The 72089-nt window shown below is 36.5% G+C and overlaps 1 protein-coding gene across 1 annotated transcript; it reads left to right on the plus strand.

Annotated features, from left to right (window-relative positions):
* The first annotated feature begins 26321 nt into the window (after positions 1 to 26321).
* CD163 (CD163 molecule) lies at positions 26322 to 49994 on the plus strand. Its single transcript, XM_016221748.2, has 17 exons — positions 26322 to 26432; positions 27589 to 27675; positions 28717 to 29040; positions 31670 to 31990; positions 36984 to 37304; positions 37793 to 38113; positions 39919 to 40233; positions 40330 to 40644; positions 41271 to 41363; positions 41445 to 41759; positions 42684 to 43004; positions 43725 to 44033; positions 44593 to 44625; positions 44833 to 44940; positions 46286 to 46396; positions 47308 to 47360; positions 49670 to 49994. Exons 1-16 carry the CDS (start codon positions 26387 to 26389, stop codon positions 47328 to 47330), a joined length of 3363 nt encoding a protein of 1120 aa, XP_016077234.2. The 5' UTR covers positions 26322 to 26386; the 3' UTR covers positions 47331 to 47360; positions 49670 to 49994.
* The last annotated feature ends 22095 nt before the right edge of the window (positions 49995 to 72089 follow it).

Here is a 72089-nt window from a genome sequence, read left to right on the forward strand (position 1 = left end):
TGGCTTTGACCCACCATCGCTGGCTCGAGCTATTGCTGTTCTCAGCCCAGCCACCAGTCCCAACTTGAGGCTTTGACCTGCCACACCTGGGCTAAGCTGTACCCTACCCTCTGAGTCCTGATACACGGCTTTAACTTTTAGCATGACTTGTACTTTTGTTGTTGTTGTTGAAAGCTTGACATGATGTATCAAGTTAAAAGAACTGAAGTAAATAGGCCTTTAGTGTGAAGTTTTATGTTTATCTGGCTAAGAATTAGACTGTGTTTGCTGTATGCTGTAGTGTGGTGTCAGAGGCTAAGGTTTCTCCTAGTGTCCTTATTATTGTCTCTCCTGTTCTCTTTAGGTTTTCTGAGGGACTCTCTAAATAGGGCCTGAGGCTTGTAGTTCTTTTAGCTTTAATCCCCAGTTATTACACAGGAGCCTTATTGATGTGGTGGTAACGTGTGGAGGGAGGGGAAGCATTCTATAGTCCTATAATTAGTATTTAGTCTTTTAGTGAACTTGAGTTGGTATTTCCTTCCCCCTACCCTCATCAAAGGCTAGAATTGGCTGGAGTTGGGTATTTCCCTTTCCCCAGGTCAGTTAGGCTATGGTAAAACTCCAGGAGGTTAGGTTCCTCCCTTGAAGAGCTGATCTTGTTAAGAAGAACAGAGAACTCTGTACATATTTCAAAATGGTTCCTTTTCCCCTCTCACAGCTAGATACATGAGAGGGTTTTTCTTTGAGTTTTAGAGTAAGAACCTGATAAGGTATCTTATGTTAAAACTCAAGAAAGCCTGGGGCTCCCCTAAGACTGATCCTCAGATTTTTTTAACTCTCCAGCTACTCTATACCAGGCTTTGAGCATTTCATCAATTACAGTTTAAAGTGTTTTTACCAATATAGGCTTCAGCTTCTGGCTTTTGATTCTGGACTCCTCCTGATAAGGTGTGATTCTCGGCTTCTGTCAGTCTCTCTAGTTTTGGGGGCAACAGTTAGCCCTGTGACTTCAGTTCTCTAATGACTTACAAAAAGTTTTTGGTTTTCAGCTATTTTCTTGTTGTGAGGATAAGGGTGATGTAATCTAAGCTTTTTATATATCAGACCAGAAACTGAAAGTCCTTTATACAATGTATTTTATTAAAAATAAATATTAGCCCCAGCCAGCATGGCTCAGTGGTTGAGCATCAACCTGTGATCCAGTTTGATTCCCAGTCAGGGCACATGCCCAGGTTGCAGGTTCCATCCCCAGTGGGGGGGGTGCAGGAGGCAGCCGATCAATGACTCTCTCATCATTGACGTTTTTATTTCTCTCTCTCTCTCTCCCTTCCTCTCTGAAATCAATAAAGACATATTTAAAAATAAATACTAAATTTCAACGTGCAGTTTACATGTTATAGAACATGAGAATTTCATAAATTCAGAATTACACCTCACCTGGTGGACATAGTTTTTTAATAACACATTAATTGTTTTGTGCGCATTCATTCTGACAAGAAATATTTGCTTGCCATCTACTATTACTAGATACACTGGCTACAATGATGAGGAAATGGAGCAATGTGGTCTTCATCCTCATGATACCCTACTGTCTCTTTCTTTTATAACAAGAACATTGATTTCAAACAAAATGGGAACTGCAGAAATGAACAAACCCAGAATTATTCAATGGCTCAATGATGTAAGGACACAAATTAATTTCTGCCATCTTCTTGACCTTGACTTCATGGTTACAATATGCCTACCACTTCTCCAAGCCTCATACCTTATCTTAAGAGAGTTCACCACCCCCAAAAAAGGGAATAGGGGAAATGGGGGAAGAGGAGCTAATCCCTTTAAATTAGCTCTTTTCTAGCCTTAGCTTGTTTTGCTTAATGATTAGTTTCAGCCTGCGGACTGAAGGGTTTCCAGTTCTATTGTGGCGAAAGGCAGGAGGCAACCAGTCAATGTATCCCTCTCACATCAGTTTTTCTCTCTCTTCCACTCTCTCTGGAAAGCAATGGAAAAAATATCCTTAGGTGAGGATTAATAAATAAAAATTAAAAATAATTATTTTCTTTCGCACAAACACAGAATCAATCAAGTGGTTTTAATTGCAATGAAGATCCAATTGAGGCTGAATATTCCATTTCAGCACAATTAATGTGTGTATATCCATTATAATTTTATGAAACCTATGCATCTCAACATCAGTATCAGGAAATTCTCCTCTTTTAAATGCAAAAAATATCTGATTAATATATTCAAATAAAAGTATATACAAAACCATATGCTAAGGATGATTGCATAAATAAGACAAACCTGATATTTAGTAGGGGATATAATGATAACTTATCTCAATGCATGAAGTTCCATGTGCAACCATTCATCCTGGGCTGTGGCAGGGGGAGGACAGAGTGAACTAGAGCTGTGTGAGAAAAATCCAGGGATGCTGGCCCTGGGAATAGAGTTCAGAGGACAGACATCTGGATTCCGATCTTGAGTCATTCCCCCATACTGCAGAGGACATGTTTCTCAGGCAGACCTTTACCATCCAGGCAGCTTTTGCCTGGGGCAGAGGCAATTGCCCCACCTGTTGGTAAACTGTGTGCCCCACCCTGTGGTGTTTACTCCTTGTTGTGTTCTATAGCCTGAGGCTCATGAAGAGACTAAGAATAACAATCACCCTGCAGGTAGAGGTATATCTCTGGGTGCTTTGAGTTTTTGCCTGATCTGCTTTTGAACCCACAGCTTGGAAAATCAGACCTTGGTGCTCATCTTGGTCTGTTCCAAATGCACCCAGCCCTAGCAGAAGGAGTCATGAGTTGTGGATTGCTGAAAGCTTAAATGAGGTACCTAAGGCCAGTCACAAACAGCATCTGACATTGACATTGGCCTGCACCTATATGATCAATCAATCTATGACAAAGGAGACAAGAATATGCAATGGGGTAGACAGTTTCATCAATAAATGATGTTTGGAAAACTGGACAGACACAAGCAAAAAATAATATTAGGCCACTTTCTTACACTATATAAAGAATAAAGTATGCCCTGGCTGGTGTGGTTCAGTTGGCTGAGCATTGTCTCATGCATCAGAGTCGTTGGTTTGATTCCCTGTCAGGGAACATGCCCAGGTTGTGGGCTTTATCTCCAGTTGAGGTGCATGCAGTAGACAACTAATTGATGTTTCTCTCTCCCTCTCTCCCTCTCCCTTCTTCTGTCTTTAAAATCAGGGGTCAATGGAGGGGGAAAGGGGGACATCTGTAAAACTTTCAACAATAAAGATAAATTTAAAAAAACATTAAAAGAAATAAAGTTAAAATGTATTAAATATTTAAATATAAAATCCAAAACCATAAACCTCCTAGAAGAAAACATAGGTAGTAGACTCTCTGACAGTGCTCTTAGTAATATTCTTTTGGATATGTTTCATTGAGGAGGAGAAACAAAAGGAAAAATAAATAAATGAAACACCATCAAATTAAAATGTTTTTGCACAGCAAAGGAAACCATCAAGAAAATGAAAAGACAACTTTCTGAACGGAGGAAGATATTCACCAATGATACATTTTATGAGGGGTTAATATCCAAAATATTTAAAGAACTCATAGCACTTAACACCAAAAAGACAAACAATACCATTAAAAAATGGGTAGAAGATCTGAGTAGACATTTCTCCAAAAAAGGACCAATAGACATAGAAAAAGATTGTCAATGCCACTCATTATCAGAGAAATGCACATTGAAACTGCACTGAGATATAACCTCATACCTGTTAGAAAGGCTATTGTAAAAAATTCAACAAACAACAAATGTTGGCAAGATGTGGAGAAAAGAGAATTTTCGTGCACCATTGGTGGGATTGCAAGTTGGTGCAGCCACTATGAAAAACAGTATGGTCCTCAAAAAATTAAAAGTAGAACTACCATATGACTGAGTAATCCCACTTCTGGGTATTTATTAAAATAAATTCAAAACACTAATTTGAAAAGATATATGCATTGCTATGTTCACTGCAACATTATTTACAATAGCCAATATATGGAAGCAACCTAGTGTCCATCAACAGATGCTTGGATAAAGAAGAGTGGTACATATATGCAATGCAATATTACCATAAAAAAAAGAATAATATTTTACATTTGTGACAGCATGGATATACCTAGAGGGTATTATGCTAAGTGAAATAAGTCAATTAAAGAAAGGCAAATACAGTACCAAATGATTTCACTTGTATGTAGAATCTAAAAAAAAAAAAATAAACGAACAAACAAAACAGAAACAAACTCATAGATAAACAGAGAACAAATTGATGGTTGCAAGATAGGAAGGGGCTAAGAAGGCTGGGTGAAAAAGGTGAAGGGAGTATGAAGTACAAATTGGCAGTTACAAAATAATCACTAGGGTATAAAGTACAGCACAGGGAATAGAGTCAATAATATTGTAATGATAATGTATGGTGTCAGGAGTACTAGATTTATTACAGGAATCACTTCATAATTATATAAATGTCTAGCCACTATGATGTACACATGAAACTAATATAATATTGAATGTCAACTGTAATTGAGAAAAAAGAATCTAGAAAAAATATTGAAAAGATCATGATGAGCATTGAAACCAATTAAACATGGGAATTACATCTAAATAATTGCTTTAACTAGGGTTATGTAACTATTTGAATGTAATAAATAATCCTTGAAAGAGAAATGGAAAACCTAAAGAAAAATAAGTGATTATAACAACAATAATAATAACAACATGATTTTAAAGTCTTTATTTTAGAAACTAAATATGCATCTAGGTGGTGAGAGAATAGAGAAAGCAAAATATTCAAATTTCTTACATTTTCAGAGTACATATTTTTCTATTATTTATGTTGCAAAAGTTAGTTTGAACCTTTCCCCCAGGGAATTAACAATATTCTTTTTTATAGTTTGATCATAAGTTCTTAAATCCAATGTGTGAAGTGGGAATAAACCAAAATTGGGGTGAGTATTAATGACATAAAACATTCGTATTCAGCTCAATCTCTCCCAGTTTACTCCATAGCAAATAACCAGAGCTACATTTTAATACTTGTCTAATCTGTCTCAGACAGTGTAGTAATCACTTTATAATCATTGCCTCATTTAACCTTAACAGAATTACTATAAGGTAGGAATAATATGGAGGAACACCAATATAGGACAAGGCCACCTATCATCTCTCTCATGGAGACAGGTATGGAATAGTCTAAGGCTAGATATATAGGAGGCAGGAAACAAGTTACCTTCACCATAAATCAAGTTTTTGTAAGCCTAGAAGAGTAAAGAAAGTGTTCAACACAATGTCTTCAGATCTTGGACTAGTCTGAAGGTATTACTCTATATCCCAACAACTGTTGCTGCCATTCCTTTCTATCCCCATGTCTGTGTAAGGACCAGTGACATTCAAGTCAGGTCAGCTAAATAGTATTCCACAACATAGTCTCAAGAACAAAAACTGACATGAAAAATTACTAGTCCTTTTGATATTATTGCAATTAACCTAGATATTAATAACAGGAAAGGAGCAAAGAGAAGGTCAAATATTATAGGCATGTCATTTGGGCAATTTCGGGAGGAACCTACAACTTTACACTCCCCAGGGTTCCAACAAAGGGAAGATAGATGCATGCCCAGTAAAACTGGGAGGACTAGTAAAGGTGCGTGCTATCAGTCACACCTGGGAACAGGTCATGGGCCAGAATAGTCATGGCCACTGCAAGGGCATGAAACTTGGGATATTTAATCCCTTAAACAAAGAAATTTGCTCTCTTGGTTTCTCTTGACATGATGTACTTGACTCCTGGCTTGAGGGCTCTCTCGCCCCTGTTCCCTGGCATTTGTCCAAATGGGCATTGGACAAACGAACACACAATGGAGTAATGAACTGTAACTAGCCTGATGCTGAACTGGACCCAGCTACTACATGGAATGCAAACTCTGGACACTGGTTTTGCTTTTACACTTCTTCTATGAGTGGAATGGGACTTTAGAAACCCAAGGATGTAATTCCACACAAATGAAAATCACTCATCCTACCGTGCGAGTCTCAGAAAATTCTTTTTCTTGATACGTCATAAGGACTCCACCCCCAGTACGCAGTGCGAAAAGGGATCCTCCAAGTCCCCCAATAACACTTTAACCCAAAGTAATCGCCTTTGGAATCTCAGGAGCCTTTCTGAGCACTTTACAACCTTCATCTTAATTGGTGTCATTCAGAGTCACATTTTTACTTCCTCATCCTATTTAGGGAGAGATCATAGCCCTTATATTTACTACATATTCTTCCAAATTTACTTCCTCTTCATGCTTACTTTCTCCTTCCCTTGCTATCCCTAGAGACAGTAGCCAAGGAAGGAGGACTGGGGAAGGAAGAAAAGTATGACAAGAGGTGAAAAATTCAACCACAAATTCTCCTAAATAATAAACTCAGCATTTCCTCTCATGCCTAGTTTTGCTGATTCTAAAGAAACATCAAGAGTGGTCCTGCTGACACACATTTTCTTCAGTCTCTCCTTGCTTTCCTCCCTGTTCTGCTTTCCCATATACTTGTTAATTAGCCACTTATGTTTTTTTATTTCTTAAATAATTTTGGGCATCACGTGTGAGTGTACATTTTCCAAAACATTATGTAACTAAAATATTCTACTGTCCTCACACATCACAGACAAGTGGATTGAGTAGAGTTATTGGGTTACAAACGTTTTCTTTCAACAGTGCATTACTATATATCTGTTGGCACCTGCTGCAGAAAATAAAACCTCAGCCACTGTTATTTCTTTCCTTTGGATTATAGATTATCTATTTTTTAAATTTATGGTTTTTTGCCCTGACTAGGTAGCTGAGTTGGTTGGAGAGTCATCCCCATATATCAAGGTTGCAGGTCCAATCTGTGTATATGCCACAAACAAGAAGCAACCAATGAATGCACACAAAAAAGTGAAACAACAAATTGATCTCTCTCTCTCTCTCAAAAATCAATAAACTTTTTAAAAAATTTTACTAAAATGTATGGTGTTTTCCCCTCAGAATTTTTCCCTTTGCACTTAACTTAGTTGTCAAACAATATGTATGAATCTCTTACCATTTCTTTCTAAAAATACTATGATCTGTTTTCATCTACATATTTAATTATCTTTCTCTATTTAGAAAACTTTTGTTATTCTAGTTACACATTTGACTATTTCTTTTATCCTATCTATTGTGATATATACTTAGAGAAGACCCCCAGTGTCTTAAATTGTATTCCTAATCCTCAATCCCTACCAATCATTCTTGTCCTCAGATTTAGCTTGCTCTAATAAATTTATTTTTTCTGTACTGTCAATTATCTTTCTTACTTTCTGCAATACAAAATTTAATCACACGATTACATTTTCACATTCTATAAGCCTTGCTAACTTCACCAAGCCCCCATTCCAACTCTTCTATTATAAGTTTATGTCATCTTTCTCTTTTCTCATGTTTGTTTGTTCATGTCTCATAAAGTCCACAACATCTGGAAATCTGCTGAGAATAAGAAAACATCTAAATTTTCTTTTGCTCCCTTCCCCTTCTCAGGAGTTGCTTTCCCTTCCAAAGCTCTAAAGTTTAAAACATTAAATGAAGATTTTCTGTGTCTTACCCAGTAATTCTTCACAAACATAATGCTGATTTTTCTTTATTCAGTACCTATATCCCACTCTGTTTACTTTCTAAAATCCACAGTTGGAGAAAAAGTTTGATGAACTCTGCTGCTGGTGCAATCCCAGTTCCCAGAGGATATTCCCTTTACTTTGACACAGCTCAATTTAAGTAGAATACCATCCTAAATATACTATCTGGTTTTTGACACATTCAACTTATGGGATACTTTAAAAATTACAACTCATTCCCATTATCCACAGGGTTGTGGCCACATCCCAATTCGTTTTTTATTTCTGATCAGTTGGTCTAAGCATTAAAGTCCTAAATATCACTTTTCATGATGGCAACTAACATAATTTCAGCTAATGTTCAGGTCTGGGCAGTGGATCTTAACAGACCTTCATATAAGTAATTTCCTTTAGCCAGTATGCACATTTCAAAAAATCCCCTCCCAGTTCCCAGTTTATTTTAGCAATGAGCCAGGATAAATAACACAAACATTAGAAGAGAAGGGAGAACCTGGTTGTCACCCTTACACAAATTAAGGTATTTGATCTTTGACATGTTGTTCAAAACTCTTACTTTATTCTAATGGACCCTTAACTTGTAGGAATGGAAGTGTGCTTAAAATCACTAGATAAATATGGGCAGTCTTAATAATATGAGACTAAGGATGTATTATGTTTATACATGTTTTTCTAGTTCTTTCCAGACACCATCAAGTAAGTCATTGTTTATTAAATGCAAAAATATAAAATATGGAGTAGCAACCATATTGCATTGAGTTTAGCTGAGTAAAAGATAAAGCAAATTGTGATTATAAACTGCTTTCTCACAAGATCTCTTAAAGGGAAAAAGCTGGAGCTGCAAGTCTATGCTGAAGAACATTGGGTAACTCAAGTATCAAATGCTGAGAATGCTAAGTACTAACATGAAACCTAAGCTTTAAGGGATAAAATCAGAGTCCAGATTTAGAGCAAAGAGTTTACCTTACAGGAGACGTGGAGAAAGAGGAAATGAAGATTGAGAACAAGAAGAAAGAAATGTGGCATTATCCGTAACATGTTTTCAGTAGTTGTTGTATACATAGAGTGCGGTTGTGTTTGATCAGCTTAAGAGCAAACGAAAGGCTGGGCAAATAATAATTTTCAGTGGGATGTATAGGGGAATTTATAACGTTACCAGGTATAGAAAAACAATTTGCACTCCATAAGGAAATTATCAAGGCCAGTTGCAAACCATAATGTTGTGATATTAGGTAACTTAGCCATAGTAATTGTTGGAGTAAAAGGGAAGATATCCATTCTCTGGCTTGTGGTAAAACAGCATGAAGACAATGTTTTGCTTCTGTCTCATAAATACCTGTTAGAAGGGGACCCCCAGTCTGAAGGCACTCATTGATTCAGAGAGATAATCAAGATAGTAAGTGAAGCATACGTAGATTATATGGAACAAATTACTGAAAAGGGTCCATGTCAAAGGTTGTCTGTCTCAAGGCATGAAGAAAGCAGAAGTCCAATTACTAGAATTGAGAAAAAGATCAGAGAATGATGGAATCAAAGTCAACTATTAGTCAATAAGCAGCTTGAAATGAACTATTCGTACACAACCATTATGTACCATATAATGCCAACATCCACACTTTATATGTTTGGTGCAAATGATGTTTGCAAATGTGTAGCTCAAATCTAAACTCAGTACACCAGAATATTAAGGGGAAATAATCTGAGAAAAGGGACAATATTAGTTAATGGAGGCCAAAAGCTTATAATAGTCAGAAGACATTGCACTCTGAGGTTTTGAAGAAAAAAAATATCAGAGATGAAAGTTGAACAACTTTCCAGAAAGGCTGAAAAATAATAATTGAAGAATTTGAAACCAAGAGAGTCTTGGCAGTCTATCACAAAGGATAATTAGGTCTCTGTGGCCATTCTCCATGAACTACAGCAGAAGACTAGACAATAAATGTGATCTCAGTCTAATTCACTACCATTATTTCCTTATATATCCCCTTTTAAATAAATTCTGACAAATGTTATATTCTGTTAGTAAAGATACATATTTCTTATTCACTTAACAGAATATATATTTCACTATAATCAAAACAAGTTTGTAAATGTTATTATTGTCTAGTGATAAGTTTCACAAAATAACAAAATCTCTATTCACATATCAATATTTTCCCTCTAACATAATCCAGGAAATATTTTTATTTTAGTCATTATTTTCTAGTTTTATTGAGATACAATTGACATACTTCACTATATAAATTTAAGATGTACAGAATGATTTGAATTACATATATTGTGCAATGATTAACACAATAAATTAAGTTAATATTCATCATCTCATATAGATATAATAAAAAGAAAAATAAAAAAAGAAAAATTTTTCCTTGTGATGAGAACTCTTAGGATTTACTATTTTAACAGAGTTTCTATATATCATACAGCATGTTGTACATTACATCTCTAGTGTCTGTGTGTCTTACAACTGGAAGTTTGTATTTTATGACTGCTTTCCTTCAGAAAATATTTCTAAATCTTGTCTTACTGTGTCTCAATTCATACAACATCAATCAAGAAATAAAAATTAAAAATACAGGGTATTCCAAAGCTAACATTACCCAATTGCTAATGGGTATAATTTCAAAGTTTGGGACCGATAATGATTTGTACCGTATCCAGATAATAATTATTATTATTGCAATAATAACAATTAACTTTCATCATTGTTAACTGTGTGTCAGATCAACTCCATTACATGTCTTTTGTTCACCCATTTGAAGGTTCCCAAACTATTCCCTTTAAAATGTAAAATATTTTTATATTTTTAATTTTTTTAACAATAGAAATTAAAATATCCTGCTACTTCATTTACTGATGTGAATAGTTTTTACTACTGTAACAAACCCCGGTGATTGGCTAACCAGTGGTTGTACTATTCTAAATTTTTTGCAGTTGATATTTCGTAAAATGTTAGAACCCAAAAGGACTTTATAAAAAATCTAGCTCAGTAGTTTTCAGACTTGAGTAGCTATATCTTGGGTGATATTTCCAAAGGTAATGCTTGCAAAGACCACTAAAAGGGAACCATTGTCCAGAACTTCAATTTCATATGTACTTTGCTAAAATTTCTCCCTTCCAAACTCCCCCATTACAATTGCCTTTGATCTATTTTACAAAAGAAAAGTATCTTTCTTTCTTCTTCCTTTTATTATAGCTCACTTCCCTGCAGAGCAGTAAACGTCAGTTTGACAAATCAACCTAAAATAAAATACTGGTACATGTTTAGAAAGAGAATTACTCTACGTATAGATGATCAATACATTTGAAAGTTAGAATGTTTCCAGTTCTTTGCTTTCAATAAAACTGAAGGAGTATTTGGAGATGCTATTAGCTGAGCCATCATTAATAATAATTATTGATGATAGTTCATTACATAATTTGGGGCACATACCTCAAAAAGAGTTCAACAAGTCAAATGGCATTGCTATAACAAAAGTTTCTCCATTCTTATTTTTATTATTTATTTGAACAAGATTTCTCAGTTTTTAGATCCATAAAAAAATTATGATGGAATTTGTGCTGAATCCTGTAAGTTATAGTAGTAAACAACATTAATTATGGCTATGTGATAAAATTTTTAAAGCATGATTTATTTTATTAAGAGATATTTTTCCAATAAAATTGTATTTTTTACTCTAATAATTAAACACCAACATTTTAATATAATTTTGTTGTTTTGGTTGTTTCTATACTAGTATAAATTTCAATCAGAAGTAACTCCACAAGACTTTTTTGTCATCTGGAATTAAAAATTAAAGTAAAATAAAATTTTAAGTGGAAGTTTGAAAAAGTTACAGCCTTTTCTTCTCCAGACTGGAATCAACTGTTTACCTAAGAAGCCTGGTTCTTTTTGTAGAGAACAGTTTTTGGAAACCAAGATCTCAGCACTTAGTGAGTTTAACACTTCTAGGGTGTCATTGCTTTTAGACTCTCTGAGTAGTCAGAGTTACTTATGCACACACATGCACACACACCTATATCTATGTCTCCATGTATGTTTCTATTTATCTATTAAAAACTATGAATTCATACTGATATCTCCAAGTCCAATTCAGTATTACAGGGTACATTCTAACTGCTCTGATTCTGTATTTGTAACTTTCTTCTCTAATAGTGGGAAACCTGTCTCCCAGTGTATTTACTCAATCCTAGAATACACAGAAGCCTTAACCAAAGGATCAAAAGTTAATCTCATCAATAAAAGAACAAATTTATATCATTTGTCCCCAATATAATCTACTGTTTCCAGATCTTAGCTATTGTAAACTGGGCTGCTATGAACATAGGGGTGCATAAGTTCTTTGTGATTGGTGTTTCAGGTATCTTAGGATATAGTCCTAGAAGTAGGATCACTGGCTCAAATGGCAGTTCCTTATTTAATTTTTTGCGGAACCTCCATACTGTTTTCCATAGTGGCTGCCCCAGTCTGCATTCCCACCAGCAGTGTACTAAGGTGCCCTTTTCTCCACATCCTCACCAGCACTTGTCATTTGTTGATTTGTTGATGGAGCCATTCTGACAGGTGTGAGGTGATACCTCATTGTCATTTTAATCTGCATCTCTGATGATTAGTCACTTTGAGGATTTTTTCATACGTCTATCGGCTATCTGTATGTCCACTTTGGAGAAGTTATCAACAAAACAAAAAAGGAGCCCACTGTATGGGAGAACATATTTGCCAATGATACATCTGATAAGGGGTTAATACCCAAATATATAAGGAACTCATATAACTTAACAAAAGGAAGAGAAACAATCCAATTAAAAAATGGGCAAAGGATCTGTTCATCAGTTTATTAAGTTCTTTAGTTTCCACATATAAGCAAGATCATGTGATGTTTGTCTTTCTCTGCCTGGCTTATTTCGCTTAGCATAATATTCTCCGGGCCCATCCATACTGTCCCAAAGGGTACGAGATTCTTCTTCTTTACAGCTGCGTAGTATTCCATGGTATAAATGCAGACTGGTGCAGCCACTATGGAAAACAGTATGGAGGTTCCTCAAAAATTAAAAATGGAGCTGCCTTTTGACCCAGTGATTCCACTCCTAGGAATGTATCCTAAGAATCCTGAAACACTAATCAGAAAGAATATTTGCACCCCTATGTTCATAGAAGCGCAGTTTACAATAGCTAAGATCTGGAAACAGCCCAAGTGCCCATCAGTAGATGAGGGGATAAAAAAGCTTTTTTGACCTCTTTTATATTTACTTAGGATATGTTTATTCATGTTCTCAAAGTATCCGTGTACACTACCATCCAAACCGATGTCACAGTGTTTTGTTGTTGATTTTCTTCTTTATAGTGTCTTGCTCACCTATGAACTCATACCATCTAGTCCAGAGGCTAGCATATACTGGGTATTCAGTAAGTATTTGAATAGATAAATAAATTAGAGTAGTCAGAGAGCCAGAGGCTGTTTTAAAAAGATGCTCTTTCACTTTTAATATAAAAATAAAATATATAGTATAAATCATTTGTAACTAAAGTACAATTCAATTTTTGTTTGATCACTTCAGAACTTTTAGTATGTAAGTAGATGTATGTACAAATATAAGTATTTATAGATATTTGTGAAATATAATTGTATTATATTATAGTAGTCTGTCTCTTGCTTTTCTCGCTTACAAAATATCATGAATTATCTATGTCAATACACAGAAAGTGACATTATTTTTAACAGCTGCATGGTATTCCATTGAATGGATGTTCTAAAGTTTATCCACAATTTTCTTCTCTTATTGGACACATACATTTTTCTAATTTTTTACTATTCTAAATAACTGCATATTTATATTTACATACTTGTTCACTTGTTTTTTTAGGGTTTATGCTTATAAGTAAATTCTTAAGTGCCTTGGACTGAAAGATTTAATTGTAAAAACATGGGGGAAAGTCTGCACTGTGTACATTTTGTACTCAATTCTTATTATGGATATAAAAGGCTGAAGTTTTCAGCAAGTAACTGAGTGTGATGTTCCTGGTTTTCACAAACAGCTGCTTTCAAAAAGGGAAGAACATCGCACTCTTAAAATAATCTATTTATGAAAATATTCATCTTTATGCTGACAAAATATAAGCCAATTTTAAAAGGATGAACATAGAGCTCACATACCACTTTTAGAATTCAATAGAAAAATAAGTTTGGTTGTTACCTAACATAACTTTTTCTTTTTATACAGACTAAGGAAAGATTCTTTTTATCAAAAATAAGTGACAATATCCTTAAACCAGGAGCACTAATAATAAGAGAAGATACAACGATCTCAAAAACTCACCAAATTATATTTGCCCATTTGTGGGCACTTTTCTAAGGATTTAAGTCTTGCTTGGAGTTTAGGTGGTCCCTTCTTTTCAACTTCTTCAGCCTAAATGAAAGTTCCTAGTCTTTGGGATTGTGTACTTCATGACGGAAGGTCATTGTGTGATTTGATTTCTCTTACTTTAAGGATTTCTGAGATCTTTTTAAAAAGAATTCAAAGAGTTTTCTAACTCTGAAGTAGAATGTGTTTAAATGGAAAGGAAAATGGGTATGGAGTCAAAACGTCACCATTTCAACCCTGGTTTTTCTACACAGTGAACAACGTTGGGTAAGCCATTTAACTTATTTAAGCCTCAGCAATCTTATCTGTAAGAAGAAGAAATTATTAATTATTTTACAAGGTAGCCGGCAAGATTAAATGAGGCAGCATGCCATTTTACCAGCGTCTAGAATGGGCTGTCTGCAATTGTTGGTGGGCAAGATTGGTTCCACTTTCATTCACAAAAGACTTCGTTTCCTTCTCTTTCTTCTTTACATGTCAGAAGTCAATATTCACTAATTCTCTTTGTTCCTAGAATGTGTTTTACTTCCTCATGTTCAGTATCTGATTTTTAAGCATCTTTTTCTTAATTATTTTTAAAAAGGTCTATTCTTTTTTATTTTGATACCTATTTTCCAGACCTTATGATTTTGCAAGAAGTAAAAAGACTTCTGTAATGTCTGCCTTCTCTTCTGGATGTCCTACTCTATAACCCACTCACACTTCCAATCTTGCTTTCTTTGTGCATATATAACACCAGCATATTTTGCTCTCCCAAAGGAAGTGTCCTCTTTCCTGCCTTCTTGTCTGACCGCTACAACTGCGCTCCACCCCTACCTCCCATCCTATGTTTCTGTTTTTATTTCTCAAGGGAACGTTTGCTCTGTCCTGTGTCTTAAGTGGTCCCTCTTATTTGGCCACCTTGCTATTTTCTCCTACTTCAGTCATTCTTCTTCCTTCATTATGTACTGGACCTAATTTTAAAGTGACTTGCTTTTGTATTCTTCTTGTTGTTTCTTTTACCTTGAAATCGTATATGCCTGGATTGAAAATGGATTGAAAATAGGACTTGAAATAACCCAGCTGCAAAAAATGAAAGTGTCCAGCTCAAAAGACACTTTGGAAATTCAATATAACCAACTGGGGAGGGTCTCAGGGAGCAACTTATAACACCATAAAATGTTCAGCTTAAATATTTTTCCTTTTTTTCACTTTTTTAACTTATTCATTCATGTAATTATTGAAAATAGGGTTATCTGACATTATTGAATTGGAATTTGTCTTGAACCCTCAAGTAGAGTATCAAGAGCTACTTTAATAGGTTCTCTTATTTTAATGCTCTCTTCTGACTTTCTATATAAATTTTATGACACTGTTTGTAATTGCTTAAGTTCTAAATTAGATAGTGAATTCTGTGAGGGCAGGGGTTATATTTATTTTTTTCCTTGCACTTAACACAGTTTCTGACATGCACTAAGTTCCATCAACTAAGTTATAGAATGAATGGACTAATAGATCCATTCAATGAAAATTTTCTTCATGGCATACTCAGACGTAATCTTAGATCAAGACTCAAATGAGAGATTGTATTTTAAAAAATCTTTTAAACAAAATGCTTTGGAACTAAAATATCTTATTCATTTATTCAGTAAACATATTTTCATTTAGTGCTTAAAATTATGTGCCAGGGTCAATAAAATTACAGACATATGGAGTGTTTTTTAGCTTTATTCTGTGAATTATTTTGTAAAGCTAAATTTTGTTTTTGATAATTTTATTTTGGGTTTCATATTCTACATGCTTATTGATATTTTCTATCCCTTGCAATTTTTCTTACAAACCTTAATGACACAACTTTACATACCTCTGTAGTATTTTATTCCAAAATCATAACATTTTTAGAACTATGCTTTTCTTTACCTTCTCTGAGAATTTCACATGATACTAGCAATTTATTTGGTAAAAAAAATCCATTAGATTATTTACAGATACTGAAGAACTCATATGTTATTACTCTGTGGTATAACATTTGCATTTTTATCTCAAAATCAGCTCAAGTTTTTTTCCCTACAATATTTTCTGTTTTAGAAAGAGTTTTTCCTGAGGTCAAGTTGCTTTTTGCACACATACATATATTTTAGTCTTGTATATGAAAAGGTAAAATATGACACATATTTCAAAAATCATTTAATCCAGATGGTTAAATTTTATAAATATCTTCTTACTCACAGGTGAGGTTTTCAATAGTAATTCTAGTAAAAGCTGTTGAAATTTGTTTTTACATAGACCAAAAAAAAAGAGTTATAGGAAATGCTTTCATAAAAAGTAATTAAAGGTGAAGTCATGTTTCATTTTACAACTTTTGAAACGGGATCACATAAGAGAAAAAGCAAATAAAATTTTGTGGAACTATTTTTCTAAATTAAAAATAAAAGTAAACAAGCAAAAGATTCTAAAACACAATGCTCTCACATACTGAGAATTAAGATTTAGAGTAACGTAGAGCTGACTATAAATCTCAAATATGTATGTAGATTTAAAAACTGTGTGTGTGTGTGTGTGTGTGTGTGTGTGTGTGTGTGTGTGTGTGTGTGTGTTTTAGGATCACAAGTAAATTGACCTTTCAAGTACTGTAGCAGAAAAGGAGGACTCACGCTTCTCTTTCCTCCTTTTATCGGTTTAGCTTAGCAGGTCTGAAATGCAAACATATGTTCATGATGACTCCACTTCTCATAAAAGTGTACTGGTAAATCCATAAATTCTTTGTTGTTTCTAGGTGGTGCCAGTGGAGCTATATACACATGCGCTATGGCATTAGAAGACAGAAGTCAGCACAGCTATATAGCGGCTTTCATCTGCTCTGTGTTGCTGTTTTTCTCTTTTCACTTGTTTGATAATAAATTAAATTAAAAATTATCTTCCTTGTCTTTAATTTCTAAGATGACGCAGGTTGAACTTGTTACTGTTCCTTTAAGACACACTTTCTGAAGCCACTAACCCTTGACTCTCCTTTCAGCCAAGCTTTTGCTATATCTGTTCCTGGAAATTGCAGTGGTCACTTAAGAGTAAGAGGAGAACTTGCCATCCCTAGCAGTTCTTTAGAATGTTTTCACAGGGGCTACAAGTCATTTCCACAGTGGTTTGGTTAAAAAAAAAAAAAAAAAATGAGATAGAAAATACGGGAAGTAGTCTTTTCTTGGTAGGCTTGCAGTGTAATTGTTTCTGGAATTAATAAAAATGATGAATTCTTAAAATGATGAGGAAGTTCTGAGTGCGTGACTCAGGAGATATTGCAGTTCAATTTTACTTTGCTCTGTTTCTCATCTAGTTTATCTCCCATGGTTGTAATCACTGCAGGAAAAAAGTGACAGAACTGAGCAGACATGGATCATTTTAAAGAATTGTCTCAATCCTCACCCAGACCTTCAGTTCTGTCTTTCAACTCGCTCTACCATAATTACTGCTATGTCACTTATTCATATTTCACAGGAAAAAAATCACTGAAACTCTTCTCACCAAATTCATTATAACAACCCAAAAAACTCTTTTCTGTCCTCATCTTATTTGATATGTTAACATCATTTGACACATGGACTAGTCTCTGTTTTGGTTTCTATTATTTTCTTTTTGTGACTATAAGACCTCTCTCTCTGTTGTTTGTGTGTGTGTTTTAATGTTTTTATTGGATTTCAGAGAGAGGAAGGAAGAGGGAGAGAGAGATAGAAACATCAATGATGAGAGAGAGTCATTGATCGGCTGCCTCCTGCACTCCCCCCACTGGGGATCAAGCCTGCAACCCGGGCATGTGCCCTGACTGGAAATCAAACTGTGACCTCCTGGTTCACAGATCGACGCTCAATCCCCGAGCCATGCTGGCCGAGCTCTCTCTGTTTCATTTGAAAACTTTTTCCCTCTCTCCAACCATTCCATGTCACAGTTTCTTAGATGGTCATTGTTACCTATGTTCTTGTGGTAATTGATCTCTTTGATTTCTATGTCTTCTATTGCCATCTTCATACTCTCAAACTTATATCCCCAGTCCAGATTTCTCTTCCATGATCACTAATTGCTTTTCGTTTACACAGCACCTCTTCTTGCATGTCTCAAAGAGACTTCAAACATCAGATGCCCAATCTTAAAACTCACTGCCTTTTATTTCAATACTGTCCTTCCTCCAGTGTTCCTTGACATAGTCAATGATAACCTTATCAGTTGTTCAATCCATAATCTTAAATTCTCACTCCCCCCTCATCATCAATCATCAGTCTATTTTTTAGACTACCAAAGTGTATTTTGCCCATACCCACTTGTTTTCTACTTCCTCTATTCTTGGAGCTCAAATAGACATAACTGAATAAATGATACTTCTTGGACTATGGCACATGGTCATTATTTATGCATGAATATACCTTATTTATTCATTTAACTAGTCAGTCATTTATTATCAGTTATAATTAAACACTGATGAACCCATCACCATATTCCATCATCTCTAAATTACATAGGACAATTTATTCACTTATGTTTATGTCTCTCACTCCCTCTAGACTGTATGTTTAATGAGATTTGAAGCTTTGAATGAATAAATTTTTAATGTATTCCAAGAAACTACCAGAGTACTTGACTTATTAGACACTTTAATATATTTGTTTCTTAAGTGCAAAAATGTAAAATATGGAGTAGCAACCACATTGTATTGAGTACATATGGATGAAAGAAAAAGCAAATTGTGACTGTAAATGGCTTTTTCACAAGATCTTTTAAAGGGAAAAAGCTGGAGCTGCAAGTCTATGCTGGAGAACATTGGGAAACTCAAATATCAAATGCTGAGGATGTCGAGTACTAACACAAAACCTAAGCTACAAGGGATAAAATCAGAGTCCAGATTGAGAACAAAGAGTTTATCTTACAGGAGATGTGGAGCAAAAGAAGACTGAGAAAAAGAAGAAAGAAATGTGGCATTATTCATAAAGTGTATTCAATAGCTGTTGTATACAAAGAGTGTGATTGTGTTTGACTAGCTTAATAGCAAATGAAAGGTTAACTAAAGGATAATTTTCAGGGGGAATTATAAATGTATAAGGGAATTTATAATGTTACCTGGTATAGAAAAACTATTTGCATTCCATAAGGGAATTATCAAGCCCAGTTATAAACCATAATGTTGTGATATTAGGTAAATTAGCTATAGCAATTGTTGGAGTAAAGAAAAAATATCAATTCTCTAGCTGGTGGTAAAACAGTATAAAAAGAATATCTTACTTCTGACTCATAAATATCTGTTGGAAGGCAGGACCCCCAGTCTTGAAGCATTTATTGATTTGGGGAGATTATCAAGACAGTAAGTGAAGCATAAGTAGATCATATGAAAGAAATTACTGGAAAGGATACGTGTCAGAAGCTGTCTTTCACAAGGCATGAACAAAGCAGAAGTCCAATTACTAGAACTGGGTCCCAAAAAGCCTAATATGATGAAATTAAAGCCAACTATTTGTCAATAAGCAGCTTGCAATGAACTGTTTATACACAACCATTATGTACCATATAATGCCAACATCTACACTTTATATGTTCAGTGTAAATGATGAGTCTGCAAATGTTTAGCTTAAATGTATGCTCAAAATGCCAGAATATTAAGGGGAAATACTCTGAGACAAGGGATAATGTTGAATTAATTAAGGCCTAGAGCATATAGGAATCAGAAGACATTGTACTCTGGCAATTTTAAAAAAATCATATATGAGGGATGATGAAGTTTTCAGGGAGGCTGAAAAATAATTGTTGAAGAATCTGAAATCAAGAGAGTCCTGGAAGCCTATCACAAAGGATAATAAGATCTCAATGTCCGTTCTCCATGAACTGCAACAAAAGATTATACAGTTAATGTGACTCTTTATTCGATGATTGGTAGACAATAAAAAAGGGACAAGTTGAATTTGAGCTTGCTGACAATTACAAATAGACTATATTTTAAGTAAATTAGGAATAAAACACAGATATTCTCCATGGTTGGGTTGTGGAGGACTGAGTAAGGAAAAGGCATGGGTTTGTTCTATGATTTATAAAATAATACTATAGCCCTGTAATTTGTATGTAGATATTTTTAACACAGTAATAAAGAAACTCATTTTATTTTAAAGACATAGGTGATTCTGACAAAGCTAACGACTTCCTTTAGAGAAGGGATATACAGATTTCAAGATAGAGGCAGATTGAGTGGAAGCTACACTGATACTCTCCCAGGACCAAACTGGAATTACAACTAAAATACAGAAAAACCATCCTGAATAATCAACTGCAACTGGAGACTACCTGGAGAGCACCTTTATAACCAAGGAGGAAAAGTGGAGACCACATAGAGACTGGTAGGAAGTATGGCGGCATGAGAGGGCTGGCTGGGCTCCCACAGGTAGCAGCTGAAGATCCAGAGGGATATCTCAGCTGTGGGAGGTTCCCACTGAGAACTTTGGAGTCTAAACCCCAAGCTGGGCTTCCCAGCCCAGAGCACCAGAACTGAGAAAGGTGCCCACATAACATCTGTCTGTGAAAAGCAGCAGGGTTTCTGCCTGCCAGGGAGAGACTGAAAATACAGGCACCCTCTTAAAGGGCCAATGCACAAAGTTTCATGTGCAGCCACTCACCTTGGGCTCCTGTGGAGGGTGGACAGAGTGAACTGGAGCTCTGTGAGAAGAATCTAAGGATGCTGGCTTGGGGGATAGAGTTCAGAGGGCAGCTATCTGGATTCCTCAGCTGAGCCATTCCCCCATACTGCAGAGGACATGTTTCTTAGGCAGACACTTACCATCCAAGCAGCTTTTGCCTGGGGAAAGCAATTGCCTCACCTATTAAAAACCTCTCTCTGACCTGTGGAGTCTCTACAGCCTGAGGCTCATTAAGAGACTGAATAACAATCAGGCTCTGGGTACTTTGAGCCTTTGCCTGACTTGCTTCTGGATGAGGGCTTGGAAAAGCAGGCCTTGGTGTGCATTTTGGTCCTTTCTAAATGCAGCCAGCCCCAGAAGAGGGGGCCACAAGCTGTGAAGTGAGGAAAGCTTCAAACGGTACTCAAAGCCAGTCACAAACAGCATCCAGCATTGGCCTGCACCAGTGACCATCCAAAAGACTGAGAGTCCTAGCAGATCTAACTAATGTAGAAACAAATCCAAACAGACAGCCAAAATGGGGAAACAAAAAAACAAGCCCCAAATGAAAGAACAAAAGTGTTCTTCAGAAGAGGATCTAAATGAAATGGAAATAAGCAATCTATCAGATATAGAGATCAGAATACTGATCATAAGGATGCTAAACAGCATGAGAAAAGATATAAAAAACCTGAAGGAAATTAAGGATGCCGTAGAAATAAAAAACACATTGTAAGGAATAAATAGCAGATTAGGGGAAGCTGAGGCTCGGATCAGTGAATTAGAAGACAGGGTAGAGAAAAATCACTCAATCAGAGAAGAACAACAACAAAAAAATTAAAAAACAGGAGGACAGTTTAAGGCAGCTGTGGGACAGCATGAAATGTAACAATGCTCGCATTATAAGAGTGCCAGAAGAGTTTGAGAGTAAGCAAGGGTTAGAAAACCTGTTTGAAGAACTAATGGCAGAAAACTCCCCTAACCTGGTCAAGGAAAAAGTCACACAAGTTCAGGTGGCACAGAGAGTTCCAAGCAAGAAAAACCCAGAGGCCCACCCCAGACACATCATAATTAGAATGCCAAAAATTTAAGACAAAGAGAGAATCTTAAAGGCAGCTAGAAAAAAGCAATCTGTTACCTACAAAGGAGCTCCCATAAGGCTGTAGGCTGACTTCTCATCAGAAACTCTACAGGCCAGAAGGGAATGTCACGAAGTATTCAAGGTAATGAAAAACATGGATCTGAAACTAAGAATACTCTATCCAGCAAGGCTATCATTAAAAACAGATGGTGAAATAAAGAGCTTCCCAGACAAAACAAGGCTAAAGGAGTTTATCACTACCAAGCAAGCATTGCAAGAAATGTTAAAGGGACTGCTGTAATAAGTTGAAATAGAGAGAAAGAGAAACATAGACATAAAGAAATAAAATGGCAATAGATAAGTACCTGTCAATAATAAACTTAAATGGATTAAATGCTCCAATCAAAATACTGGGTAGCTGAATGGATAAGAAAACACAACCCAAATATATGCTGGCTACTATAGTCTCGCCTCAGAACAAAAGACTCACATGGGCTGAAAGGAAAAAAATAAAACTATTCTGAAGGTCTTTAGAGGAGAGATCAACAGCAACACAGAAATAGTAGGAGACTTTAACACCCATTTGACTTTACTGGATAGATCTTCCAGACAAAAAATCAATAAGGAACAGTGGCTCTAAATGACACACTAGATCAGAAGGATTTAATTGACATTTATAGAACATTTCACCCCAAAGCTGTAGAGTATACATTGTCCTCAAGTGCACATGGGACATTCTCAAAGATAGACCACATGTTAGGACACAAAACAAGTCTCTATAAGTTCAAGAAGATTGAAATCATATCAAGCATCTTAGGGAGAAAGTGTTCAGTCTTTCAACATTAAGTATGATTTTAGCTGTAGGTTTTTTATACGTGCCCTTTACATACCTAGTTGCTGAGAATTTTTATTGGTAATTAACATTACATTTTGTGAAAGGCTTTTTCTTTTTTACTTCAAGTTGATTGAATTAGTTCTTCTAAGTGTCTTAACATTATGAGTTTGTTAATTGATTTTTGAATGTTAAACTAACCTTATATTCCTGGGATAAACCCTACTTGGTCATAATATATTATCCTATTTATATATTGTTGGATTTCATTTGCTAACATATTCAGATTTTTTGCACATACATTTGTGAGAGATAATTGATATGTAATTTGCTTTCTTTGTAACGTCTTTTTCTGGTTTTGATATCAAGGTGTATTGGCCACACAGAGCATGTTAAAAAGTAGTCACTACTTTTTATTTTTTGGAAATGTTTGTTAGGAATTGGTATTTTTTCCCTTAAGAATTTACTATAATTTACCAGTGAGGTCAGTGGGGCTTGGAGTTTTCTTTGTGGAAAGATTTTAGGTAAAAATCAATATTTTCAGGTTATTTTTTCTTCAGTGGGCTTTTGTAGTTTGTGCCTTTTAAGGAATTTGTCCATTTCATGTAAGTTGTCAATTTATTGGCAAAGCGTTTTCATAATATTTTTTTACTATCCTTTTAATTCTGTATATTTTACAGTGAGTCCCATTCTTACTATTGGAAATTTGTGTCTTTCTTTTTCCTGACTAGTCTGGCTTTAGTTTTAGCCATTTGATTTGAATTCTCAAAGAAACAGGTTTGGTTACATTTATTTTTCCTACTTTTCAGTTCTTTATGTCATTGATATCTGTTTTGATCTTCATTATTTCCTCTCTTTTATTTACTCTGTAAAGTTCATTTTACTACAAACTTTATGATAATATTCTTCCATTTCTCCTTTTTCTAGTTTTCTAAGGTGAAAATTGTCATTTATTTCAGAACTTTCTTCTTTTCTAATATGTGTTTGGTGCTATACATTTTCCTTAAGTCCATTTTAGTGACAACCCACTATGTGTTGCATTTGCATTTTCATTAATTTCCAAATGTGTGGCATTTTCATTTTCATTAATTTCTAAATATTTTCTAATTTCTTCTTTTATTCCTTCCTTGATCATTGGATTATTTAAAGTGAGCTGTTTAGTTTCAAAGTATTTGAGGTTTTCCAGAGATGTTTCTGTTATTTATTTCTAATTTCATCCCATTGAAATTAGAGAAGGTATTTTGTATGATTTGAATTATTTTAAATTTGTTGAGAATTTTTATATGTCCAAAAACATCTTCCTTAGGAAATGTTTTTATTATTGCTCTTGAAAAGAATGGATGTTCTGTTGTTATTGGAAAAAACGTTCTGTAAATGTTGATCAGGTTAAATTGATTGACAGTGTTGTTCAATTTTACTATATTCTTACCGATTTTCTGCCTATTCTATAAATTATTGGGAGAGAAAGACTCAAATCTACTATAATTAGGGATTTGTTATTTCTACTTACAGTTGTATAAGTTTTTGCTTCATGGATTTTAAAGCTTTGGTGTTAATTTTACAAACATTTAGGATTGATATGCACCCTTGATATGCACCCTCAATATTATAAAATGATTTTCTTTTTCCCCGAAAATATTTTTTGCTCTGAAACCCACTTTTGTCAATTTTAGTATAGAAACTCTGGCTTTCTTGTCGTTGATGTTAGCATGGCATATTTTTCCCCCATATTTTAACTTTTAGCCTATTTTTTTCCTTTATACAGGGGTTGGCAAAAATAAGTTTATAGTTGTTCATAATGAAAATAATACAATAAATAAATAATAATAATACAAGAATAAATTCTCTATTTCGTGGGCTCACAACTGTAAACCTACTTTTGTACCACCCTGTATTCTGTAGGCATCAGATAGCTCAATTTTGCTTTGTAATCCAGGCTGCAAATTTCTGTCTTTCAATTGGTAGTGCTTAGGTTATTTATAATGTGGTTATAGACATAATTGAATCTAAATCTTGCTATTTGTTTTCTATTTGTCCCATCTATTCTTTTTTCCTCCTTATAGATTCTTTTGGATTAATTGAATATCTTTTCTGATTCCACTTTACCTACTTTGTTGGCTTATTAGCTATAATTACTTGTTATTTTAGTGGCTGCTTTAGGTTTATATTATACAATTTTAGTTCATCATCATCTACCTTCAAAAGATATGTTACCACTTTACATATAGTACATAAAGTTTATGATAATATTGTTCCATTTGTCTACTCACCCTTTGTGCTATTATTTTCATACATTTTCCTTTTACAGATGTTATAAACTCCATACCACTTTTATTCTTGTTCAAAAATAAATTACTTTTTTAAATACTTAAATAGATTAAAATAATATATTTACCTATGTAGTTATCATTTCTGGTGCTTTTCATTCCTTGTATTGAACCATATTTCCATTGAATATCATTTTTCTTCTGCCTGAAAGACTTTCTTTAACATTTCTTGTGGTGTGGGTTTACTGGTAATGAATTATTTCAGATTTTAAAGGTAAGAAACATGCTTATTTTTCCTTAGTTTTTAAATGATATTTTTACTGGTTAAAGAAACTTAACTTGTCTTTTTCTTTCAGTAGTTAATAATGTTGTTCCACTCTTTCTCTCTATTTCTTCTTCTTACACCAGTCCCATTAGCATTTCTTGAAGTGCTGGTTTGGTGAATTCCTTTAGCCTTTATTTCACCTTATGAGCTGTTTTGCATCCAGAGGTTCCACATCCACTGCTATTTTTGTTTCTAATATATCAGTCTAAAACAGCAATTTTTTTCAAATATATCTTTATTGATTTCAGAGAGAGGAAAGGAGAGAGAGAGAGAGAGACAGAAACATCAATGATGAGAGAGTCATTGATTGATCCCACAACCCGGGCATGTGCCCTGACCGGGAATCGAACCCCAATCACCAGGATCCTAGGTCAACGCTCAACTGCTGAGCCACGCCTGGCTGGGCTGCAAGAATTTTTAAAACATGCCAATACCTGACTATGTTGTGAGGGGCACTGAACTTTTTTTTTTTTTTTTTAATTGCTTTGCAAGTTGTCAGCTATTCCTCCTGTCCGAAACTGAAATGACCATAATAAACTTCAAGTTTATGCCTACCACCTCCATAGTGACTGAATTAAAAGGAGTCTACATCGAAACCGGGGACTCATGGGTGTTCACAGCTTTTCTCCCGTGTTGCAGCGCTCTTGGGAAGAGGCAGCCCGGTTCTCTTTTCTCCCTTGAGACTTTGTCTCACTTCTCCTCTCCATCCCCAAGCCTCCAGGGTGAGGGGCACTGACCTCTTTCCCCTTAGATTGTCAAATAAAAAAATGACAACAGCCAACACAATATCTGTTTGGTGTGAATGAATCAAAATTATACCTACTATAACTTTTTTTTTCAGATCATCAAAAACTACAACTTTTTTTGGTGTGCTGCAGAATTTTAGTAATTCGTTGATGTGTGCCATGAGATGAAAAAGGTTGAAAATTGATGGTCTAAAACGAAGTGCAGAAATTTGAAAGTTTCAATTCAACAACAATATATGGGGTGATATTTCCCCTTAATTTGGTAAATCTATGGTGAACCTTTCTCAATTTCCTTTGGTTGTTTTATGCCCCATATTAAAGAAAACATGGGTATAAAAGAGAACTTCACCCTTTTAATGATTTCCCTTTTTTGGTTGGCTCCACCTCCACCAATCAGCCTTCTGTTTTTCTGGGTGGAAGTGAGATGAATTTTAGAATTCTTAGTGGATCTTCTCTTTAGGAGGACATTTCTAGGGGCTAATATAGAAGATTTAGAACTCCAAAGACTTTGGAATGGACAGACTCAGAATGGTGCTACATGAAAACTCTGGATCTCCTGGTAAAAGCTTCTTGTTTTTCTCCATTTTTTCTTCAACTGAGTATAACATTATTCTGATAGTCAATGGATCTGATTTAAGAGTGATTCGCATTAGAAGAGTAAGGAATGGGAAAAGAGCATTAAGTTCATATGGCAGTACCTCTTATCTGTCATAGATTCTAAATTGAAAATATGCCATAAAGACGAGATTTGCCATCAGTCTTGTAAAACTACGGAGGTGGAATTAAGTAAAGAACTAAAATGAACTGAATTGCATTGAGTATGAAAACAACAGTTGTTAGAAAAGATAGAACATGTAGGAATGACTATTAATTGAAAGTTGATTACCTAGAAGAAATTTAGAATAGCACCCTGAGTGTTAAAATCTACTTTATGATTTAAATGGATGTGTTAAGCTTATTTAGAATTTTTACTTTTTAAACATTTTTACTGAAGTATAGCATGTCATATGAAAGTGCACATTGTAAGTGCAAAATTCAGTGACTTATCACTGAGTGCTCCTGTGTGGTTATGACATCATTTTAACTTTTAAATTAGTGTTAGGTTAATGTAGAAAGATGAAATGAAAGTGCTAACAGCTTTAAAGAGCATTTTATGCTAAATCTGGAGATAAGATCCAATATTTTGATTTTTCCAATATAAACATTGTTACTTTATTCCATTAATGTATTGTTCAGCTACTATTTAGCAAACACTGTTGCTGGGTACCAGTGACATTATGTTGATCCTGAGAGAAATAATCTATTTTTTCATGGAATTTACCATCTAACAATGTGAATCAGGTAGGCTTAGAGAGGGAAACATTAGTTGAATATTGCTCTGTGCCTTCAGAAAGAACTGCCCACTTCTAAGTTTCATTAATACCTTTTGAATTTTCCAGGTTTTAAGTCTGCTCTTGCAATTCTTTTTCCATCCCCAGTTTTTTTTATAATTACCCCTATCTAGGTTGCCTATAAACACGAATATTTTTCAAAGCTCTTTCACTGAGACTATATGATCCTGGGTGTAATTTTTTTCTGTCTGCTTTGCCATTTAGAAGGAAGGGGTTATTGTCTCAGTGTGTCCTTTGTTAATCTCCAACCTCTGAAACCATCTGCCTTCTGCAAAGTCTCTTTGAGGGAAGACTATACTTTTGCCCTCTTTCTTTTTTTCTCAGACTTTAGAAGAAGTTTTGTTCATTTGAGTCCCTTCATTATTGCTGTGGTCTCAGTTCTTAGTGCCTGTTCGATCTCTGGTTCTCTTGGTGAGTACTTTGTCAAATCTACTTGCAGCCTTAGCCCACTCTGACAAGAATCATTGAAAAGCAAATAATTCTCCTGAAAGCAAATAGCATCTGAAAATATACTTCATGGTTTCAAAAGATCAGATATTAAATGCACAAACTAAGAACTTAACCATGTGATGCAGAAAAAAATCAACAAAACAATAATAATAATAAACTCTCACTGGGAAAAATACATTTTACTTGAAGATTTGAAATAATGTCTAGCTAAAAAAAAAAAAGGGAACAATACAGAGTAGGAGAAACCTCAGAATCATTGGGATAAAGAAATGTTGGAACACTTGAAAAAATTCAAATGCCAACATGTATCTAAAACTGTATTGATGGAGGCAAGATGGATACCACAGGTTTCTCTTGTGGCTAAAATAATCATGAGGTGGTAGCTGAGACATTTGGAAGGAATATAGGGGAGAGGGGATTTATTTTATAGTAGAAGATAATTGGAAAGTATATCCATCTCAACTTCCATTTAAAGTAGATACATTTCTGCCAGATTTCAACTAGTATTTTTAAAATTTATACTATTTTACATATATGTGAAATAGGTATAAAATTCCTTGTAACTGGTCTTTTCACCAGCAGCCTTCTTTCTATTGATCTTGGGATTTTGGAGAAACTTACGTAGTTCATCCCTTTAAAATTTTGTACTATCTTATTTAAATAGTAAACTCTCCGTGAAGATTATATAACTTGATATTGTAAGGACTATCAGCCATAAAATAAAGATATTATATAGTATAATATATAATTACATATTATATATTATATATATAATTGTGTTACTTACCTTTACCAGTTCATGCCATTGTTCAATTTGAAGCCTGTGATACCAATATTTGCTTTTGAATTCCTGTGAAATTGCATCTTCCTATTGTACCATGGATGGGTCCAGGAATATTTTTCAAACCTGGATTTGGAAAATAAATAAGTAATCTAAAGACTAATAATTTTCTACCTGCCCTTTGGATCTTGACCAACTGCTCCCTTTACTCATTGTTACAGGAGGAACAGACAAGGAGCTGAGACTAGCAGCTGGTGAAAACAAGTGCTCTGGGAGAGTGGAGGTGAAAGTCCAGGAGGAGTGGGGAACTGTGTGTAATAATGGCTGGGGCATGGAGGAGGTCTCTGTGATTTGTAGGCAGCTAGGATGTCCAACTGTTATCAAAGCCACTGGATGGACTAATTCCAGTGCTGGCTCTGGGCACATTTGGATGGATCATGTTTCTTGTCGAGGGAATGAATCAGCTCTCTGGGACTGCAAGCATGATGGATGGGGAAAACATAGTAACTGCACTCACCAACAGGATGCTGGAGTAACCTGCTCAGGTAAGACCTGCATAAGGCAAACTCTGGACATGAAATGCTTTGTGGAGGAAAAATATGTAGATGGGTTAAAAACAAAAAGGAGCCAGTTTTCTCTAAGTAAGCAAGTCCACATATGCATTACCGAATTCATTGCTGAAAGACCAGAAAACACATGATGAAGTCCTATTAAAAAATAAATCGAGATTCTGAAAACTTCTATCAATGAGGTAGTGACTAGCTTCAGTTTTATATTCAGTATAACCTCCTACTCTACATAAAAAATATCAAGATATCTAAGTTAATTCCTTGTCCTCTTTCCCAGTAACATGCTGCTTTCATGCACTGAGCCACAAATTATTACCTTTTTGTCCACTAGCTGATAATCAACTTACTGAACCAAGAAATAAACATTCTTAGTATTAATCCTTCTTTATGGAGGAAAGATGTATCATAAAGTATAATTGCTTTCCCCAGTGTACAATGTTATTCATTTTATTTATGTGATGGTTTTAATTTGTAAAATATTTTATAACTTTTATCTCAGTTGACCTTAAATAACTCAGAAAATCATGTGTCAGACCTTTCTGCTGACAAGTCCTCTGGTCCTAAGTTTCGGACCCAGTGCAGATTCCTGAACTTCTCATCTCTCCTTGTTCACTTCGCTGACCTTTAGGCAGCCCTTTCGCCTCCCGACCACTTTCTTAGAGGCCATCTCCTCCATGGGACTGACTTTAGAAAGAACTCATTTCCCTCTGCACTGGCATTATCACAAGGCTAGTATCTAGAAGATGCCGGGCTAAATTCCAGCTCAGCCCCTCATTAATGCTATTATTTTGAGCAAGTTGTTAAATCTTTCTAAACCTCCGTTCCTGGGGACTCAATATAGAATACATAAAAAGCTACTGATACAGTGTGGTATGTAATAAGTTTGTTAAAAATTAAAGCCATGGCTCACTGCTTCTCTACCTTCACAACTCAGTTCTCTTCTTTCTCCCTCCTCACCTCCTTCCCCTTCACTCCCTCTTCCCCTTCCCCCCCCTTGTCTTTTACGTTAATCATATTCAGTGAAAAGCAATAGTAACATATACCTCGAACATCTACAGCAAAGTTAAAAGTCATAATAAATATTGCCAGGCTCTCACCATAATTATTGCTATCTCTAGAGTGGACTTTTTAAGCTAAGAAACAGCAGCTAGTACTTTTAACTCTTGTTTTCTTTCTTTCTTTCTTTCTTTCTTTCTTTCTTTCTTTCTTTCTTTCTTTCTTTCTTTCTTTCTTTCTTTCTTTCTTCTTTCTTCCTTCCTTCCTTCCTTCCTTCCTTCTTCCTCCCTCCTCCCTCCCTCCCTCCCTCCCTCCCTCCCTCCCTCCCTCCCTCCCTCCTCCCTCCCTTCTTTCTTTCTTTCTTTCTTTCTTTCTTTCTTTCTTTCTTTCTTTCTTTCTTTCTTTCTTTCTTTCTTTCTTTCTTTCTTCTTTCTTTCTTCCTCCCTCCCTCCCTCCCTCCCTCCCCCCCCTCCCTCCCTCCCTCCCTCCCTCCCTCCCTCCCCTCCCTCCCTCCCTCCCTCCCTCCTTTCTTTCTTTCTTTCTTTCTTTCTTTCTTTCTTTCTTTCTTTCTTTCTTTCTTTCTTTCTCTCTTCTTTCTTTCTTTCTTTCTTTCTTCTTTCTTTCTTTCTTTCTTTCTTCTTCCTTTCTTCTTTTAATGCCTTGGGATGGAGTTGTTTAAACTTGCTTTTACAAGTTTACACATTTATGTTCCAACCAGTGCATAGCCACTCAATTTACTAGTTTTAGGAAGTTTCTGCATTTCTGAGATCCTTCACCCCAATTAATGCTCAATCCTTGGAGCCTCTGCCTCTCGGGGAGATTTTATTATTATCACGTGCACAGGGGGGATACAGCATGACTGTAAGGAGAATAGACTCTGGTGCCACACTGCTCCCCCCCCATCCTAGGTGTTTGATCCTGTGCCAGCTATTTAACCTCAGTTTGCTTATCTGTAAAGTAGGGATAGTGGTAATAACACATGATGCTTAAAGTTGTGAAGCCTAAAGAAGAGAACATATCTGATACACTTGGGAAAGCATATGCATATTTTGATTTTGAGCTATTATTATTATTAATAATTCATAATAATAAAAAAATCTTGTTAAGTGGAAGTCTTTGCCTGGAGTTTAGAGCTTTTAAAATTGAATTACTTTTTCAAAAGTGGTTTCTAAACATTTTGTTCAAAAACAAACAGATTTTGTTTTTCATATTTCCCAAAATTTCATCCCAAATTTCCTTTTCTCAGGCATTTTAGTCCTCATAGAAAATATAATGAAAAGTGTATAGAGAAATTTTCTTAATAAAAAAGCTGTTTTTGCTAAAAATGGTACCAGATGCTTTGGGGGTGGGAAAAAAACCCACACAAACAAAACCTTTGGTTTACACAAGAAATTGGTAATAAATGAATTATTTTTAACTGATTTTTCCCCCAATTTTTAATAACTTAGTATACAACAAAGTGTTCTTGCAAACTATTATGCATACTTATGCTTTTTTCTTTTCTTCTGTTTCCTAATTTCAAGTTCAAGTTCAGACAATTATTCATGCTCTGAATTGTTTGTGATAAAGAAAGGTTAAAATAAAGATTCTGGTCTTTTCTCTGCTCTAGATGGGTCTGATCTGGAGCTGAGGCTGATGAATGGAGGAAACCGGTGTTCAGGAAGAATAGAGGTCAAATTCCAAGGACAGTGGGGAACAGTGTGTGATGATAACTTCAACATAGATCATGCTTCTGTGGTTTGTAAACAGCTTGAATGTGGAAGTGCTGTCAGTTTCTCTGGTTCAGCTAATTTTGGAGAAGGTTCAGGACCAATCTGGTTTGATGATCTTGTATGCAATGGAAATGAGTCAGCTCTCTGGAACTGCACGCACCAAGGATGGGGAAAGCATAATTGCGATCATGCTGAGGATGCTGGAGTGATTTGCTTAGGTAAGGACAGATCTGGGTTTGTTCTGTTCTCCAAGAGAGAACAAAAAAAAGGAGAGGATGGCTAAGAGTCTTAAAAGCCTGAATTCTTAATACATCATGAAGTCTACTTTTTTTGTCGCTTTGTTACTTAACTTCAGGTTCCAGTTCTGACACCCACAGAGTTTTTAGGGTAACTGAAATGAAGATAGATTAGGGAGGAAGGATTAACAGTGAAACTGGGATTCAAGTAATGAGAATTGAAGGAGATGTTTAAACAATAGTTCAATCCAAAAAAATTAAAAAAAAAAAAAGCAGGGAAGAAAAAAGAAAAGAAGAAAAGGCTTACCTAGTAAATGTTGTCTTCTGGATGAATTTAAAAGCAAATCACTGCCCACCCCCCCTCCCACCCCCCGTTCTTATCATTTTCTACCTACAGAAGTCCCCTCTTTAACCACACTAACCCACCCCCTTCCAAACTATTAGTTCAAATTTACAGAATCAAATGATTAAACAAAATTGTTGATTTCCTATAAAAATTGCATTCATGCTATTACTGTGGTATTAGTATGATGAGCAGGCACTGTGTCTGTCTAGAGACTCTATGTTCCATACTTGATCAGGGGACAGAACAGTGGATTTGTATGTGCAGGGATGACATTCTGTTTTTTTCACTTGAGTTCTTAGTTTGAAGAAGATCTAGTATGTCTTGAACCCCAAGGAACATTTAGGAAAATATAGTTAGAGTAAAAAAGTCCTTGTATTCACCAGCTATCTTTTTTTAGGGGGTGGGGATGGGGTGAAATAAACTTAATTCAAACTCATTTTGAAATAAGAAAACACTGACTCAGAAAACTGGAAAATTCAGGAAGTGCATGGCTGAATTCAAGGACTCAAGCAATGCCATCAGGGTTCTGGCTCTTTTTTTATTTCTTGAATAGGCTTTTTGTTGTTGTTGAACAACAGACCATTGAACAACGGACCGTCTATTGTCTGAACCACAAAGGATGGGATTCCTACAGAAAATAGGGATTTTGTTAGCTGAAGAAAATGAAAGAGATTTGGGGTAGAAAAAAATCACAGTCTGAACCTTCCGTTTTCTTTATCCATCAAAATGTTTCTAGGTCCCAACCAGCACCTTTCTCCTCAGTGTGGTTTATACACGCTGAGGAATCACAATAAACAGTGTTGTGGCAACAAAACTAAAACGGCCAGAGGAAAAACCCCGTTTACCTATTATAGGATATCACTCGGAACCAAGTTCTGTTCTTTGGGGAATATTGATTGGGAGAAGGTGAAAACAACAAGGGTTAGGTCTCTTTCCTCTTTGCTTTGCTTTTAAACTAAGGAATTGGTCACAAAAGGGCCAAATATATACCAACCAGGTAGTGTGGGTAGTAATTCAATCAGAGGCAAAAGTGAGTGTTGAGTATCGAGGCAAACCAAAGTGTGTGGGTGCCACCTAAACACATGCAAATGTATAATTAACAAGAAAAACAAAATCAGTTTCAACAAAAACTCTAGTGGTCAAATAAGCATATCACTAAATAAAATTTAGCTCCTGGAACTCCTGTTAGGGAGTTACAGTGCATGCTCTCTCTACTGAGAAGTCCTGTCTTCTTGCCTGACCCACTCCTTCATCCTACTTTAATAAATTTTTTGTTTTGTTTTTCTTAACATTTCTTTTATGTGCATCCATGTGTTATTTTATTTTTTCAATACAATTTATATTCAATATTATTTTGTATTAGTTTCACAACATCCTTAATAATTTTCAACAGTAGTGTATCATTGTTTTCTTTATCCTTATATTTCCATTTTTCCTTAACTCATTTCAGATACAGCTACTTACAGTCTCCTTATTCTTGTTGTTTCTTTTTTAAATTTAATTTTCAATTACAGTTGACACACAATATCATGTTAGTTTCAGTTGTACAGTGTAGTGGTTAGAAATTTAAACTACATATGAAGTAATCACCTTGATCAGTCTGGCTCCCATCTGACACTCTATATAGTTATTACAATATTATTGACTATATTCCCTATGCTGTAGTATACATTCTTATGACTGTTTTTACAAAGTCCAATTTGTACTTCTTAATCCTTTTTACCTGTTTCACCTAACCCCCAAACTCATCCTGACAACTATCAATTTGTTCTCTGTATCTATGAGTTTGTTTCTGTTTTGTTGTTTATTTTGTTTTTTAGATTCCACATATAAGTGAAATAATATGGTATTTGTCTTTCTATGTCTGGCTTATTTTGTTTAGCATATATCCTCTAGGACCAGCTATGTTGTCTCAAATGGTAAGATTTTGTTCTTTTTTGTGGCTGAGTAATATTCCATTATACATATGTACAACATCTCCTTTATATATTAATCTAATAGATGGACACCAAGGTTTCTTCTACACCTTGGCTATTGTAAATAATGTTACAATGAACATAGGGGTGCATATCTCTTTTCGAATTAGTGTTTTGGTTTTCTTTGGGTAAATAGCCAAAAGTGGAATTGCTGGGTCATATGGTAATTCCATATTTAATTTTTAGTGGTTGTGCCAATTTGCAATCCCACCAACAATGCACAAGGGTTCCCTGTTCCCCACATCATCGCCAACATTTGTTTGTGTATTTATTGACAATAACGATTCTGACAGGTATGAGGTTATATCTCATCATGGTTTTGATTTACATTTCCCTAATGATTAGTGATGCTGAGCATCTTTTCAATTTGGATGCCGTTTTTCAGCCTCACATGTTTGTGTGTGTTTTCAGTTTTCTTCTCATAATTGATTTCTAGTTTTCATACCATTGTGGTCGGAGAAGATGCTTGATATTTCAGTTTTCTTAAATTTATTGAGACTTATTTTGTGACCTAACATGTGATCTATCCTGGATAATGTCCCATGTGCACTTGAAAAGAATATATATTCTGCTGCTTTTGGGGGAAATGTCCTAAAAATATCAATTAAGTCCATCTGGTCTTATGTGTCACTTAAGGCCATTGTTTCTTATTGATTTTGTCCGTAAGATCTACCTATTGATGTCAATGTGGTGTTAAATCCCCTACTGTTATTTTACTATAGATCCCTCCCTTCAATATTTGGTATATGTATTTAGATGCTCCTACATTGGATGCATAGATGTTTACAAGAGATGTTATTACCTTGTTGGATTGATTCCTTTATCATTATGAGATGTCCTTCTTTGTCTTTTATCATGCATAGCTTTTGTTTTAAATTCTATTTAGTCTGATATTAGTATTGCTACCCAGATTTCTTTTTTCCATTTCATTTGCATGAAATATCTTTTTCCATTCCTTTACTTTCAGTCTATTTATATGTCTTTGAATCTTAAGTGGGCCTCTTGCAGACAGCATATGCATGGGTCCTGTTTTCTTATTCACTCACCTATCCTATGTCTTCTAGTTCATATACATTTAAAATATAGGTAAGTATGTCGTTATTGCCATTTTATTAATGGTTTTCTGATTGTTTTTGTAGTTCTCAGTTTCTTTCTTATTCTTTTGCTCACTTTGATTTTATGTTGGTGACTTTCTATAGTATTATGTTTGGATTCCTTCTCTATTTTTTGTACATTTCTTATAGATTTTTAGGTTTTGGTTGTCATTTGCTTCATATATACTAAGCAATGTTTGTGGTAGTCTATTTTAAGTTAATGATTATTTAGGTTCAAACACATGCTAAAATCATTACCATTTTTACTCACACACCCTCGTTTTTGTTTTTGTCATTATTTTTCACTCTAATGTGTGTGTATTTGTGTGTCACCCTTTTTGTTTTTATTGTAATTACAAAGAATGTGTTACTTTTAAAGCCTTCTGGTTGAGGGTCCTATGTATGCCAAGGTCATCTGCCAGTTGTGTCTCCCTTGGGACCTCTTGGTAGAACCTACAAAGTGACCTGTTCCTTGGTTGCCACTTGTGCTGGGCTTGGAGATGCTTGGGAGGGGCTATGCTGTAAACTAAGGCCAGCTGCCACTTGTGCAGGCTTGTGGCCCCCTAGTTGCAGCTACATTATAGGCCAAGACTGGCCATCACTTATGCCAGGCTTGGGACCACCTGACGGGAGTTACAGTGTAAGTTGAGACCAGTTGACGCTTGTGCTGGGTTCAGGGCCACTTAGCAAGCTGAGGCCAGTCGCTGCTTGTTTGGGGTTTGTGGACCTTTAAGAGATTTGGGGAAAGTCTGCAATGGATGCGAAGGCAGGCCACTTGTGTGGAGGAGCAACTGGAAGAGGCTCAGGCCAAAGGAGCTAGTTGGGTGGGGAAGTGTCTCAGGGAATCACCAGGGTGCAGAATGGTGTTAGCCAGATTAATGGAGAGCACAGATTTCATGCCTGCTTGCACCTGGCTGGCAGGGTGGGAAGAGAGTTCAACAAAGGAATGTCCATTCCCAGACAGACTTGCTCCAACCCCTGCCCTTCCAGCTCTCACCCTAAAGTTAGCCAACTTAGTTTCTCTCCCTACAACCCTGAAACTTTTCAAGATGCATCCTCTGCACTGGAATTTGGAGCAAATGAGATTGTGAGCAAGTGAGTCTGTGCACAGGCCCTTTATGACTTGCAGTGCCTCAGTCTCTAGCAGCTCATTGTCTTTCTTGGACACAATTCTCACTGTTTTTCACAGCCAGATGTTATGGGAACTCCTCCTCCTGGCTGGGGAGCTTAGAGTGAGGCTGGGACACTTCCTTCCTCAGGGGGACTTCTGCAGCCAAAATATCCCTCCAGATTCTTAATTGCCACACTGTGAGTGTGGGACCTGCCCATTCCACATCACCACTCCTCCTACCACTCATCACATGGCTTCTTCTTTATATCCTTAGTTATAGGATTTCTGTTCAACTAGTCTTCAGGTGTTTCTCAATGATGTTTGTTTTCTAATTTAGTTGTAATTTTGATGTGGTCATGGGAGGAGGTGAGCAAGAGTTTACCTACTTAGCCACCTAGTAGTCTCTTACTCTTCTTTATCACTGACTTGTTTTATGTCCTTCTTACAGATGGAACAGATCTGAGCCTGAGACTGGTCGATGGAGTCAGTACATGTTCAGGAAGATTAGAAGTGAAATTCCAAGGAGAATGGGGGACAGTGTGTGATGATGGCTGGGATAGTAATGATGCTGCTGTGGCATGTAGGCAACTCGAATGCCCAACTGCCATCACTGGCATTGGTCGAGTTAATGCCAGTGAGGGAACTGGACACATTTGGCTTGACAGTGTTTCCTGCCATGGACATGAATCTGCTATTTGGCACTGCAGACACCATGAGTGGGGAAAGCATTATTGCAATCATTATGAAGATGCTGGTGTCGTATGTTCAGGTAAGTAAAAACAAAAACAGAAGGAAGGACCTGTATTCTTTAGGAGTAAGGATAAGTATGAGGTGTGAGAGACAAAAACATTGAATAATTTTTTTGTTGGAAATTTGTTTTACAGTTGTGATGAATCTTTAACACTTTCTTTATTCTACTAGTTTGGAGGGTCGTCTGATGCAATTTTCTGTAATAATTATTCTTACTGCTATTAGGTTCTAAATCTACCTAGAGCTCTGGAATAGAAAATGATATAGCTCTTTTTAAAATATCTGTCTTGTTCATATTTTTCTGCCATTGACAGTTTTTATTAACCCTTGAAATTATCATCTCATTTCTAACCAAACTTATGATCTATGGCTGTGAGAAAAGCCATAACATGGGTAAGCCATAATTTCCAGTGTCTCAGTATCTGGGAAGGAGCAAGATTTTTAAAAAATCCTTTGGGAGTTAACCCCCACATATATCTATAGCTTAAGTTTATGTTTCTTTTGCAGATGGATCAGATCTGGAACTGAGACTTGTGGGAGGAGGCAGCCGCTGTGCTGGGACAGTAGAGGTGGAAATTCAGAAACTAGCAGGGAAAGTGTGTGACAGAAACTGGGGACTGAAAGAAGCTAATGTGGTTTGCAGGCAGCTGGGATGTGGATCTGCACTCAAAATATCCTATCAAACGTATTCCAAAGTTAAGCCAACAAACATGTGGCTATTTTTAACTACCTGTATTGGAAATGAAACTTCTCTTTGGGACTGCAAGAACTGGCAGTGGGGTGGACTTACTTGTGATCACTATGAAGAAGCCAAAGTTACCTGCTCAGGTAAGACTTTCATCAATATGTTAAGAAGTTTGACTTGAGGTTGGGAAATGCATTATAAGTAGATAGAAAACTTTCTGCAGATGCACAAAAGCATGAAAAATTATGGTATGCCCAAGCATCTTTAGGCTGGAGCATTGGGTATGATGGATAGAGTAATAGATATTAAGGCTTTTCAGGTAACATCATACAGTATTTTCAAGTATTCTAACTTATTAGTGTTTATCATTTCTCCTTAATTTTAATAGGTGAGTGATGTTGGGGAATCTACCAAAGGTCTCTGCTGCAATTTCCTCAAAAGAAAAATGGTGGTAACAAAAACACCTACCTCACAGGATTACGCATCAAGTGATCAGTAAATGGTTATGATAATTATTAGTAGCGTTAGTATTATTGGTCTTCACTGATAGACTGAACTCTGTGATAGACCCTTAAACCTACTCAAATGCCTAAAACATTGTAGGCGATTAATAATATTTGTTGAAAGGATAAATTATTGTATAAATAGTAAAGAAATATTTAATTATCTTGAAGACAAAAAAATAATGTGAAAATGTTTGAAATGTAATTAATATATTTGTAATCATGTCATAGATTTTTTAGGAAAAGAACTTAGAAACAGAGAGACCACTTAGGAAGCTATTGCAAAGGACTACATGATATATGATGACTAGTTACATTAAAGCAATAACAAAAATTATGCAGAAGAAATATGCTAGAAGACTGACAGAGTGGTGACTTTCCACCTGTGCAGTGTATTGTGAGAGTCAGGATTCTAGGTTCTGGAATATACTGCCTAACTTCAAATCCTAGCCCTTCACTAACTGGCTGTATGAACTTAGCAAATTATTACAGCACTCTATGTTTCAGTTTTCTTATCTGTAATATTGGAATGATATTAATAATTTTTTTCTAAGTCAATTGTAAAGATGAAATAATGTTTGTAAAATACTTAGTAAAATGCCATATATAATAGGTGCTCACTTAGTGTTCACTACTATCATTATTATTACATTTATGGTGGATAAAGGAGTGGTTCAATTTCAGGTCATTCTAATTTGGTCTAGATATCATTAAGTGAGTAAAGAATACAGTGGACTTGTCAATACATAATTCATTCCATTTTGAACACCCAAAGTTCCAGATGTCCAGGTAGATATGTTTATGAATATAAATTTAAAGAGAAAAGTATAAATGAAAGCATTTATTGGCAATTAAGAGAAGATGTCCATTGATGAGATCGGGAAGTTGAGGATAGAACCTTCAGTCAAGGCATTCATGAAAGGTTCTGTCGGGCAGGAAAGAGGAGAAACAGGAGAAAGAAATGTCTCATGTATCAAGTGCAACATATCAAAGGGAAAAAGAGGTCTGATGTTCATTTTGAAAACAGGAAGTATATTGAAAAACTTCTCATAAAACCTTTGAAAGGGCTGGTGCAGATCCCAGATTGCAGTAGCTGGAGGAATGAGTACAGGGCTAAGAGACAGAGTGACTACACATTATCTGTGGCCTCCAATGTTATGAACAACGTAAGGAAAATACAGAAAACAAAAGCTATCATGCCTCTAAGAGTGGTTCGTTCCAGGAAGCAAAGTTTCAGAATTCTCTCAGATAAATTGGTCTAATGAGGAATGGGGAGGTCTAGAATTTGCTATGTCCAATTCTAGGCAGAGGAGCCAAAAGGAACAAGTATGGAAGGTCACTGAGCACCCTGGCCTCCCTTTCTCACTTTTCACTCCCTTCCTCGCGTCCATCATGAAAGGAAATCTTGAAATTACTTTATGTCTCACTGAAATATTATTTTTCAGCCCACAGGGAACCCAGACTGGTTAGCGGGGACATTCCCTGTTCTGGTCGTGTTGAAGTGAAACATGGCGACACATGGGGCTCCGTCTGTGACTCTGACTTCTCTCTGGAAGCTGCCAGTGTGCTGTGCAAGGAATTACAATGTGGCACGTTCATCTCTATCCTGGGGGGAGCTTACTTTGGAGAAGGAACTGGACAGATCTGGACTGAAGAATTCCAGTGCGAGGGGCATGAGTCCCATCTTTCACTCTGCCCAGTAGCACCCCGCCCAGATGGGACTTGCAGCCACAGCAGAGATGTTGGAGTAGTCTGCTCGAGTAAGACTCAGAGAACATGTTCAGTTTGTTCCCTTTCTTGGAAGAGAGTAGGGTTATATAATCAAAGCATCTTTTTAAAGTCTTGTTTCCTTCCAGGATACACAGAAATCCGCTTGGTGAATGGCAAGACCCCATGTGAAGGAAGAGTGGAGCTCAAGGTTCTAGGGACCTGGGGAGCTCTCTGTAACTCTCAGTGGGACATGGAAGATGCCCATGTTTTGTGCCAGCAGCTTAAATGTGGAATTGCCCTTTCTATCCCAGAAAGAGCACATTTTGGGAAAGGAAGAGGTCAGGTCTGGAGGCATATGTTTTACTGCACTGGAACTGAGAAACACATTGGAGATTGTCCTGTAACTGTTCTGGGTGCATCACTATGTTCAGCAGAGCAAGTGGCCTCTGTAATCTGCTCAGGTAAGAGGATCAAGGGCAGCCAATGATAAGCCTCTCCCATGATGTTGTGCCTTAAGAGCAGGAGTACCTATAAGGATGAAGAACAAAAGTAAAAGGGAAAGATCCATTGTGAGGGATCATGAGAAATGTACCGGGATATTAACCTCATTTGCCTTTTTAGAGAAAGTGTAAACTTAGTTGTCATGGATCTAATAGTTATCTATCGCTTACCATGTGCCAGCCCTTCTCAAAGCGCCTGATTAATTCCCTGCCTGGTTGACCTGTCCCTGTTTCTTTCCCTCTAAAGCTATTTTTGTTCTCAGCTCATCTGTCTAATACTTTTTCTGGCCTCCTTTCCTCACCCTACCCTTTTTTTTTTTTTTTTTTTAATATATCTGTATTGATTTCAGAGAGAGAAGGGAGAGGGAGAGAGAGATAAAAACATCAATGATGAGAGAGTCATTGATTGGCTGCCTCCTGCACGCCCCCGACTGGGGATTGAGCCCACAACCCAGGTATGTGCCCTGATTGGGAATCGAACCTCAATCTGCCTGGATCCTAGGTTGATGCTCAACCACTGAGCCATACCCGGCTGGTCTCATCCTACCTTTTGAATCTTGTATGACTGAGCATTTTGGTGTTTGCAGGAAACCAGAGTCAGATACTATCCCCGTGCAATTCATCATCTTTGAACCCAACAAGTTCTACCATTTCAGAAGAAAGTGCTGTTGCCTGCATAGGTGAGAATCAGTGACCAATCTATAAAAATGATCTCAATCCTTAGGAATGCATTTTATTAATCATTTACTTTCACTTTCCAGAGAGTGGTCAACTTCGCCTGGTAAATGGAAGTGGTCGCTGTGCTGGAAGAATAGAGATCTATCATGAGGGCTCCTGGGGCACCATCTGTGATGACAGCTGGGACCTGAGGGATGCCCACGTGGTGTGCAGACAGCTGGGCTGTGGAGTGGCCATTAACGCCACTGGTTCTGCTTATTTTGGGGAAGGAACAGGGCCTATCTTGCTGGATGAGATAAACTGCAATGGAAAAGAAGCTCGTATTTGGCAGTGCCCTTCACATGGCTGGAAGCGGCACAATTGCAGGCATAAGGAGGATGCCGGAGTTATCTGCTCAGGTAAGTTCTGCACGTAACCTCTGGTCACATTCACATAAGGAAGGACTGAGGTAAGGCAAAGGGTAGTGGGGATATTAATCTGAGAGAATTCCCTGAAAAGTAGGTACAGAGGAAGCTGTTGCAAGAGTCAGGATCCCAGAAGTATAGACTTGATTAATTATGTTACCTCCTGTGCGAGGTAGTATAAAGTCAGGAGAAAAATTCACAAATGAGCTTGCAGATCATGGAAATGACAACAAAACTAATAATGAGAAGTTCTTCTATAAATATATGTGGAGCTGGATATTGGGTAAAGATTCAGTGCACCACCTGATAATTACTGTATTAAGAAAGAAGCAGATTTAAAGGGACAAGAAGAAATACATCACTGCTACATTCTACAGAGAAAAAGATAATTACCATGCCCAAGTAATTTTCCATGACAAATGAGACTTATTTGTCATAGGAACACATATGAGACTTATTTGCCATAAGAGGCCACTGATCTCGCTTTGTATACATAGCAAGCTTTAGAAAGGATTATGAAGTAGAAAAATGTACTCAGTTATAATATATTGGGAAAAACAGTGCTATGACTCAGTAACTTAGGGAAGTGAAAATTCTATATGCCAGGAGTGATCTGGATATTAGTCACATTTAATGATACAAATTTGGTAGAGAACATGTGCAACAAAACTGTAACATATCAGAAAGGGAACTATTTCATTTTAAGGTAATGTACACAAGCCGAGACTGGAAAAGCAGAAGGTATAGTAAAATACTATATTTACTAAAATCTACTAAATCACCCAGCAGTTACTAAAGAAGCACTACTAATTGACATAGTTTACCTATTTTTGAAGTCATTCTCACATCAGAGTAAAGGGAGGGAGTCTTGTGAATTTTCAGAGAAGGTGCAACTACTAACTCTGTACTTCACCCCAGAGTTCTTGTCTCTGAGACTGACCAGTGAAACCAGCACAGAGGCCTGTGCAGGACGTCTGGAACTTTTTTACAACGGATCTTGGGGCAGCATTGGCAAGAGTGACATGTCTTCAACCACTGTGGAGGTGGTATGCAGGCAGCTGGGCTGTGCAGACACGGGAAGCATCAGCCCTGCATCTTCAGCCAAGGCAATGTCCAGATACATGTGGGTGGACAATGTTCAGTGTCCTAAAGGACCTAACACATTATGGACATGCCCATCATCTCCATGGAAGTGGAGACTGGCAAGCCCTTCAGAGGAGACCTGGATCACATGTGCCAGTGAGTATTTGTTGGCCTATATGAAAATGCCATTCTGTGACTCCACTATGATATTCTGTCTTCATTAAGTAGTAATGGAGTAAACTCTAGTTAATATCTCTTCTACCTGAGCAGTAGAATTGATTTTATTTAATTTGACCTATAGATTTTCAAGATCAGAGATCATTTTTTCATAGACTATTTATATTCCCCATGGCCTTCCTGAAAGTTTTATTCAATTTCTTTCTCTGTGAACAAATGAGGAGCAGAAAATATGTGATTCAAGATTTGAATATTGAATGGTCTACCTTACCTTTCCAATTTTTCTTTCAAATATTGTTTTGATATACTAATATAAAAAAAGAAGCAGTCACAAAGATCAGTCCTAAAGTATTTCCCCATTCTCCATCTTTATAAACTGGAAGAAATTTTTTATGTACCTGGCAATCTCCCAAGCTCTTTTCTATTTGAGAAAACTTAACATTATATAATGTTATTGTTATTTATTTGACATTTCCTGAGTCACACTAATGTTCTTATGTCTGGTATGAAATATTTTGCTGAAAAGACATGTGTTTTCATAAAAGATATATTTTGTTCAAATATTTTTTTAAATGCACATTAAATGAGCAAAGTTTTAAAATAGAGTCTTAAAAAGAGTTTCAAATATTTCTTTTCCCCTGTGACCTCTTAGGAGTTTTTGTCTTCTCAGAAATGACCTTGGGGTCTCTGATTTTTCAGACAAGATAAGACTTCAAGAAGGAAACACTACTTGTTCTGGACGTGTGGAGATCTGGCACGAAGGTTCCTGGGGGACAGTGTGTGATGACTCCTGGAACCTTGACAATGCTCAGGTGGTGTGTCAAGAGCTGGGCTGTGGCTCAGCTTTGAAGGCACTCAAAGAGGCGGCTTTTGGTCAGGGGACTGGGCCCATATGGCTCAATCAAGTCAAGTGCAAAGGGAATGAGTCTTCCTTGTGGGATTGTCCTGCCAAACCCTGGGGGCACAGTGACTGTGGACACAAGGAAGATGCTGCTGTGATATGCTCAGGTGAGTGCCGGGATACTGGACTAAGTTGGAATCTCTGGTAGCAAAGAAGGTGTGAGCAGTCAAGTGTATCATGTAAAGACTGGATATGTCAACATAGGGATCTAGTGGGGAGAGAATCATGATGTTTCAAGTCTGAAGAAATGATGAAAATATTTCTTGTTGTACATTGGCTTTCACCAAGGAAAAGCATATTGCTTACCTGTATCCCTGTGCAGAGGGAAGAAAGAGAAGAGTAGCATAGTTTTAGGTGGCAAGGAGTAGTTTGCTTGGCTGAGAGGCACTAAAGGCTCATGTAGAAAGTAAAAAATTTTTTCAATAAAATCTATATTCCTTAATCCAGGAAGTGGTACCACCGCCCATCCAAATCTCCAGTTTGGATTTCTTCCTCTTATCTATCACCTCCCCAAGTCAGTCACCAGGTCCTATATATTCTTTTTTTAATTAAATTTATTGGAGTAACATTAGTTAATAACATTATATAAGTTTCAAGTGTTCGGAAACAGAACTATTTGTTCTATATATTACCCTTAGAAATGAGTCTCCTCTTTTTCTCCTACAGGCAATGCAATCAAAGAGACATCAAATGCCACAGGTATATCATGGGGTTTATGGGCATGAGACCAATTATTTGCATTATTTAGAATCCCTCTTGTTAAGAGACTTTAGGTCAGGAGAAGTTTGGAGGATATCAAACTTACTTCAGTGATCCTGTATATAACCTAAGAGAAGGATAGTAATTAGGGACCCAGTTCTTTCAGCTTACACATTCTCATCTCTTGTGCTATTTACTTGTGCTTAGGTAACAAAGCCCCTGTTGTATTTGGAGTCCTTGGGGCCATTGTGTTGGTTGGTCTCATCGTGTTCCTCTTGTGGTTTTGGAAGCGAAGACAGCTACAGCAACTTACAGGTCTGAGCCAAATTATGGTCTCTCTAATGTTTTATGGGATAAGAAAGTTTTTGGTGTAAAAAACAAAAAAATATTAGATTCAAGTATCAAATGGCCAGAAAGATGGAGCCTACAAGAGGCTTAAGCAGTTTCTCAAAAAGAGTGAACGCGATTTCAGAAAAAAGGGAAGGGAAGGGAAGGGAAGGGAAGGGAAGGGAAGGGAAGGGAAGGGAAGGGAAGGGAAGGGAAGGGAAGGGAAGGGAAGGGAAGGGAAGGGAAGGGAAGGGAAGGGAAGGGAAGGGAAGGGAAGGGAAGGAAAGGAAAGGAAAGGAAAGGAAAGGAAAGGAAAGGAAAGGAAAGGAAAGGAAAGGAAAGGAAAGGAAAGGGGCCTAAGTTGTATTGATGATTCCTGTACTCCATCTATATGTTTAATTGGGACATTATAGAATTGATAGTTTAGAATAAATATGTTTATATGATTTAAGGTGAATCCTTTTTTGCCCAACATTTATTTGCTTTTACTATATACTTATTATTGATTTTACTGTTCTGTCAAGCAATGTGCCTAGGATCTGATGATACAGACATGGATAATCAAATGTTTTTGTCTTCATGGAATTTCAAGTCTAGTGGAAGAGCTATCTATGTAAACAAATAAATTGCAGTGTAGTATTATACATTTATATGAATGAGAAAAAAAGCAGCACAGAGAAGAGAATAACCGAAAGGGAACAGGGAATATCAGAGGCTTCTGAGAGGCATTTGAGACAAATTTTGGAGATAAGAGTTCAAAGAACTGCGTTATAGGGAGAGAGAAAACTCCATATAAGTGTGGAGAAGCTTAAAGGATGCCACATTTATTGTTTGGGGAGCAGGAGTTGGTGGGGATTAAAAGTTGAACTTCAGGAGAGAAGCTACTGATAAGGCTGGAGAAGAGGGAAGAACTTAGGAAGTTCTGTATCCCATGGTAAGAAGAATAGTCATTAAAGAGTATTACGGAGGGGAGTGAAATAGTCAAGCAGCCTTTAGGAAGTTCTGGGCAACAGGATATATGAGGGATTGAAGGAGGACCACATTACTGACAAGGATTACATTTTGAAATAGTTGGGATGAAAGATGAAAAAGACTTTATAGTGAGAATGGAGGGAAGATCGATTTTAGTGAAATTTTAGGAAATCTCCAATGAATTTAAAAAAACACACAAAACTGCTGGGTGCCTTGGTTGTGATGGCAATAGCTTTAGCTTGGTGGTAGAATGGTATGGAAACAAGACAAGGGTATGAATGAAGATTGGGTATGTTTGCACTGCTAGAAAAAGCACACAGACGGAGGGAGTTTTATTATTTTCTGCTGATTTCTAACTTAGGATGTCTGTTGTCAGTTTCCTCAAGAGGAGAACATTTTATCCACCAAATTCAATACCGGGAAATGAATTCTTGCCTGAAAGCAGATGACCTGGACATGCTGAACTCCTCAGGTCTGTGGTTCCTTAAGTGTCTATAGCCCTGGGGTTCAGACAAGTAGGCTGAAGCATTCTACTTTGCTTAGCAGTGGAAAGAAACCTCAAACATGTAGTAACAGGAAGCATATGATGCATAAAAGGAAGAAGACAGGAATGAACTGAAAATTATTCTTAGAGGACATAAAAATTGCAGTCATGGGGAGACTACTGACTAAGAGGTCTATGTTTCTGACAGAGGTACAAAGACCCATATAGCAGAATATATGACTTGGACTTCATTTTATTAAACAGAAATTAACCTTCTAAAATGTAGTTTAACTTTTCATATAGCTCTTTTGTAGTTTCTTCCATTCTCACTCCTGCTACTTTCCTTTCTCTAACTTGATATCTATCATATTTTTCCTAAAGTCCTAAAAGCTTGCACTTTCTGTATCTTTACCCGGTCAGAGGCCATCACTGTTCACAGGACTAGCTTTATTTCCCATTACACAATTCTCTTTCTTTGTCCTCAGACTTCGGTTTAGCACCAGTGCACTAATTCTGCCTCTGGGAAGCATAACTCTGTTGGTTTGGGGGAAATATCCAAATACCTTCTTACCCCATGAAGGCTCAGAGCCGTCTCAATAGTCCTTACCTTCTGACAAGGGCCTGCCTCACTCCTTCAGTCCAAGGGATTTGGTCTTTGCTGCAACTATGTCAGGAACATAGTATTTAAGACATGGGAAAGACTTTCTGTGCCCCCTCAATCACACTTGTTTCCTTCCTAATTGTAGATGGTGTTTTTAGATGTTCAAAGGGCTTCTAAAGCACTTGAAGGGAGGTCTGATTTATTTCCTAGTAATTATTTTCTTCCATTCAGAAAACTCCAATGAGTCAGATGGTTTTAATGCTGCTAGACTAATTTTTGTGTCCAATTCTCTTCCAAGGGGACCATTCTGAAGTCCACTGAAAAGGAAGATGAGAGTTATAACCTAATGAGGTGAGGAAAATTTATTCATCATCATTCTAAACAAGTACACTCCTTTGAAAAAATGAGAACTCCTCTGGTATTAGAAAGAATGTATATACACATATATTTTTATATACATGTATATATGTTTATGTATGCATATTCATATAGAGAACATATAACAGATTTTTATTACTTTGACTTGTTCACCTTTCAGTTACATATATATACCCTAAGCCATAACAATGGTACATCATGGAGCTAAGTAGAAACTGGGTAAATAAATATGAATAAATCTTTTAAATGTATTATGGGGATCATTTCAAGAAAGAAATAAGACATATTTATGGTTGTATAATGCATGTTCTGGTAAGTGTAAGATACCATAGGGATATAGAAAGTTTGCTTAGGAAAGTTTGGAGAGATTGTGAAGAAGATGTAATGTTCAAGTTGAACATGAGATGACTGACAGACCAGTCCAGGGAAAGGACATGGTATGTACAAAATACGGAGGCATAAAAGAGAAGCACACCTTTGGGAAACATAAGTTTTTCATTCAAAGACATATACTGAACATATATGAACAAGTGGTATCCTGAGCACTGAAGATGCAAAAATTAAAGATACTGTTGACAAAGACAAGATTGTTTAATGAAGTAGGTAGGAATATGGGGAGGTTATGTGGAGGGAGGGGAAGTAATGTGGACCTAAGATGGAAAGGCTGCATAGAGCCCTACAATGAATGGTCTTATCTGTTCCATTTCACATCTATATTTTATTTTAGGGACTCTTGGGGAGGTGGTGGGCTTTGGAAGATTAAGCTGGGGTAAGACACGATCAGATTTGTTTTTTATAGTTTGCTTTCATGAGGAAAATATAACAACAAGGAAATGAACAAGGCAAGAAATTTGCTAAGTTATACATCAAAAAATAAAGGTGATGAAATGAGTGGGTACATTTTCTGTTTTTTCAAAAGTAAGGGTCTTTTTAGAAATATTATATATTTCTTATATATATATGTATATATATAAGAATTACATATATATATAAGAAATACACATTGAATCAAAGGATAAAAGTTAGAACTCTTAAAACTATATAAATGTAAAGTGTTAATATCATATATAGACACATAGAGCACCTATAACTTGTATGTTGCATGGAAAGGGTAAATATATGTATGTAAATTTTACACACACATACATATCTTATCAATTATTAAGACAAATACAATACCTAATGGATAATTGAGAAAGCTATGAAAAGACAACTCATAAAAAATGAATTTCAAATGACAGGCAATTAAAAATGCTTAAATTCATCAGTATGTCTAGGCAATTCAAATTATGACTAATGATGATATGTCACTTTATATAAATCAGACCAAAAAATATTTTAAAACACCAGTATGTATTGCTGGTGGGATTACAGAGAAAAATGTAATTTCAAACATTGCTATTGGAAATAAGAAGTGTGGTAGCCTTTGGAGAAAGCAACATGGAAACTTCTATTTAAAGAAAAAAATTAATGCTTGGGAAAGGGGTACTTCTGTAATACTTTTAACAATAAAGAAATTTAAAAATTTTTTAAAAATAAAAATCCTGGAGAAAAAAGTTTTAATACTTCACAGATCCTTTGACCCAGCTATTTTGCCACTGAGAATTTTTTCCATACAGATAAAGACACTAGTATGTAAGAACATATATAAAGGATTCTTTTTTGCCGTGTTCTTAGTAGTGACAAAAGTTGGAAACAAAGTAAATGGCAATCAGTCATGTAGTGGCTGAAAAATTATGGAAAAACTAAAAAAGGGAAAAACCATTCATGAAAATGCAATAATATCATTCCATCTATGTGTTCATGTTATTGAATAGAATTAAATCTATCTATAAAATTATACATTCATATGTATAAAGAAACATTTAAAAATTCTAACACTATTATAAGCTGAGAAGGGCTATGAATGACTTTTGATTTATAATCTCAAACACATAAATATTATTCTGATATAATAAATAATGTTTAAATTACTTTTTCCTTAAATAGTAATCACTGCTGAAGAACTGCTTCAGAATCATGTGGGGGTGCTTTTAAAAATAGCATTTCTGAACACCACTGTAGTTCTATGGAATAGAAATAATACTTATATACACTGAAGTGTGAAAATAGTTACATTTAAGTTTTCTGTTCAGGAAAGTAGTGTGCTTTTTAATATATGTGAGTGTGTGTGTGTGTGTGTGTGTGTGATAATGTAATACATTACATTACATTATAATGTAATTCTTTTAAGCATGTGCATATAAAGAAGAATATAACAGTTTTTCTATTTATGGCTTTAGTTCAGCCTTTAAGACTGATGACTTGGACTGTTGAATGGAGCAAGAATTTACCTGGTTCACTGAAGATCACAATACAGTCATTTTTCTCCTAGGATTCCAAAGACTGCTGCTGAATTTATAAAAATTAAATTGATGAATGTGACTATTAAAAGTTGTATATAAGACTCTCGGGGGGGTGTAAATAAAAATGAGTATTGCTGATTTAAGCTTGTCTTAACCTCTTGTTCTTGACTTTATGAATTTTTTAGTGGGCATTCTGATTTTTTTTAGTTTCATAAATATAATATGATGTTTTTTCATTTGACAATGTTTTTATTTTAATATTATACATATTTTTATAGTTTTGTTTAAATAATAACTTTCTTCTTATTACTAAATCAAAACAAATTTACTTTTGTTTTTTGCTTTTTAGAAAAGGAAAGTTAGTGATAATTGAAGTGTTTGTTAATAACATATGGTTACCTCTGCAAGACATGGCTCTCATTGGTTCTTTAATTGCTTTTTGTTACTGTAATTCTGGTCATAGACAAAAAAATGCACAGCAACAGCTGGTAAGGAAACAAAGACTCAATGGCTCACTTCTTCATTTCTTAGGACAGTAAAACTGAAACTGAAATAAATGCATAAATTATGTTTTTTCTATACAACTATTATAATGAAAGTTCATATTTTACTAAAAATCACTTTTCTATGTTTCATATAAACATAAATAAGAGTTATAGTAATTCAACACTAAGCTAAGAGTCTATTGTTCAATTTGAGTAAATGCTAGATGCAAATTGGTTTTTAATTCTTTCTCATTATTCGGGTATTGCATATACCCTTTTCTGGCATTAAGGGCTTCAAAGCAACTATCTTGTAGAAACATATTGTTTCACTTTTCATTTCTTTCTCACCCCTTATCAATTCAACAAAGACCTACTATTTGCCAGGTCTTTAAATACCAAATTATATGCCATGTACTATGTACCCAATGTCAGGTACCATATACGTATGTGTGTAAGTATATATATCCAATTATAGCATATACACCTAGGAATCCAACATATATAACAATTAACATAAATCTTTATGTACATATTTTAAAGTAATATGTAACATAGAGTCTTTACCTGTATTTAGATTTATTTTACCAAAATTGTGTATGAGACATCAATTACTAAAATATTTCCTTATTAGTACACTAGTAAGCGGTAAATGAAAATTGACAATACTTTCAGAATTTCCACCATTATTAGAACGTTAATAATAATGCCCACCGCCTCCCCCCTCTTATTGCTTAGTATGTGATTTGCAGTGATATCAAGAGACTATGTTTGCATTCACAGGTATAGGAGAGCTTTCTCATTTCCTCAAACATTTTATAAGCATAGCTTTCACAAAGATACACTTCTCATTTCTTTCTTTAATACATTTTTTATTCTAAAATAATTTTAGGTTTACAGAAAAGTTGCAAAGATAGTTCCCACTTGCTCATCCATTTCAATTGCCCTTAATGTTATCACCTCACGTTACTATGGAACACTTGTCAAAACTAAGAAACCAGCATTGATACATTACTGTTGTGGGTTGAATTGTGTTCCCCCAAAAGATACGTTCAAGTCCTAATCACTGGTGCCTGTGACTGTGACCTCATTTGGATATAGGGTTTTTGAAGATATAATCAAGTTAAGATGAGGTTGTAGTGTATCAGGTTGTGTTCTAATCTAATGACTAGTAAATGGGCTTGTAAGAAGGAAAAAACTTGGACACAGACATATAGGGGAGAATGCCATGTGATGATGGAGGTAGAAATCAGAATAATGACTCTAAAAGCCAAGAAAGTCCTAGGGTTCTGGCAACTACCAAAAGACAGAGGAGACAAGGAAGGATCCTACTTTAGAGTTTTTGAAGGGAGCATAACTTTGCCGAAACCTTGATTTAGAACTTCTAGCCTCCAGAATTGTAAAAAAAAAAAATTGTTTCTGCTCTTCTAAACCATCCAGTTTGTGATACCTTGTTAAGGCAGCCCTAAGAAACTAATATAATTACTATGAAATACATACATTCTAGACATTACTTGGATTTCACCAATTTTTTCATTAATCTCCTTTTTCTGTTCCAGGATCCCATCCAGAATATCACATTGCATTTGGTTGCCCTTTCTCTTTAGTCTCCTCCGGTCAGTGACAGTTTCTCAGTCTTTCCTTGTGTTTCATGACTGTAACAGTTTTGAGAAGTTTTGGTTAGGTATTATTAGAATTTCCCTCTTTTTTGGATTTGTCTAATGTTTTTCTCACGAATCGATTGGGATAATGGGGTTTTGAAAAGAATATCGCAGAAGTGAAGTGCCCTACTCATTACGACATATAACTGGGCACATGATATATGCATGTCATCACTGGGGATGCAACCTTTGATCATTTGGTTGAGGTGGTATTTATTTTGTTTCTCCATTGTAGTTATTATTCTCCCCTTTTCATACTTTATTATTTAGCAGTAAGTGACTAAGCCTAGCAGAGGTCTGCTGGTAATGAATTCTATCAAATTTTGTTCGAGGAATTTTTTATTTCTCCTTAAGTTTTAAAATGTATTTTTACTGTACATAGCATTCTGGGTTGACAGGTTATATCTTTCTTTTAGCTCTTAATAGATGTCATCTTCACTACCTTCATGTCTGCATAATTTTGACAAGAAATCTATTGTAATTATTATTTTTGTTCCTCTTCATGTAATATGTCTTTTTTTCCTCTGGCTGACTTCAACATTCTCAATATCAATCTCTCTCTCTCTCTCTCTCCTCCCCTTCCCTCCCTCCCTCTATCCCTCAATTGAATATATGATACCTAAGTACAGAGAGTGTGTGCATTTCTTTTCTTGTTTGGTGGTGTGTTTTTTTAAGTACGTTGGACCTATGGTTTGGTGTCTGTCATTAATTCTTGACCATCGTTTTTCAAATATTTTTTCTGCCTCATTCTGTTGCTATTTTCCTTCTGGTATTCCAGTTACAGGTATGTTACACTGTTACAGGCTGTACCAGATAGCTTTGGGTGTCCTGTTCAATTTGTTTCAGATTCTTCTCAAAATGATCACCAGTGTCTTCAGTATTTCTTTAAGCACTATGTCTACAGGTATTTATTCTTTGTGTAATCCCCTCCCCTTGTTGTGGGCTGGAAGTAGTGACTTGCCTCTGATGAATAGAATATGGAAATAGTGCTGAGATGTCACTTTTAAGATTAGGTTATAAATGACTATGATTTCATATATCTAATATTTTCTTTTTTTTCTTTTTAAATATATCTTTATTGATTTCAGAGAGAGGAAAGGAGAGGGAGACAGGCAGAAACATCAATGATGAGAGAGTCATTGATTGGCTGCAGCCCGCAACCCGGGCATGTGCCCTAACGGAATCAAACACCGATCGCCTGGATCCTAGGTCGACGCTCAACCACTGAGCCACGCCTGGCTGGGCTTTTTTTTTTTTTTTTTAAATATTATTTTGAAAGACTAAATTTTTTTTTTTTTTTAATATATCTTTATTGATTTCAGAGAGAGGAAAGGAGGGGGAGAGGGAGATAGAAACATCAATGATGAGAGAGTCATTGTTCGAGCCCGCAACCCGGGCATGTGCCCAGACTAGGAATCAAACCCCGATCACCTGGATCCCAGGTCGATGCTCAACCACTGAGCCACGCCCGGCCGGGCTTCTAATATTTTCTTTCTTGCTACAAGAGCTCACATTCTCTTTGCCCTGTGAGGGGTCAGTATGTTAGCGGACAGGGGCCAGCCCGGAGCAGGTCTGCCTCAGGCAGGCCTGTAGTGTGTGGGTCCTTGACTGCATGTGAGAAAGATCAACACGAGTCCAGATGGGTTTGAGAATATGTTTATTAATGCTGGGGACAATGAAACAATGGGAGAAATTAGGGTAGAAGAAACAACAAAGGAGAGCCTAGGTGGTGCTCTGCTTTGGGTCCCTAGAAACATTATAGGAAAGAAGTGAGCCAAGCCAGGGCTGCTGTTGGCTCACAGGGAAGTGAAGGTGACAGTAATAGAAGTGAGCCTAGGCGGGGCTGCTTTAGCTCACTGGGAATCAGAGAAAAAGGGGGTCTTCTCCAAGGATCAGGATCAGGGGCTGAGCCCGGGTCAAACTGCCGCTGCCCACTGCTCCCCTGGCAGCAAGTCTCATGAGGAACCTAGAAATTAGGAAGAAATAAAAAGTTCATGCCCTGGATGGGGCATGGGCATGCTCTAGAGTGAGCCCGCATTGAGTCATTGTCCTGAGGGGTTTTTTTTCCATTTTTTTTCTCTGCAGGCAAGAATCTTAGCGGAAGGTTTCAATAGAATATTCATCAGCTTTCCAGGTGCATTTTAAAATATGCTGATGCATTAAAATGAGTGTACAGGGTAGTTTTGGATAATTCTTTGGTCTGTTTTACGGTTTTACTTTTATCTTAGGTGTGTCTGGCTTTAATGGGGTTTCTGTTATTTGTTCCCCAACTTCATCTGTCCTTGAGTTTAGCTGGCACAAATGGCATTAATTGGGTCTTTGTTCTCTATTTTCCCAGGCCAGGGTGATTTAAGCTATGTATTCTCTGGTTATGAACCATTTGTTCTCAAGTGTCCTTGGTTAGATAAGATAAGGTCTTGCAGTTCACAAGCTGGCTGCAAGCTGCCCAAACTGTTTGGCCTTATTTAATTTTCTTGTCTCAGTTTCCCCATTCCACTTGCCCAGAAATGTTATAGGAAAGAAGTGAGCCAAGGCAGGGAAAACCTAAGGATTTTCTTACCTTCTTACTATCCTGTTACAGATATGGCAAAGAACTAAACCCAGCTTCTGTCTAACTCAGCAGGAAACTGAGTCCCTTGGTACAACATCCCATTAGTAACTGGATCCTGCAGACAATTTCACAAGTAACTGTATTAGATTGCTTGGGCTATCATAACAAAATACCACAGATTAGGTGACTAAAACAACTGAAATTCACTTTATCACAGTTCAGGAGACTAAAATTTATGATCAAGGTGCTGGCAAATTTGGTGTGTAGTAAGAGCTCTCTTCCTGGCCACCTTCTCACCATGTTCTCACATGGCTTTTTCTCTGTATGCATGAGGAAAGAGAGAGAGCTCACTGCTATCTCCTCCTCTACTTATAAGGACACCAATTTTATTGGATTGGGCCCCCAACCTTAAAACCTCATTTAATCTTAATAACCTTCCTATATATTCTATCTCCAAATAGGTAATATCGGTGGTTAGAGATTCAACTTAAAAATTTGGGGGACACAATTAGTCCATAATAGTAATCACGGAAACAGATCCTTTCTTTGTCTAGTCTTCAAGTAAAACCAAAACCCCAGTTGACAACTTGATTACAGCCTTATGAGAGACCTTGAAACAGAATACCCAGCTACTTCCAAAATAGAAGGTTATCACATTCATTGTCCTTGCCCATTACAATGGTAAGAAAGGGACTCAAACTTTTAGATTAGCATCTGCTCCCAAGTGTCTGAGGGAGATAACTTCAGAGACTATAAATGGAAAAATCCCCAAACAGAAGGAAATTTATTGTGAATACAGGTGTTGATACAAATGTTCTATCAAAGAATATTGATAACCAGGTTTTTGTGTTTTATGTTTTTAGTTCTCACTTCTGTGAGAACAAAGTTCAAACATTTATTGGCAATGTTTGCTCTGGATTCTGTCAGCATGAAAATTCCAAAGAAGTAAAAATATTTTCAGTCACAGTCATCCTATATTTTGAAAATGTCATGAAGTTATGGCTGAGAAACTAAGTACTAGACCAAGTTTCAGTATTCTCCCTTTGTATCCTTTATTCTCTCAATCATATGGCCTTGTCCTGGATAATAAATTAGATTTTTCCCCTGACTTGCTTTTTAAAAAATGTTTCAAATTTTTTATTTTTATTAAATGTATTGGGGTGACATTGGCTAATAAGATGATATAGGTTTCAAGTATACATTTCTATGATAACTGATCCATATATAAACTTTCCTAGAAAGAGTTTTCCCTGTTCTTCTGATTTGGGACATTTACCTTTGCTCTGATAAAAGAGAGAGAGACTATGTCAGAGGCACAGCTAGTTCATATCTAGCAAGCTCTGAGATTTAATTAGATTTCTTCATAATACATTTTGTGTTAATTGCAACATAATTTTATTTAACCTTTGTTATGTAGTCTTCCGTGTATTCAAGTTGACAAGGAAGGGGCAGGGAAAAAACATAATCTTGAATTTAGCAATGAACATTTATTAGGGCTAAGTTATTTATCTAAACTCTTTATTTTCTTACATCTCATTTTAATTTCTGTATGATAGCTTAATTTTTATTAATCAGCCTACTCCATATGGAAGTATGATATGAAAATTTCAGATCAGCACCCTAATGGACTTGTTGAGTTGTCCTTAGACCTATCCTCATAATCAGGGAGACATAAGTTTGTAAGATGCAAGCTCTAATTATAAAATATCAAACACTGAGGAGAAAAATTTTCCCAGATAAGCTGGGTAAGACACATAGGCCCATTAGAACATAGAACAATCACTGTGAACAGAGAAGCCACTTCAGGTTTTCTACCAAATGTTTTAAATCATTTAAATCAATGTTTGCCAAACTCATTTGAGAACCTAACATTTTTTTGTTCACATTATTATTAATACTAAAAAACTAACTTTCCAAGGACACTATTTTATATATATTCATAAATTATAGAATATTTTAAAACATGCGTTTATCCAGGTTCATGTTGACATCAGCAAAACTTTCATAGAAAATCTAGCTTTGAGCAATGCAATTTCCCTCTGGTCACTTTAACATAGGTTGTTGTAATATGTATGCTAAAGTTAACAAACCAGGTGACATATCTTATCTCTTAAGTAAAATCCTCATATATCTTTTAATTCAAAATATGAATCTCTTTGAAAATACAGGGTGGCAGTTTATAGTTCCCTTTATTCTGTGGTAGTGTCCAGGCAGATTCTTTAACTTCCTTTGTTGTCCTATATCCAAATGTGATAAGGAAGTAGCAAGGAAAAAACCACCTCAGCTTTTATAATGACTTCTCCTTTCAAGTACCAGAAACTCAATTTTTTTAAAAAAAAATATGTTTTTCTTGATTTTTAGAAACAGAAGAAGGGGGAGAGAGAGAGATTGAAACATCAGTAAAACATCAGTCAGCTGAGAAACATCGATCAGCTGCCTCCCACATGCCCCCATGGAGCCTGAAACCCAGGGCATGTGCCTTGATGGGGAATCCAACCTGTGACCTCCTGGTGCATGGGTTGATGTTCAACCACTGAGCAACACCAGCTAGGCTAGAAACTAAATTTTCTGGTCTTTTTTTAAAATTTATCTTAATTGTTGAAAATATTACAGATGTCCCTCTTTCCCCATTGACCCCTTCTACCCTGCACCTACTCCCAGCACCTAATCTCTATCTGCTGTGAGTATGTTTCCTCTCAGGGTCCATAGGCTCCCTCTTTCTCACCCAAAACAACAAAGAGAAATCACTGGCACCACAGCACTGCCTAAGAAAAAAATTGTGCCCAGTGCAGGACTGGACAGGATATATGTGGCCTAAATACTGGCCTATGAGAGCTTCTAATCCAATTAAGGAAATAAAATCCCACACAGAAAAGGCAAGGGTGACTATGGGCTGGAATAATTGGTGAATTCTTTATGGAACATTAGAGAGGAAAAAATAACAATTAAACAAATGGATGAAAAGGAAATGATCTCCTGAGAGTCATGGCGACTCTCTGGTTTCAGGGGATAGAGACAGGAACCAAGAAGCCTATGTGCATTTATGGGCTTCATTTTGAGCACACTCCTAGAAACTGAAAATTTCTCAACCTAATTTTTTAAAAATATTGAGATAAAAAATCCATGTTTAGAAGCTGAAATGAAAAACAATTTTTGATGTTTTACTTATTATTACTAGTAATCACTAGAACAATATCTACTGTTTTATCTTGAATTATATCCACAGAAAGAACTTGAGTGCTTATAGGCAGGTGTTTTAGGCCTAAAGATTCTCAATGGCTCCCACACATTTTTTTCCCCTATAAAAGCCCTTTCCTGCTTATGAAGAACTTTGTTCGTTATTTTTATTTTTTTTCATATAAAGTCTGTTTGTGTACCTTGTATAGCTAAATATCAGAGAGGAAGACACCATTGTAATAATCATGAGTGAGATATTTAAAAAATATGAATATTTGCCTTTCCATTTAAAAACAATGCTTGAAACTTTAAGATTAACTTAATGACTCAAATATTAATATGAAGTTAAAGGAGAAAATTGTGGGGGTTTGTTGCCATTTAAATGTGATATGAAGATTATATGGGAAGATAATAGTTCAATGGAATCAGTTTTTATTTAATATTTAGCATTATTTTATCAAGAGAATGGCAGCTGGAGGGTTTCTGGAAGTTTTATTCCATGGCATCATTAGCATAAGAGATAACTCCTTTTGAGTTCAGAATTAAACATGATAAACTGTTTGCATACACAAATATAAGGGAAGTAATCATCCATTGTCCATGAAGAAAACTATTAGGCTATCTTGAATCTCAATTTAGGTGTCAGGGATTGGTTAACAATGCAATTTTTTTTTTTTAAATATATCTTTATTGATTTCAGAGAGAGGAAAAGAGAGGGAGAGAGAGATAGCAACATCAATGATGAGAGAGTTATTGATCAAGTCCACAACCCGGGCATGTGCCCTGGCTAGGAATCGAACCCCAATCGCCTGGATCCTAGGTCGACGCTCAACTGCTGAGCCACGCCCGGCCAGGCAACAATGCAAATTTTTAAATAAATTCATCAGGCATATCACTAGCCATGGAGCATCTTTTAAGAGCGATTTCTGTCCTGGGAAGAAAATTAAGACTAGACTGTCGGTGCCCCGTGCACGATATATAACATATATCAAATAAGTCAGATAAGGCTTGGGGGAAATGGATGGAAAGCTATTGTGATTGTAGTGTGCTTTTAGTAAGGTAAGGGGAGGATGGCTTCCATACTTAGAATTAATTTCTAAAAGGATGGGATCCTAGCATAGTATGTGGGCAGTGTTAAGCCTTCCTAGCCCAGCACCCTGAGGAATCCCTGTTAAGAACAGAAACAAAAGTAGCTAGAGGAGTCCTCAGGTGTGATCACTAGGTAGGTGTTCTGCTAAAGCTAATCAGAGAGCTAGCTCTGCTTTGCATTTAACAGGCAACTAAATGAGCTGACTTGTCTATCAGTTCTTTACTGCTGTTTCCTTTTATGGTTTCCCTGAAAGGCTGGGACTGGGAGACAGAGAACTACATTTCCCACAGTCCCTTCAGGAGCAATCTAAGCTAGGCTCCATTAATAATATGTTCTGTTCATGGGAGATTTAGTTTTGGAGGGGCCTTTGCACTTGCCCTGAAAATTGCTAGCTTTGGTGTTGCAGCATCATGACCTTTAGCAGTGGTTTCCTGTGGTTTCTGAAACTTCAAAATGGGGATTTTTGTAAGATAAAATTTCCTGTAGTAAACCATTTCCTGCTTTAAATACCTAGAGGGCTTTCTGTTTGGTATCTGATTTTGAGCCCTTGATCTCCTTAAATTCATTTAATCCTGGGCAGAATTACGTTTTGGGGAATGGGACAACAGAATCTTAAAGTTGTATTCTTCTTCCAAAGTAGTGAAACATAAAGAATGAAACATTTGCCAGAAATTTGTTGGACAGATAGGAAAAAAAGAAAGTAAAAGAAATTACATTCAGTAAGAAATAATCAGAGGCTTAGGAAATAAATAGGAATACATGCACAAACCCAGAGGTGAAGGAAACAAAAATTATTTAAAACTTTTAAAAACAATCAGGATATTAAAAAGAATTAATAAAATTTAATAATATATAAAATAAAACGATAAAATGTAAAATAAAAATAAAAATAAATGTGCACCCAGAAACGGGAGGAAAAAAGATATACAAAGTGACCCTCCCCCCCCAAAGAAGCAGATGCAGACACAAAAGACCAATATCGCCTGGCCAACCTGAATATCATCTTAACAGACCTCCCTACAGTTTTACAAACATCAACGTGAATTGGGATTTTAATAGATTTTTTTCAATTTTATTTTTCCATTGCAGTTTACATACACTATCATTTTGTATTAGTGTCAGGTGTACAGCATTATGGTTAGACAATCATATACTTTACAAAGTGCTCCCCTTAATATTTCCAGTACCCAGCTAGCACCATACATAGTTATTACAATAGAATTGACAATATTCCGTGCTGCAACTACCAATTTGTACTTCTTAATCACTTTACCTGTTTCACCCAATCCCCCAATCCTCCTTCCCTCCACAACCACCAGTCTGTTCTCTGCATCTATAGAGAACTGTTTCTGTTTCTGTTTTGTTTGTTGATTTTTGTTCTTTAAATTCCACATATAAGTGAAATCAAACGATACTTGTCTTTCTCTGAAGGACTTCTTTCATTCACTAAGCATAATACCCTCTAGGCCCATCCATGCTGTTGCAAATCAGAAGATTTCCTTTTTATGACCAATGTTCCGTTGTATATATGGACGACCTCTACTTTATCCACTTGTGCATTGATCGGCGTTTGGGTTGCTTCTACATGTCTTGACTATTGTAAGTAATGCTGCCATGAACAGAGGTGCATATATTCTTTCAAATTAGTGTTTTGGATTTCTTCGGATAAATCCCCAAAAGTGGAATCACTGGGTCATAAGGCAGTTCTCTTATTAATAATTTTTTTGAGGTAATACCATACTGTTTTTCACGGTGGCTGCACCGTCTGCATTCCCACCAACAGTGCACGGGGGTTCCGTTGCCTCCACATCCTCACCAGCACTTCATTTGTGGATTTATTGATGACAGCCACTCTGACAGGTGGGAGGTGATATCTGATTGTGGTTTTAATTGGCATTTCCCTGATGATTAATGATGTTGAGCATCTTTTCATAGGTGTATTGGCCATCTTCTATATGTCCTCTTTGGAGAAATGTCTGTTCACATCCTCTGACCATTTTTAAATTGATTGTGTTTTTGGTGTTAAGTTGTAGAGTTCCCTATATTTTTAGATATTAGCCCTTTATTGGATGTATTAATGGTGAATAACTTCTTCCATTCAGTAGATTGTCTTTTCGGGTTTTGTTTTGTTCCTCTAATTTGTATTGAATTTATTGGGGTGACATTGGTTAATAAAATTATATAGGTATTAGTTGTACACTTCTATAATACATCATCTGTATATTGTATTGTATGTTCACCACACCAAGTTTGTCTTTTCATTTTGCTGATGGTTTCCTTTGCTGTACAAAAGCTTTTTAGTTTGATGTAGTCCTATTTGTTTTTTTCTATTGTTTCTCTTGCTGGAGAAGATATATCAGAAAAAACATTGCTAGGAAAAATGTCCAAGATTTTACTGCCTATGTTTTCTTCTAGGAGTTTTATGGTTTCGAGTCTTGCATTTAAGTTTTAAGTCCATTTTGTAAACAGTTCTTTATCACAAATTATATTAGACAATGAAGGGACTTTTCCAGACTATTTCAATTTCCGGTTCAATACAGAAATCCCTCTGATAGGTAGCACCAGAGACTTTTCTTTAATATTTCTACTGACAGGAGTTCCTTTCATCTCAAAACAACCTATTCTATGTCTCCAACCCAAATACCTCTCCCCTCCTTTTCCCTCCTTTCCCCTCCCCTCCCGTTTCCCTTCACCCTACCCTTCTGTCTGCCTCCTCCTCCTTCATTCCTTCCTCCCACCATCCCTTATATGTATCTCCAACTGGAGGTTTCCACTTGAGTACATTATGACCCAATATGACAAAGATACTGCACTTTGTCAAAAGAGGTGAACAGAAAGAAAGAGCAGGTAAATATGCATATGTGGTAGGTAAATATGAGAGAGAATTATGTGCAGGAATTTACATGAAAAGAAAACTTGATGTGGGAGAGAAGAGGTAAAAAATTAGTTTCACTTGATAAGTAAAGAAGAAATATTGAAGAGGAGCCATAAAGTTTTGAGTAGAAAAGAAAATTCACAGTAATTCCTCCCCTTTGTACCTATCTTCATGAAACCACATTTCACTCTCAGATGAGAGAGGAGCAGAGTCCTTATATAAGAAAACAATGCCAAATAGAATTTGGACAGAACCTTTTAGAATGGTCAGATGATTTTTCTGTGTGATCATCTTGGGTGGAGACAGGAGAGTCTCAGCTGTGGTCCTGGATTAAGTAATTTTTAGACATATAAGGGACCATGAGCTTTTCTTTCCTTGTAAAAGTGACTACACACATTGTTTGAGGAGAATTAAATAGCCTAAGTCATTCCCCTATGATTTCACCTATAAATAAGAAATTTCTTTGAGATTTGTATTTACTAAAAACAACTGAGTTTACAATAATATTGTACTATGTATGGTGCCATGTGAGTGCTAGACTTATCTGGGAGATCACTCCTTAAATTATATAGATTTCTAGCCACTGTGCTATATACCTAGAAATAATATGAAATAGTATTAAATGTCAACTATAATTGAAAAATAAATAAATACTATTGTGTGTAAGAAGCCATAAGTTAAGTAAAAAATTTCTGGTAAAACAGCTTTTCTGAGAGTCTCAAAATATTTATTATCCTTTTTTTCCAGGATAAACATGGATAATGAGGGTCTCAAAAGCCTCCTTCTGTCTGGGATAGGATGTCATAGGTGATCATTTACAGCCTCAGGCACTCAAACTGATGGCCCGGGGGTACAGATCTCAGAATCCCTGGGCTCTCTTGCCACCCTTACAAAGAGTAAGGGATCTTTCCCCATCCCATCTTCTTTCCCTCCCAGAACTTCTCTCCTTGGTGACTCCAGGGAACAGCCTGAAACAGGAAGAAAATTTATTGATTATACTTGTAACTTAGCAGAATGACAACATCCATTTTAGACAACATAAACAATGGAAGAGATACAAATATTAAAAATTTCTGTACATCATTAAACAGTCAGAACAATCTCATCAGGACAGGACTGTATGACTCTCAACCCATAGTCTGAGAAATACTTGTCACAAGAGATTACTATTTCTTAAGATAAATATGCAAGAAATATCTTAAGCTCCAAAACATTCATTTTTCAGTGACAGACCAATCTTTTCTTTGCGACTTTGCCCTAATTCCCAAAATATCTATGTTGATAATCCCAACCTTTACAACAGTTGTTTTACCATGGGAGGTGTTACATAAGCTATAAAAGTCAGTCTTCACCAAAGGGCCCACAACTTTCACCTTACACAACAAAGAGAAAGCAAAAATGTTCTCATCTGGTAATCAAAAATATTTTAGCTGATATTCCCTATATCAGTGCTAATACTTCTATCTCTAAGCTCCTATTAGTTTATAAGGAAATCTGGAATAACGCTCTCCCCATCTAACCCCAGAAGCTATATATCAGTAAGAAAAGTCAATCTGGTATGTTAGGAACAATGGTCATCATAAGGTAGGAAATGTCACAAATAATGTTCATATTTTAGCATCTTGCCAGACTCCTTACACTTTGGCACAGTGCAGAATTAGTGCAAAAATCACTTGACTAATATTGAAATTTGAGAAATATGGTCATAGTAGAACAATGTGTGTGCATCAGTGACTGAGAAGGGGGCAGGAGGAACAAATAACCACAGAACCTGAGATTTACCCAGCCTCTGGGAGGACACAGAGAAATGACAAGTGCCTTGAAAAGGGCAATGGTGATGTATGAGAGAGGTTGGAACCCACTCAGATTCTAAACTCTCAGAAAACATCAACTTGCCTTGGTCACTTACATGAAGCCCTCGATGATAAGCCTGTGTCTCTTTACCCCTCCATGAGAGAGGCGCCCCTCTCATTGCTGGAATAGGAAAAGTTTCAGACAAACCGCCCACTCGACCCCTTTGAAATCATCCTTGGGGTATTGTTGTTGTGACTTTGGGCTCTAAGGGCAAACAAGGGTCTCAAGAGCAGTAGCAGAGGTGAAATGTAACATGCATTGGAGAAGTGAAGACATTGGTACAAATGACTGAGAGTTAAGGTGACTTCATGTGAAATTTGGGGCAATTCACTTAACTTTTCCAACTATAATAATAAACTATTCTCATTTTAAATTACACATTCTTATTTCTATAATTGTAGTGTTGGGCTAGACATTCTGGTTGTTTACCATAAAACCACGTACACTTTATTTTACCTACGTCAAAGCAACACAATAGCAATCTTTAGAGACCAGGCATTTCTATTTTGTGTGAGGAAAACCTGGTCAGACCATCTGTAGCATATAATCACAAGGAGGTGATGATGTTGTGGGCACAGAGAACCCAAGAATCCAGGGGATTCCCTCCCTGCGATGTCACAAGGGAGCCATGGAATAACTCGAAGGAGGGCAGGGCTGCCCTTAACTAGAGAGGCAGGCCGCCTCATATACACAGTCGGCAGGAATCAGTGCCAACATGTGGTCAGAATGTTCCCCAGAAAAATGGACTTTCAGTCTCCCCAGACTGTTTGTATAATGATCTCTACAAAGTCCTCCTGCACTCATCTCTATCACAAAGGCAATATTACAACAAGTTCCTGGAGACGAGTCACTTTTTCATTGTCTACCATGAAAAACTGGTAGTTTAGTTACTGAGTCACTTGGGAGGGAACCTTGATTGAAAGATAAACGTCACAAAAATGGATGAAAAAGAAAAACTTTTCCAGCTAGAGGAGGCCCTAGATAATAAACCTGTGTTTATTATGGAGTTAATGAGGACTCCACAAACTTCTGCTTAAAAAATGTCCTTCTTAGAAGACTCAGAGGTCTTAGGCTAAACAAAATCTGAGACCAGGTTTGATATGGTATCTTCAGCTATCTTGCACATGGACCATGGGAGTAACTAGAACTGTCAGCTTATGGTCATATGAACCAAAGGTGCAGGGCAAAGAATACTCACCTGGCCTTCCCAGATGGTCTATCTGCGTCTCATTTTCTTTATTCTTATGCACAGCGTTACGCAGAAAATACCTGCATCTGATCAAGACTAAACAAAGCACACTGGGTCAGAGACAGTCATCCGGAAATTCCTTCATATATTACCAGACCCTACAGGGTTCCCTTTATCCTTATATCTGGGCATCATGTCAGCTCAGGTTGGGGGCCAGATACTTCCTCATGCTCCACAGGTTTACCAGAAATGGGCTTCCTAACCCAGTTCTGACCTGTGTCCCCCAGTTATTTCTATCACATATAAAATTATGATTTCTAAGACCCCTTAGCCCTGGATCAAGACCTTAGAGATCAGAAAAGAGCACACATTCTTTTTATGTTCCCCCATTATAGTGTATACTATCTCCTCCTTCCATACACCCATTCTCTCATTATAGGTCCCCTGTGCCCTAAGGCCCACCATGGCACTTACATTTCTTGATATGTTGGTCTATCTCAAGTAAAAAGGGAGAGAACATGACAAAAAGAAAAAATACAAGGAGCATAGCAAAGAGGACAGAGAGCCAAGGAACACCATTTGGGAATAAACTGGCCCCTGGTAAAACCTTCGCCATCGAGATCTAAGACAGGATGTGGAATTCTCTGCCCCAGCTCTTTCATCACCTAGGTGACCAGAGTGATGAAGTCACAGCTTCAGACACAATAAGAGTGATGAAGGTCTGGGTGGCGATTGGCCAAGCTCATTCCATGTATTCCATACAGGAACTTCACTTCTACCACACTCCACTGAACCAAAATTACTGAGTCAGTAGGCCATACGGTAAGAGGGTAGATTACTACACAAATTTTTAGAATGTGCATCTCACTGCATTGACAAAATGAAAGAACAATTTCTAGATTTCACAGCCCTAGAACCAGTCTTGTTAAACAAAATGATATCTAAGTTGAGGACCAAAAAAGGACAGATTTTGCTGAGGAAAGATTTCAGACCCTTCCCTAGAAGCTCTGGGAAACCTTGTCTGTGTGCTTATTCCTGGCAGGAATCTGTATCACAGATCACAGACTGTCTCCCCATTCGTGTGTCAATGGGGAAGAAACGGTTACTTTTCAGAGCTATGTTGCCTTCTGAACTAAACAAAACTTTAGGCAGTGGAGTTGTTTTGGATATCACTACGGTCTGAATAAATCCTTATTTCTAACCTACTACATGATCCCATCAGACATGTTTCAAAGAATTTAGATCCATAGATTCTCCCCCATTTGAAAGAGCACCTAACAGCAGAAGTTGTCTCATGCTTCAAGTCACTTTCCCCAGGGATTCCCAGCCCACTGCCACAGGGAACACTCCCCCACCACCACTCTCCAGTGCATGCAGCGACCTTGATTACTGGTCTGAACTCAACCTTCTCTAAGGTGGCCAGTGCAGACCCAGTGGCAAGATGCTAATGTGCCTCTCCACAGTCTTTGATATCTTCCACGATTTGTTGCATACCACCTCCAGGAGTACACTTTACTCTCTATCCTCCATGAAGAGGTTGTCTCATTCTGTGTTTGGCTGCCCGGCATCAGGGAGGTGTGTCAGGGGTAATGTGAAAATGTCTTTCCCATCCTCTTCTATATGTGTTTTCTTATTTCTGTGCTCCAACCAGGTGCCTTAACCCCTCAACTACAATCCTTAGCTCTTTTGAAGATAGTTTTCTGTGAGGATGGTTGTTTGAATTAATATTACTGGCAGGGGATGCGCACTGGAAACTTCTCTACTATCATCTAGCTCAGATGTCTAGAATTTTCTTTAACAAGGGAATGGCAATTGAGGGTTTTTTGAAGTTTGCAGGGTTGCTTTTTTTCTTTTAATAAGTTCTTTGATTAATCTTTCCCCACCCATTCCCTTACTCTCACCTTCTCTCAGAGATTCTTCAATACGTTCCACGCTTCTATGTCTCTGGATCTATTTCGTTCATCAGTTTATTTTGTTCATTATATTCCACATATGAGTGAGATCATGTGGTACTTGTCTTTCTCTGACTGGCTTATTTCACTTAGCATAATACTCTTCAGTTCCCTCTATGCTGTGCCAAAGGATAAGAGATCCTCCCTTTTCACAGCTGCATAGTATTCCATGGTGTAAATGTGCCACAGCTTTTTTATCCACTCATCTACTTATGGACCCTTGGGCTGTTTCCAGATCTTAGCTATTGTAAATTGGGCTGCTATGAACATAGGGGTACATAAATTCTTTCTGATTGGTGTTTCGGGTTTCTTAGGACATATTCCTAGAAGTAGGATCACTGGGTCAAATGGCAGTTCAATTTTTAATTTTTTGAGGGAACTCCATACTGTTTTCCATAGTGGCCACACCAGTCTGCATTCCCACCAGCAGTGTACTAGGGTTCCCGTTTCCCCACATCTTTGCCAGCACTTGTCATTTGTTGATTTGTTGATGGTAGCCACTCTTACCGGTGTGAAGTGATACCTCATTGTGGTTTTAATTTGCATCTCTCTGATGACTGGTGATTTTGAGCATTTTTATATATGTCTCTTGTCCATCTGTATGTCCTCTTTGGAGAAGTGTCTATTTAGCTCCTTTGCCCATTTCTTAATTGTATTGTTTGTCTTCCTTTTGTTAAGTTGTATGAGTTCCTTATATATTTTGGATATTAACCCTTTATCAGATGTGTCTTTGGCAAATGTGTTGTCCCATACAGTGGGAGCCCTTTTGGTTTTGTTGATGGTTTCTTTTGCTGTGCAGAAGCTTTTATTTTGATGCAGTCCCATTTGTTTATTTTCTCCTTTTTTTCTCTTGCCTTAGGAGATGTATCAGCAAACATATTACTACGAGAGATGTCTGAGAGTCTGCTATGTTTTCTTTTAGGATTTTTATGATTTCACATCTTACATTTAAGCCTTTTGTACATTTTGAGTCTATTTTTGTATATGGTGTAAGTTGGTGGTCTACTTTCATTTTTTTTTTTTTGCATGTAACCTGTCCATTTTTCCCAACACCGTTTATTGAAGAGACTGTCTTCACTCCACTGTATGCTCTTGCCTCTTTTATCAAATATTAATTGAGCCTAATGGCTTGGGTCAATTTCTGGGGTCTCTGTTCTGTTCCACTGATCTATATGTCTATTCTTGTGCCAGTACTAGGCTGTTTTGATTACAGTGGCTTTGTACTATAACTTGATGTCTGGTATTGTGATCCCTCCAACTTTGTTGTTCTTTCTCAAGATTGCTGTGGCTATTTGGGGTGTTTTTTGGTTCCATATAAATTTTCAAAGTGTTTGTTCTAGATCTGTGATATATACTGTTGGTATTTTAATAGGGATTACATTGGATTTATAGATTGTTTTGGGTAGTATGGACATTTTAATGATGATAATTCTTCTAATCCGTAACCACGGTATATTCTTTGACTGTTTTATATCTTCCTCTATCTATTTTTGCAACCTCCTGTAGTTTTCCAAGTACAGGTTTTTAACCTCCTTGGTTAAGTTTATTCCTAAGTATCTTAATTTTTTTTGTTGCAATGGTAAATGGGATTTTTTTTTAATTTTTATTTTTAGTTTCTCTTTCTGAGAGTTCATTATTGGTTTATAAAAATGACATTAATTTCTGGGTGTTAATTTGGTATCCTGCTACCTTGCTGAATTCATTTATTAAATCTAGTAGCTTCTTGGTGGAGTCTTTAGGGTTTTCTATGTACAATATCACATCATCTGCAAGCAATGACAGTTTTACTTCCTTCTTTCCAATTTAGGTGCCTTTTATGTGCTCTTCTTGTCTGATCACTGTGGTTAGGACTTCCAGTACAATGCTGAATAAGAGTGGTGAAAGTGGACACCCCTGTCTTGTTCCTGTTCTTAGGGGAAATGCTTTAATTTTTTGCACATTGAGTATGATGTTGGCTGTAGGTTTGCCATATATGGCCTTTATTATGTTAAGATATGATACCTCTATTCCTACTTTGCTGAGAGTTTTTATCAAAAATGGGTGTTGGATTTTGTTGAATGCTTTTTCTGCATCTATTGATAATGATCATATGATTTTTGTCTTTCAGTTTGTTTATGTGATGTATCACGTTCATTGATATGTGAATATTGTACCAGCCTTGTATCCCTGGAATAAATCCCTCTTGGTCATGATGTGTGATCTTTTTAATATATTACTGGATCTGATTTGCTAATATTTTGTTGAGGATTTTAGCATCTATGTTCATCAGGGATATTGACCTGTAATTCTCTTTCTTTTTAGTATGTTTATCTGATTTTGGAATTAGGCTAATGCTGGCCTCATAAAAAGAGCTTGGAAGTGTTCTTTCCTCTTGGATTTTTTGGAATAGTTTGAGGAGGACAGGTGTTAGTTCTTCTCTGAATGTTTGGTAAAACTCCCCTGTAAAGCCATCCAGACCAGGGCTTTTGTGTGCTGGGAGTTTCTTGATTACTGCTCCAACTTCATCAGTAGTTATCTGCCTATTCATGTTTTCTGACACTTCCTGATTGAGTTTTGAAGGGTTGTATTTTTCTAGGAATTTGTCCATTTCATCCAGGGTGTCCAGTTTGGTAGCATATATTTGTTCATAGTATTTTCTTGCAATCTTTTGTGTTTGTTGGGTCAGTTGTTACTTCACCTCTTTCATTTCTGATTTTATTTATTTGGGTCTTCTCTCTGTTTCTTGATGAATCTGGCTAAAGGTTCACCAATCTTGTTTATCTTTTCAAAGAATCAGCTCTTGGTTTTACTGATCTTTTGTATTGTTTTAGTCTCTATGTCATTTATTTCCCCTCTGATATTTATTATTTCCTTCCTTCTACTTATGCTGGGCTTTTCTTCTTGTCCTCTTTCTGTAGGGTTAGATGGTTTATTAGAAGTTTTCCTTGTTTTTTGAGGTAGGTGTGTAGTGCTATAAACATCCCTCTTAAGACTGCTTTCCCTGTGTCCCATAGATTTTGGGTTGTGTGTTTATTTTCATTTGTTTCCAGGAAGTTTTTTATTTCTTCCTTGATCTCTTTGGTAACCCATTCATTGTTTAATAACATGCTATTTAGCCTCCATGTGTTTGAATGTTTTTTAAGTCGTTTTATTGTAGTTGACTTCTAATTTTATGCCACTGTGACCTGAGAAGAGTTTGATAAGGTTTCAGTCTCCCTGAACTTGTAGAGATTTGTTTTGTATCCTAACATGTGGTCTATCTTTGAGAATGCCCCATGTGCTCTTGAGGAGAATGTATATTCGGAGCTTTGGCTTGGAATGTTCTATAAATGTCAATTAAACCCATCTGACTTAGTGTGTCACTTAGAGTCACTGTTTCCTTGATGATTTTTTGTCTGGAAGACTTATCCAGTGAAGTCAGTGGGGTGTTAAAGTCCCCTACTATGACTGTATTGCTATCAATCTCTCCTTTAAAGTCCTGCAAAAGTTATTTTATAAATTTAGGTGCTCCTATGTTGGGAGCATATATGTTTATCAGAGTTATAGATTCTTGTTGGGTCAATCACTTTAGTACTATGTAGTGACCTTTCTTGTCTCGCATTATGGTCTTCATTTTGAAGTTTATTTTACATTTCCATTTGCATGGAAAATTTTTTTCCTTCCCTTCACTCTCATTCTGTGTGAGTCTTTTGTTCTGAGGTTGGTCTCTTGTATACAGCACATATTTGGGTCATGTTTTCTTATCCACTCAGCTACCCTATGGTTTTTTATTTGACAATTTCATCCATTTATAATTAAGGTTATTGTTGATAGGTACTTATGTATTGCCATTTTAATTCTTTTTGCCTGTTTCTCTCTATTTCTACTTCTTATTAAAGCAGCCCCTTTAACATTTCTTGCAATGCTGATTTGGTGGTGAGAAACTCCTTTAGCCTTGTTTTGTCTGGGAAGCTCTTTATTTCACCATATATTTTGAATGGTAGTCTTGCTGGATAGAGCAGTCTTGGTTTCAGATCCTTGTTTTGCATTACCTTGAATACTTCATGCCATTCCATTCTGGCCTGTAGAGTTTCTGATGAGAAGTCAGCCTACAGTCTTATGGGAGCTCCTCTATAGGTAACAGATTGCTTTTCTCTTGCTGCCTTTAAGATTCTTTGTCTTGAATTCTTGGCATTTTAATTATGATGTGTGTGGGCATGAGCCTCTTTGGGTGTTTCTTGCTTGGGACTCTCTGTGCCTCCTGAACTTGTGTCACTTTTTCCTTGACCAAGTTGGGAAGTTTTCTGCCTTTATTTCTTCAAACAGATTCTCTAACCCTTGCTTACTCTCAACCTCTTCTGGCACTCCTGTGATGCAAATATTGTTACGTTTCACGTTGTCCCACAGCTGCCTTAGACTGTACTCCTGCTTTTTAATTGTTTTTTCTTTTTGGATCTCTGATTGAGTGATTTTTTTTCTACCCTGTCTTCTAATCCACTGATCCAATCCTCAGCTTCCTCTAATCTGCTGTTTATTCCTTCCAATGTATTGATTTCTGTTATGACATTCTTAATTTCCTTCATAGTTTCTATTTTCTCATCATCCTTACAATCAGTATTCTGAACTCTATACCTGATAGATTGCTTATCTCCATTTCATTTAGCTCTTCTTCTGGAGAATACTTTTGTTCTTTCATTTGGGGCTTGTTTTTTGTCTCCTCATTTTGACTGCCTATTTGGGTTGGTTTCTATATATTAGGTAGATCTGCTAGGAATCTCAGTGTTTTTGGAGGGTCTCTGATGCAGGCCAATGTCAGATACTGTGACTGACCTTGAGTACCCTGTTTGAACTTTTCTGCACTCCACAACTTGTGGTTTCCTCTGCTGGAATTGGGTGTGTTTGGACAGGACCAAGATGAACACCAAAGTCTGATTTTCCAAGTCCTGGATCCAGAAGCAGATCAGGCAAAGACTCAAAGAACCCAGAGGTACACCTCTGCCTGCAGGCTGATTAATCTCTGGAAGTTTTATTCTATGGCATAATTAGCAAAAAGAATGTCTTTCTTTTAAATGTTTGAGAAATTCACCATGAAGAGTTTTCCAGTTAGACAAACATAAGAGAATAAAACACCCATTGTTCATGTAGAAAATTCTTAGGCTTTTTGAGTATAAATTTAGGTTGCAGAAACTGGGTTACAAAAATTTAAATTTGTGTGTGTGTATTTCTTAATTGTTTTCCTTAACTTCTCAGCTTAGTAGCTTTTTGGAATTTTCCTCATATTAATCATGGACACAGTGAGTAGCTTAGATTGCTACCACAGATTTCTGTGGCTATAAAACAAGTGATAAAATAGATGGGGGGAAATGCAAGATCAGAACTTTCCTCTGGTCTACACTTTCATTTTCTACCTTTTCAGTTCTCTTTGCAAGTTGCTGCCCTTCACCAAACTCTGCCTGGCCCATCACTCTCCACTCACCAGTTCAATCTAGGTTTCAGTCTACACAGGAAATTGTCTCACTCTGATATGGTTCATTCTATGGATACTTATTTCCCTTTCATATCTATTAT

Source organism: Miniopterus natalensis, chromosome 2 (assembly GCF_054644295.1).
Source record: "Miniopterus natalensis isolate mMinNat1 chromosome 2, mMinNat1.hap1, whole genome shotgun sequence".
Taxonomy (NCBI): Eukaryota; Metazoa; Chordata; class Mammalia; order Chiroptera; family Miniopteridae; genus Miniopterus; species Miniopterus natalensis.

What these genes read in the sequence shown, in the direction of transcription:
- CD163 (XM_016221748.2), top strand. Translation starts at nt 26,387, where the DNA reads ATGGACAGACTCAGAATGGTGCTACATGAAAACTCTGGATCTCCTG. An exon ending in TGCTGGAGTGATTTGCTTAG is followed by an intron (nt 31,991 to 36,983) that starts GTAAGGACAGAT and finishes TCCTTCTTACAG; the next exon opens with ATGGAACAGATCTGAGCCTG. An exon ending in AAGTGCTGTTGCCTGCATAG is followed by an intron (nt 41,364 to 41,444) that starts GTGAGAATCAGT and finishes TTCACTTTCCAG; the next exon opens with AGAGTGGTCAACTTCGCCTG.